At 39.6% G+C, this 72089-nt stretch overlaps 1 long non-coding RNA gene across 1 annotated transcript; it reads left to right on the plus strand.

Annotated features, from left to right (window-relative positions):
• Positions 1 to 19468: 19468 nt before the first annotated feature.
• On the plus strand, positions 19469 to 21303 carry LOC120108616. The gene is made up of 2 exons (XR_005509898.1): positions 19469 to 19970; positions 20235 to 21303. It is a non-coding gene; the product is annotated as an uncharacterized LOC120108616 (long non-coding RNA).
• Positions 21304 to 72089: the final 50786 nt, after the last annotated feature.

The raw sequence follows: 72089 nt of genomic DNA on the forward strand, positions 1-72089 counted from the left end.
GATGAATTAGTTTTGGAAATCTCATCCAAACTAATTCAAATTTTGAAGACTCACCAAGCAAGAGACTTGCCCCTCCTCACGTAAACAAAGGGAATTTCGAAATCCAAAAGAAACTAACTTCATTCATCATACCCTTCTTTATATAGAAAGAAAGGTTGGCAAAGGATAAGGATAAGGACTACACAGAATTTTAAATTGGACTCCTAATTACATGTGGACTCAATTCAAAATTTAAATTTTCTAATTGACCAATCAAAGGCCTTGACACCTAAGCCTAGACACCTAAGATCCATATCTATGGCGTGTGGATTGAAACCCATCAAAAGGAATTCAGCCGCATGCCATGAATATTTATCTAGGTGGAACTCCTTCTCGGGTACCAACATTAGCATGAAGTTTGGGAGACTCCTCAAATGTCATCTGATCTCCAAATTTCATGTTCTTATAGTCATTGGAAAGATACGGATGTCTACTTTCCAACAAAATTTGAATCAACTTAATCAGACTTCTGTAGCTCCCGAAATCTTCAAAATACCATATGGTGTTCAATCTGTCACGGATTTCAACTGGATTTGAACTCTGAATTTCTTCCACATGTGAGAGGTCTTCATGGTTGAACTTCTCTTTCTTTTGACATGTGACCACTTCTAATTAGCCATGGACCCATTCATGCCTTGGACTCAATCTAATTGATATTGAAGAGGCTAACCCATTGTGAATCAAATCACTTATTGCATGGACTCAATCTAATTTCAGCTTGGACTCAACTTTGCTTGGACTAAAATTCTTTCCACTCCTTCACCCAATGTCCCACGCCATTAGAATGAGGGTGGTGCTTCATGGTTGGGCTTCATCTCCACGCTCTCCCCATGATTCAATTGGGCTCAACATGATTGATATTGGAACTCCTTGAACCCCATGAAACTTGGTGCACACCCAAGAAGGGAACTCAATCTCCATGCCCAAGGGACTAGACCCAATACTCCATGCCCAAGGAGGATGCTCCTGCATCAGAGAAGCAACTCTTTAAATCTCTCCCAACATTCATAAAATGTTTCATGGTCTTTTTGTTGGAAATTACTAATGTGCCTTTTCAAAAAGTTAGTCCTTTGTGCGGAAAATAATTTTTTCAAGAATTCTCTTTGCATATCATGCCATGATCCTAGCGATCTAGGTCTCAAGGAGTTTAGCCATGTTTTGGCTTTATCCTTTAAGGAAAAAGGAAACAAGGTCAATTTAAGGACGTCTTCTGATACATTTGGCACTCTAAATGTGATGTTAATTTTTTCAAAATCTTTAAGGTGAAGATAAGGGTTCTTGGATTCCATCCCATGATACTTGGGCAGCAATTGAATTACCCCTAGTTTGATTTTAAAGTGTCCTACGTTTCAGGAGTAATCATGCATGAAGGTTGACTAGTTCTAGTAGGGTGTAAGTATTGTCGAAGTATCACGACTGGGGGTCTACCTTCATCACCATGGTGACTTCCTACATCTTCATCAGCCATCTCATCAGATCTGAGATTTTGCGAAAGAGTTTCAATAATATGATCTAAGAAATTGTCAAAAGTTTTTCGATTCAAGCGCCCAGTTTTGTCCCTATTTCAACCTAGCATACAAAATTTAATTTTTAATAGATTTTTTTTTAAATGATCACCCTTGATCTTTTCTTAAAGTTTTTATCAATTTTCAATCAGCAACAAGGTTAATGAGATATGATAACAATAAAATTCTGATTCTAAAAAAAAAAATTTAACACAAAAAATTCAAAATAGACAGCAGCAAGGTTTCATATTAATCTAATGGTCTTAAAAGTCTCAGAATGTTAAGAAGACCGTTCAGATTATTGAAACACGTGTCCTGCACCAGCCGACCAAATTTGAGTCCAATCAGATGGCGAATTACTCTGATATCAGAGTTTGATGCAGACTGTGCAGGGAATAAAAACAGCAGTAAAGATTTTTTTTTCAGTTTTAGGTTTTTTTTTTCAAAAAAAAACTAACTACTAAGGTACTAATTAAATCTAAAATTATACTAATAACTCAGCCGTTCCTCGAAAATGGCGCCAAAACTTGATGCGTCGCAAAACTGCTCTTCCAAGTGCAGGAGAATCGCACAAGTAGTATAACTTGAAAGTTCGAGGTCGATTCCTCCGGAAACGATCTATGGATTATTAGCGTAGTTTTTAGATGTAATTTTCAGTTGATTTTTTGAAATTAAAAGTAAAGAATAATAGATAAATAAACAAAGTTCAATGAAATAAAGATGGTAGGGATTTAGAATCCTCCTTGATGATATTGCATCCAAGAAATAAACTCTATGGTTCTTGATTAAAAACTAATGGTAAGATAGATCTAATCTTGGTATTGTTGGAAATTGTGTCCTAAATTCAATCAATTGCTGATTGTAAATATATTTGAATCAATTATAAATAACATGGTATTTATTCATCACCAGAACATCTTCACAAACTCTGATGTGATGAAGTCCTTAGGATTGCTTTGTGTAATGAAATATGATTTTGTCACGCAGGTCCTTAAATGTTTATGACCATATGATATACTATTAATAGGACGATAGTATTATCGGGCGTAGGTCATTGTGTATCATATTTGTTGGTTGTCTTCCAAACCAAAGAGTATAGAGATACTAGTATGGTATACTGGTGAATGGTAGTGTACGTTCATTGAACGTGACCAATTGACGGACTCTCTCTTATCAAGAGTTGTTTCGAGTGGATATGGGTATATGTATCCTTTAGACCTGAGATTGCAACCGGTGGCTTGCAAGCAACTCACTGTACTTTGGTGCCAGACTACCTGAATTTCTAATCCAGCGATGAAAGGTTTCTGGGTAGCGACGGAAGGTTTCTGGGTCCAGTCATGTACTTGTGGTAGTCAGTTGCAGATCAAAATGGGATTGACCTTCCTTAGAAATAAGGGTGAATGCCTTATATTTTCAATTAAGTAGTACACTGACCAGGAAAAGTTAAATCACTATCAGTTGACTTATTGAATTGAAACATATTTCCGGATGAATCGTTTCAGGGTAGATAGACTCTGAACCCACCCTGGGCATTTTTTGGTCAAGAGGATGAATTATACGGTAACCATAGTCCATAGGTTCTAGAATATTGCTTTGCATCTATTCGGCCTATCTGGTCGTCGGGTCCCATTGCTAGATGGTTACTTCGATTAGTGGAGAAAGTGTTCTTGTACTACCGGCTTAGGTTCGAACCTGTGAGGTCACATGCTTAGAAGTTTCTGGATTGATCAAATGGCTGATTGACGATTGAGAATCGTATAGAGGTAAAATAGTGAATGTGATTGACTAATTGCCCTAAGCAATTGTTGCTTGGAGAAGTTAATTGGTGATTGGATCACTGATTAGACTCAATTTGATTGAGTAATATAGATTGGGCTTGACCAAATTCAAATATGATTTGAAATTGGTAAAACCGTAATTGATACCAAAATTGGTTTGGTGAAAATGTCTAATTTATCCTGATAGTCAACTTTAAAGACCACGCAATAGCACATATCTAGTAGGATAGTGATTACGGGTATCGATCCACAGGGATTGGGGTACAATTGTTTTCTTAAAAAAATATTTAAAAGGAAAAGTTTGTGAAGAAAATTAAACTAAGAAATTTAATAAAAGAAAATGCAATTAAAAGGATATCAGTTTAGGGAACCTAGGGCAGGGAATTCACCACTAACATCGGAACAAGGGTTATTTGTATTTTAATTTATTCTTGGATAAACATGCAAATTGGCTACAAGCCTAATAAGTATTTAAATAGAAATTCACAAAAGTAATTTGGGAATAATCCATCTTCAGTTGGCATGAAATGTCTACCCTAAACTAATGTGGCAGGACACTACATCTTCCTTAAGCATGAACTATCTCATATTTACTTAGTGATCATGAAGAACAGTTGTATAAACGTAATATTTAAAATCACAGAAATTAAATATGAGATGAAATAAAATATTCATTAAGAGCAAAATAAAGTTTATACAACTCTAAGAATAAAAATCAAAAATACAAAACCCTTAGCCCTTTGTTAGGGCTGCATCTGGCCCTAGAGAGGAGATCAGCCTTCCATGAAATCGTGGGCGACAGCAGCAGTGGCACAGCAGCAGGCTCCCATTTCTTCTTTTCTTCCTCCCTTCCCTGGATCTCTCCTTCCTTCTCTAGCAATTCATTATTTTTTTCGAAGGCATTCCCAAAAAGACCCAAACTTCTCTCCCTCCTTTGTTTCCCGTGGGACTCCACCTCCGAAGAGCTTCGTTCATGGGGTCCGTCTCCTCCCCTTTTATAGCTGCAAGCTCCCCCTCCCTCCTCCTCTATTTCTTCACGTAGGTGGGAGGATAAGCTCGGATGCCGTGAAGCTTGGGAGGATGAAGATGAACACGGGATAAAATGCTTGATTTTTGGAGAAGTTAACCTCTGTTCTGTTGGGATGCAGGAGATGTGATCATCGCATGGACTCATTCACTTGAGCAGGAGATGCTGGAAAAATTCGAGATGCAGAGATGGGAAAAGGATGTGATCCATTCTAGAGTTAATCCGAACGGGATATGAGGAAGAAATTTGGGATTAATCTGGCAGAAGGTTGGCTTGATTTGCGAATGGGATGAGGATGCAGGGGATTCGAAGAACGAAATGATGGGCTGGATGCGAATGGATGTAGCTGGGAGATGGGTGGATCACGGGAGGATGAACTCGATTCGGTTGGGAACAGGGGAGATGTTCCATGGGATTTGGCAGCTTGGGTGTTGGATAAAGATAGAAGTTTGTTTGGCAAGCATCGCGGGAGGAGCTGTTCCGTGGGATATTGGGACTTGATTCTGAAATAGGGGAAGAACACGTGAAGCTTGAATGCGAGTGGATGTGGGGGTTGGAGCTTATCCAGGAACAAGAGGAAGGGCAGACGATTGGATTGGTTTGAGAGTGTCACGACCCCCGCCCCGTTCCCGGCGGGCCGCCGCGACGGTCCTAGGGTGCGGGTAGGCATAAGGCCACCAGCCACCGCGTAGAACCCTACTACCTATCAATCATCAATAAATCTTGAAAATTTTGGCATGATACATGCACAAAATGATCACCTTTCCTATGGTGACCTGTCAGGATTATCTCAATACATATAACACACTACCTGTCAGAGCAGTAATCACATAATCTGTCACATAATAAACCTGGACAATATATAGCAATACATTATCACAGGCACACAACTGATCTGCACACACACATATATATACATGCTTCCCAATCCATCCATGGTCAACCCATATCCACAACAGGATCTATGACTGTAACTATACACTATATACAACAGAAGGTTTATAATACACCAAAAGGGTATAAACCTCTATCTACATTATACTATACTATGGAGCGGCACAGCTAACAGGCAATCACTAATCCTGCTCCTCTCTATACAATACCTGCCCTGCAATCAAAAACACCAAACTGGGGAGTGAGTATATAAATACTCAGTGAGTGGAGTAGAGAGTACTATGCACATGAGACCAGATATAATCATGGCTCGAGGTGAAATCTCAAGATCAATAACAAGATGAACATGAACTCAACATAAAGAATATGGAGTAAATCATCAATATCACCACAATCAATATCAACTCATCTGAAGCATATATGGAATAATCAAGTCAACATATATGCTACTCATGAATATGTTCAACAGGTCATAGTACTGAATCATATAAATCAGGTGTCAATAGGCTGAATCATCAACAAGACAGCTATCGGGAGGTGGGTTTTACGCCCCAGGCGAACCAGCAACAACTCCCTACTGCCATATGCATACATCGAATATGACACCACACCAATATGTAAATCATCACTAGACAGCTGTCGGAAGGTGGGTTTTACGCCCCAGGCGAACCAGCAACAACTCCCTACTGTCACATGCATATGCAGGATAAGACACCATACTGATAACATAAATGCTAGACAGCTATCGGGAGGTGGGTTTTACGCCCCAGGCGAACCAGCAACAACTCCCTACTGTCATATGCATATGCAGGATAAGACACCACACTGATCATATAAATGCTGGCCAGTATCCAGAACAGAAATCCATCTCACATCTACATACTAAACGGCACCTCGCGGGAATTCTACATCCGCGGAAAGCCATACTGCACCTCGCGGGGTCTTACTATGCCCGGCGGCAAGCAGAATATAAGTCGTAGGACCGGCCGATCCTACGCCTAGGGCCGTGTCCCCCCCTAGGAAGGGACTGGGCTCCGCCCACCCAGAAGGCTACTATGTGCACAAAGGCCGATGTTCAACCCCATCGACTATAGGTGTCCTGCGATACTGCCAAGCCATGCATAAATGCCATAATGCACCCTCCCAATACTCTACTAAAAAGGAGTATAATCAAGATTACCACTCACTCGATCATGACGCAATCATAAACTAACATCAGGGTTAGGAGTGAGGGTCAAGAAAGTGCAATACAACTCAATATACTACTAAAAAGGCTCTACAAATCTTTGAAATGGAGGAAATGAAATCAATTTACAAAAGAAGTTATTTCACAATTTGGAACCAATTTAATTACTCATAAAAGAGTATAATCAAGCTACGACTCACAAGTCTTTAAAATAGAGGAAATGAAATCAATTTACAAAAGAAATCATTTCACAATTCGAAATCAATTTGATTACTCATCAACCCCTCGTAATTCCTCTCAATGTTCCCTCAAATGCATGTACAGAATAATCAAGCATGGAGAATCAAGATTATAGAGGAATCTACTACAATATCAATCAATATGCTCAAGTCGAATCAATTCACACTTGGCGACATTCATGAAAATGAATTAAGGATGCTCATGGTGCAAAGTACATGACTCCCACTCACCTGTCAATCCGGCACGGCCTCGATACGCCTCTAGAATTTTACAGTAGGCAGCAGGGGACTTCTTCCTCTTGTTCCCTAGCTTCTTGCCCAACTGTGACATGCATTTACAATACATTTAGTTTTGTATCAAGGGCTATAATCTACGTGCCAATTATAATATAGGGAACTTTAATTAATTCAACTCCCCCATTCCCTAAATCTTTTCTTTTCTTTTCTTTTTTTCTTTTTCTATTAATTAACTCGCCATTTATGTGTATTAGGGACTCCCTTGCATGAGTACAAGGTCCCTTTTAGCTTGATCTAGGCTTAATACTCTATTATAGCATGAAATCCCCTATTTTCCACCCGGATGAACAGTAACCCGGACCGACAGCCGGTTACTTCATCCCGGGTTTGATCCACTTTCCAGACTCCAAATTTGATGAAATTTTTACCTAACATTCTACACTCATAGAGGATTCCAAAGAGATAACATGCATCATCATCGGAGGCCGTTTGACCCCCTAAATAATTCGCCGAAGTTGGGACTTCGACACAGTTTTTCCGTAGTGCAGGAAAAATTTGTCAAAATCCGATTCTTCTTCTTTTAACCGCCTCTACAACCCTTATCCGACCCCTCTAGACTATATTCACCCTTTGTATAGCCTAATGTCATCAAAAGACTAGATAGGGATGGATATTTACCTTTTTCTTTTTTGAAAATCGAGGTCCTTGCGTAGAGGGGAAGGAGATCTACGTTCTTCCCTTCAGCTCGGAGCACAACCGGGATTCCTCTCCTCCTCGAATCCCCTTCCTCTTCTTCTTTCTTCTTCTTCTTCTTCTCTTTTTCTTTGTTTCTTTTCTCTCTGTGTTTCCACCGCCTGAGATTTCCCCCCTTCCTTCTCTTTCTCGGTTTCATTCCAACGCCACAGTAAAACCCCTCTTTAAATCACATCAAAGCACTATTCATCCTTTGTTTAATATTATTAAATTCCCATTTTGCCCCTAACACTTCAACATATCTACCGTTATGCCATTAACTTTTGATTCCTTCCAATTTTACCCCTTATATCAATTTTAAAGGACTATTCTATCCCTTTTTATATATAAAAAAAATTTGGGGTTATTACATCCTCCCCTCCTTATATAAAATTCGTCCTCGAATTTAAAAGAGTAAATTACCTGTCATAGCTGCATTCGATGTCTGTGCCTCCTGTGGATTTACCGTGAACACCCTTCCTTGCCCTCTGCCTACTGGAGCTGACAGTTGAGATGGTCCAGCACTCTGCTGTGATGTTTGTGCTTGACCTCTACCTCTGCCTACAGGCTCCCTACTACTAGGCCTGTCCATCTGCACAGAAGGATAGGATGCCAAAGGCACAAACTGCTGGGTGGCACCCTGCGGGCATTCTCTGACAAAATGACCCGGCTGTCCACATCTGTAGCACACTCCCTGACCCATTCTGCATCTGCCAGGGTGCTGCTTCCCACATATGCCACATACTGGCCATGATTGGAACCTAGATTCAGTTCTGGCCATAGTGACTGGAGGACGAGGTACTGATGGTAGAAAAGTATCTTGTGATTGACCTCTTTTCCTCCATTTCCTCTTACGTGGGACGGTGGAGCTAAGCGTACAGACTGCTCCATCGGGCCCTCCGAGAGATCTACTCCCTCAGATCTATCTCTACTGCTTTGCCCTTTCCCCATACTCATTTTCCTCTGTTCTCTTTCAGCTCTTTCCTCTTTGTTTCTGGTCTCCCACTGTTTTGCTTTATCAATCAGCCTAGATAAGGTGGGGACCTCTACTGCCAGTACTGCATTATAAAGCGGGGAAATCAGACCCCGCCTGAATCTTTCTATCCTGGCAGCTTCAGTGGGGATGATGTAAGGAGCATACTTCCCCAATCTAGTGAACTCACGAGCGTACTCAGATACGCTCATTCCGGGCATCTGCTTCAGCCTCTCAAACTGAAGAGCCCGATTCTGCCTCTCAACCGGAGACAAAAACTCATCCATCACTGCTTGCCTGAACTCTTCCCAGGTTGGAGGATTCCTACTGTACAATTTGTCCTCCACTTGTCTCTGGTACCAGCCCCAGGCATCTTTTTTCATTGTGAGCCCTACAAGTTCTATTGCCCTTGCATCAGAACAGGGCAGTCTCCGTATCATCTTTTCAGTCTCCTCCAGGAATCTCTGAGGATCTTCACCTTCTTCCCCCTTAAACTCTGGGGTTCTGAGCCTCAGAAATTTCTGTACAGTAATTCCCTCATCATCTAGAGCTCGCCTGGCCAAACTTCTTGGCACTGGTACAGGAGGTGGAATGGATACTACTGACGGGGCAGAAGATTTCCCCCGAGCAATCTGCTCCCTCAGAGCCTGATTCTCCGCCAGTAACTGTTCCATCAATGCATCTCTACTTCCTACATCTCCTTGATCATCAACCCTCCGTCTATCAGCAGGAGGAGGTTTTTCTCTTTAGGGCTCGACATGTGCGGAACCCGCATCCAATGCTATATCTGGCTCCATCCTCTTTCCAGGACGAGCAGGTCCTCTCCTTGGAGGTATTCTTTATATCTCTCTAAAAAGTCAAAAAGAGAGGATGGTCGTTACACACTGAGTCATGATATATTTTACTGAGTTGTAAATGACTCATAAAATAACATACAGAAAAATCCTATGCTCCATAGTATAATCCTATACTTAATCCTGACTCATCCTATTGCTCTGACAGGACTCTTGTTTAACCTTTGCTCTGATACCACCTCTGTCACGACCCCCGCCCCGTTCCCGGCGGGCCGCCGCGACGGTCCTAGGGTGCGGGTAGGCATAAGGCCACCAGCCACCGCGTAGAACCCTACTACCTATCAATCATCAATAAATCTTGAAAATTTTGGCATGATACATGCACAAAATGATCACCTTTCCTATGGTGACCTGTCAGGATTATCTCAATACATATAACACACTACCTGTCAGAGCAGTAATCACATAATCTGTCACATAATAAACCTGGACAATATATAGCAATACATTATCACAGGCACACAACTGATCTGCACACACACATATATATACATGCTTCCCAATCCATCCATGGTCAACCCATATCCACAACAGGATCTATGACTGTAACTATACACTATATACAACAGAAGGTTTATAATACACCAAAAGGGTATAAACCTCTATCTACATTATACTATACTATGGAGCGGCACAGCTAACAGGCAATCACTAATCCTGCTCCTCTCTATACAATACCTGCCCTGCAATCAAAAACACCAAACTGGGGAGTGAGTATATAAATACTCAGTGAGTGGAGTAGAGAGTACTATGCACATGAGACCAGATATAATCATGGCTCGAGGTGAAATCTCAAGATCAATAACAAGATGAACATGAACTCAACATAAAGAATATGGAGTAAATCATCAATATCACCACAATCAATATCAACTCATCTGAAGCATATATGGAATAATCAAGTCAACATATATGCTACTCATGAATATGTTCAACAGGTCATAGTACTGAATCATATAAATCAGGTGTCAATAGGCTGAATCATCAACAAGACAGCTATCGGGAGGTGGGTTTTACGCCCCAGGCGAACCAGCAACAACTCCCTACTGCCATATGCATACATCGAATATGACACCACACCAATATGTAAATCATCACTAGACAGCTGTCGGAAGGTGGGTTTTACGCCCCAGGCGAACCAGCAACAACTCCCTACTGTCACATGCATATGCAGGATAAGACACCATACTGATAACATAAATGCTAGACAGCTATCGGGAGGTGGGTTTTACGCCCCAGGCGAACCAGCAACAACTCCCTACTGTCACATGCATATGCAGGATAAGACACCACACTGATCATATAAATGCTGGCCAGTATCCAGAACAGAAATCCATCTCACATCTACATACTAAACGGCACCTCGCGGGAATTCTACATCCGCGGAAAGCCATACTGCACCTCGCGGGGTCTTACTATGCCCGGCGGCAAGCAGAATATAAGTCGTAGGACCGGCCGATCCTACGCCTAGGGCCGTGTCCCCCCCTAGGAAGGGACTGGGCTCCGCCCACCCAGAAGGCTACTATGTGCACAAAGGCCGATGTTCAACCCCATCGACTATAGGTGTCCTGCGATACTGCCAAGCCATGCATAAATGCCATAATGCACCCTCCCAATACTCTACTAAAAAGGAGTATAATCAAGATTACCACTCACTCGATCATGACGCAATCATAAACTAACATCAGGGTTAGGAGTGAGGGTCAAGAAAGTGCAATACAACTCAATATACTACTAAAAAGGCTCTACAAATCTTTGAAATGGAGGAAATGAAATCAATTTACAAAAGAAGTTATTTCACAATTTGGAACCAATTTAATTACTCATAAAAGAGTATAATCAAGCTACGACTCACAAGTCTTTAAAATAGAGGAAATGAAATCAATTTACAAAAGAAATCATTTCACAATTCGAAATCAATTTGATTACTCATCAACCCCTCGTAATTCCTCTCAATGTTCCCTCAAATGCATGTACAGAATAATCAAGCATGGAGAATCAAGATTATAGAGGAATCTACTACAATATCAATCAATATGCTCAAGTCGAATCAATTCACACTTGGCGACATTCATGAAAATGAATTAAGGATGCTCATGGTGCAAAGTACATGACTCCCACTCACCTGTCAATCCGGCACGGCCTCGATACGCCTCTAGAATTTTACAGTAGGCAGCAGGGGACTTCTTCCTCTTGTTCCCTAGCTTCTTGCCCAACTGTGACATGCATTTACAATACATTTAGTTTTGTATCAAGGGCTATAATCTACGTGCCAATTATAATATAGGGAACTTTAATTAATTCAACTCCCCCATTCCCTAAATCTTTTCTTTTCTTTTCTTTTTTTCTTTTTCTATTAATTAACTCGCCATTTATGTGTATTAGGGACTCCCTTGCATGAGTACAAGGTCCCTTTTAGCTTGATCTAGGCTTAATACTCTATTATAGCATGAAATCCCCTATTTTCCACCCGGATGAACAGTAACCCGGACCGACAGCCGGTTACTTCATCCCGGGTTTGATCCACTTTCCAGACTCCAAATTTGATGAAATTTTTACCTAACATTCTACACTCATAGAGAATTCCAAAGAGATAACATGCATCATCATCGGAGGCCGTTTGACCCCCTAAATAATTCGCCGAAGTTGGGACTTCGACACAGTTTTTCCGTAGTGCAGGAAAAATTTGTCAAAATCCGATTCTTCTTCTTTTAACCGCCTCTACAACCCTTATCCGACCCCTCTAGACTATATTCACCCTTTGTATAGCCTAATGTCATCAAAAGACTAGATAGGGATGGATATTTACCTTTTTCTTTTTTGAAAATCGAGGTCCTTGCGTAGAGGGGAAGGAGATCTACGTTCTTCCCTTCAGCTCGGAGCACAACCGGGATTCCTCTCCTCCTCGAATCCCCTTCCTCTTCTTCTTTCTTCTTCTTCTTCTTCTCTTTTTCTTTGTTTCTTTTCTCTCTGTGTTTCCACCGCCTGAGATTTCCCCCCTTCCTTCTCTTTCTCGGTTTCATTCCAACGCCACAGTAAAACCCCTCTTTAAATCACATCAAAGCACTATTCATCCTTTGTTTAATATTATTAAATTTCCATTTTGCCCCTAACACTTCAACATATCTACCGTTATGCCATTAACTTTTGATTCCTTCCAATTTTACCCCTTATATCAATTTTAAAGGACTATTCTATCCCTTTTTATATATAAAAAAAAATTTGGGGTTATTACAGAGAGGATCTCGGAGGTTGGAGTTGGATCACGGAAGAAGGGGAACTGGGATGAACTCACGGAAAAGGATGTACGTGAAACAGGGGATGGGAAGCTGGGATCTCGGAAAGATAAAGCTGGACGTTGGGAGATTCAGCTGGGAGGAGATTTTTGGAATGCAGAAGGGATTAGGATGCTGGGAAGATATGCGGAGGAGAAGATATAGCTTTATTCATGGACGTGGAAGGAATCCGAAGGAGGTTTCCTGGGAGATGGCTGGTTGCAAACGGGATTAGATTTGTTCCTTGGACATGGGAGTTTGGTCACGGTTGGCTGTGATGTGCGGGAAGAATAGAATCATGAGACATGGCGGTCGGCTGAGAACTTGTCCATTTGGCTGATGGTTGATCCGTGAGATAAGGAGGATCTCAGATGTTGGGACTTGATGGATGGCTGAGATGACTTGCAGTTGGAGTTGTGGTATAGTAGCTTAGATATGGCTAGGGCACGGAACAGGGGAGAAAATACGTGAACTTGGGGTGGCCATGTGTTGAAAAGAAAATTGGTGTCGACTTTAATTGGTTGGGAAGATCCGATTCATGGGGTGCATGCGATTTGGGTTCAGGGGTTATCCCAGATGAATTTGATTCGACCTGCATACATTAGATGGACCAATAAAATCAAGCAAAATCAAATTATTTTTAATAATGCAATGATGAAGGTAATTCAATTTTTTAGTTGAATTTGCAAAATATCTGAATTAAAATAATGATAAGTGCTATGAATAAGATATTAATTTATGCATTATTTAGCACTTATCATATCCCCAACCAAATCAGATTTGGCTTGAGTCAAATTGGATTGAAATCAATTATGATCCTAGTGTGACTAGGACTCCCTTCCCTTTGTGGGACCGACATACTGTATGTGGGACCCACGTCCTGCCTAGGTGGGACCCACAACTGTATGTGGGACCCACGTCCTGCCTAGGTGGGACCCACATACTGTATGTAGGACCCATGTCCTGCCTTGGTGGGGCCCACATACTGTATGTGGGACCCACATTCCGACCGCCCGTTCTTAAGTATATTCTTGCTTGCTTGTGTGACATGTGGCAGGCCTGGACACCTCACACTCCTTCTGATGTCATCCATGACCTCATCTGCCTCATGAGATCATCTATGACATCGCCCTCCAGGCCACCTCACCCCTTTGCATGCGTGATATGTGGCGGAGCAGGATACCTCTTTTGCTTGCATGTGTGACATGTGGCAGGCCTGGATACCTCACACTCCTCCTGAGGTCATCCATGACCTCATCTGCCTCATGAGGTCATCCATGACATCGCCCTCCAGGCCACCTCACCTCTTTGCATGCGTGACATGTGGCGGAGCAGGACACCTCATTTTCTTGCATGTATGACATGTGTCCTGGCAGGACACCTCATCGGACACCTCATAGGGACACCTCACCCTCTTCTTGGCCTATAAATAGGCCACCCCTCTTCCTTCTTCTCTACATCAAAAAGAGGACTAGAGAAAGAGAGTGAGAGGAGAGAAAAGCTCTAAAGGTGAAAGCCCAAGAAGGAGTTCTTGAGCTATGAAGGTCCATCTTCTTCCTTCTTCTCCACCTTCTACCTCCCTGCAAGCTAGCACTCTCCGGGAAGTTGATCATTCCGGAGCTTCGCATGGACGAGTCATCGAGGTCGGACGTTTGTGTGGCTGCGAAGCATCCTTGAAGGTACCTCCTTCTAAAGGTAAGAGATCTGATCTCTTTTACGGTTGAGATATGATCTCAATCTTCAAATCACAAGAAGTTGTGATTTATGCATATTTATTTGAATCACACAATCCTCGGGATCTGAGGGCATTGTGATATTTGGTGTCAAAGCAAAGGATTAGTAGTGACTATCCGATTTTTGAAAACTCTTACGCGTGATCGTGTGACGAAGCGTGGCTCTCCACCCAGAGGCTCATATGATGAGTGCTTTGATAGGCACGCGCGGGTGTCACCCTATGTATTGGGACTGAGCCCGCGCCACATGTGATGTGTAGTTGAAAACTGTCTTCGACTGGTACCAGAGTCAAAATATCTAAAATATCAAGCATGTTTTGGGTTAAAATGTTTAACCGTTCTTTCCGCATAAAATTTTCTGAAATTCATGCTTAGCCCTCTGCACGCACACCATCAGTGGTATCAGAGCCCGTCCAGGTTCTTTGTGATATCAAATATCTATGCAAGATGTGATCTTTTACATATGATGTAAACTGATTATATTATTTCATTATGTTATTCATATGATGAATGAACATGTTTGTTTGCATGATTAACTTGAATCTTAAAAGTGTTTTAAGGATTTAAAGTTATGGAGCATGCAAAACAAAGATAAGACATGAATAATGTAATATACTTAATTATGAATTGAGTAATGATATAGATCCTGGACTTTAAATGTGATTTGAATGTCTAAGATATTGCATAATTCATGGGGTAATGGGTTAGGTAAATAAAATCCAATTGATTTGGACTCAATGGTTGAAATCAAACTTGGAAGAGTAGTTGATCTAATCTAATTTGAGTTGTTTCTTAGATTGGGTCAAGATTACTCTTGATCTTTGCAATAGTTGTAGTTGATCAAGTCCATGTCTTTGATTAGACCAAATGGATGTTGATTTAGGCTTCGTGGTTGAGCTTGAGTTATGATATTGATCGAATTGAAATTGATAAACCAGTTGGTGCCAAAGGTAACTGTAATCAGTAGGTTTTTAATTGGGAGCTACTTGTTGGGTTTCGGTCCAGTCAAGTTAATGGCATACCCTTCCGCTGATCTCACTTACCTGGTCATCTTTGTGAAGCTTTTTTGATCAGATCTCTGATTGACTCTAATTAACCCATGCCTGTAAGAAAATCAGTTGGACTGATTTAGGTACACTAACTTGAATCTATTTCCTATGATACCTGACTTATGAAGTCAGTGGGAGGATTTGGATTGAGTCAGCTTTTTATTATAAAAATCCTCTAAATTATTAGGTTCATAAAATGATATGGTTAATGGAGATGGCCACGTCATAGCCTTCCATTAGTTGTGTGATAATGAGTCCAATGCGTCTATATACATTGGAGGCGCGTGCGCGCACTGGTGCGTATCGGCCATTGGAATTGTCAAACAATAATGATGAGTCAGTTGCAACTATTGGAATGGATGGTCCGGTTGGATACCGGCCAAAGTCGGGCTTGACCATCTATTAGATAGTTTGCATTGATTGAAAGAATAGATGCCCTACAAGCCAATCGCAATATGTATTGCGAAGGGTTTTCTTTCGATTTTCCAAATCATATACATGACATTTAAATATAAATAAAGGCATTGTGTTTTATCATATGCTGTTGATTATATTTGTGATAAACCCCTTAGATTAGGACAATGGTTTTGAGGCTATGATGAGATCATACCAGTGAGACCTAAAATTCTAAAATCCTAATCTTAAATATTCCCAGTCGTTGGTACATTGAGTCGGAGATCAATATTATCGGAAAGACTGGCACATCTTATGTATGTTCGATGTAGAGGGTGATTGATCTTACAATCACTTGTATGAGACACTAATACAAAAATATGGGTGCTCATTAGAGGAATGAGTTCACTAAATTGACCAGCCATGAGAACATCTTATGGATTTTTACTTAATTGTCAAAAGATAAATCTTATAGTGGGAGTTGTGCAAGTGATCCTTAGATCTGAGATCACTATGGTACCTTGTGCACTTGAACCTATGTTTTGGTTTACCCTCATTCACAACATTGCGTTGTGTACGGGGTATTTTGGATATGGTGAATTTTGTACGAAGGTTGTGAGTAGGTCAACAAGGAATCAGTCACTTCTAGTGAGAGAAGGTAACATCCTACTTACTCTAATCTTATGATGATTTAAGAAGCCTTTGATCAAAGCAAAATAAAAATTAGAAAGAGTTTCTAATGTTTCATTGTTTGAATTATCATATAAAAGATTGAGAGAGACATGAATAAGTGATTGAGTTTGATATTGATCCATACTCATGCACTTATTCAAGATGTAATATGACTGAGGGATTGAATTGCACGGTAACTTGCCACTGAAGGGTATGTTTGGATTTGTCCAATACATTCTTCATCTTCTGGATAGACATGATACGTTGCTAGACGTCAATCTTGTCTTGTGGGTTGATTGGACCAAAGAGTTTGATTAGATCAAAGCATCAGAAAGGTTCTGATTGCTAAGTCAGGTTTAGCACTGAATTGGACCTAAATTGGATTAGAGGTATTCTAATCAAGTTAGGTCAACTTGCACATACACCTACTGCTGGCTAAGATAAGGAACCCAATGTGTCACACACAAGAAAACTTATCAAGGGTCTAATTGGATTAGATCATGTTTGCAAGATAAACATCTTAGCAGGTGTTGCAAACCCTAGCTCCTAATTCAAATTAAATTTGAATCTGATTCTTAGATTAGGTTGATCTAATATGTTTAGATCATGACCTAATATGGGTTAGCCAAGAGTTGGAACTCATTTGGCTTTAATTAGACTTGATTTGATTAGGTTTAATGTTTCCTTTAAGTTGGTTAAACCCAATTGGATTGGGTTTGATAAGGCCTTCACTTCTGGACCATTGATCGCTCCTCGGATGAAGGATCTGGTCAACTGGTTGGCGCCTTCATCTGGACCATTGGATGGCTTCCTGGATGAAGGATTTGGTCCACTGGTTGGCGCCTTATTCTGAACCATTGGATGGCTTCCTGGATGTAGGATCTAGTCCACTGGTCAGCGCCTTATTCTAGACCATTGGATGGCTCCCTGGATGAAAGATCTGGACCATTGCTCAGCGCCTGAATCTGGACCACTGGATGGCTCCCTGGATGAAAGATCTGGACCATTGCTCAGCGCCTGAATCTGGACCATTGGTGATGGCATCTTACTTCTGGACCATTGGATGGCATCCTGGATGATGATGCCTTGATCTGGACCATTAGATGGTGCCTAGATCTGGGCCATTAGCTTTGGTTCCCTGCATTTGGGCCCTTGGATCATCAGGATTTAAGAGGAAGACGTGAGAAAGAAGCGTATCATTAGATACGGCTTTTTCTAAAGCTTGATACACCTCCCTCTCTCTCTTGTTGGCACCCTCTTATCACACTCTTTGATGCATGAAGGGATGGATAGGATGCATCCCTTCACATCTATGAATAGGGAGCCATTCCACCATATTCTTCATTCCAACTCCACCGCATCTCTCTCCCTTATCCCTTCTTTCTTACAACTCTTTGTCTCTTTATAGCATTGCTTCTAGAGTATCCTAAGCCAAGACAAGGAGGTCTTCTTTAGGACAAAAAATATTAGAAGTGATTTAGAAAGGTGAAAGAAAAATAAGAGAGGAGAGAAAGCAAGCCAATTTAAATCTTTTGGAAGGATTTAGCATTAAGGATCAAAAAATCTTTGGAGCTAATGTCTTGATCGAGTTTCCATGTGGATCACCGTTGGAGGGCGGACACTTGGACGCCTCGTGGAGATTCTACAAACTTGAATTTAGCATTACAGGTATTCTTCTATTTCAGCATTTATATTTATATTGTTTGATTGTTACCATTAAGATGATCTAGGCTTATAAGGATTTCATGTTAAGGGACTTTATTAAGAAATTTTTAAAATCTCTAGCTTCTGCTGCCCATCATGACATGATCGAAACCCTTCAGTGGTATCAGAGCAAAGGTCCAAGAGTTGTGATCGATCTCTGGGAACTCTCACACGTGATCGTGTGATGAAGCGTGGCTCTCCGTTCGGAGGCGTATAGAGATGCATGCTTCGATAGGTATACATGGGTGTCACCCTATTTTTAATAGGACCGAACCCATGTAGGAGTGGAGACTCTCCCTTCAGTGGTATCAGAGCCGTCCTTAATTGGTTCAATCAAATAATTATGCATGATGTATGATTATTAATTTACTATGAGATAGTAATGTCATATGCTTAGTGAAATGCTGAAATGTATGATTGATATATGATATGATATGTAATAAAATGTCATGATATGAAATTTTTCATATGAAGATATGTTGAAACATGTTAATTGATTCAATCAATTGCTTATGATTTATACATGCTATGAGATAGCCATTATGCATGATAGTTTATTTTAGACATGTTAAATATATGTTACAATTAAAAGAATGTGCTAGAGACCAGTTATCCCTCAATAAAAATTATATTAAGTCATAGTGTTGAAAAACTTTGAGCTAACCCATTCTAGAACAATTAATCTAATTGGTGTCTAAGGAAAGGACTAAAGGTGGTTCTCTAATTAGGACCTTACTCTCTAAGTAAGGAGAGCCTCCCACCTGCTTACCTGGCCAATTGTTTGATTGCCTATTATGGATAAGCTTAATGTTGATAAAACACTACTCTTAGCCTTCCTTCATGCCTTGACATTATTATGTCAAGATCCATGCTAGTTTGTTGTGCAACCACAAGACTTGCAATGGGGACTGATGTTATACTATTTTGGTGCATAGAGATGCTTATGACATATTTTAATATGTTGCTTTGTTGTGCAACCACAAGAGCAATATTATTTGAATATGATTGTATGAAAATGAAGGGTTTGACTTAATTAAAACATTATAGTTTGTTGTGCACCACAAGGCTATAAGTGTTTTAAGAGGACAGGATAAAGTTGAGAATTGCATGAGATGCAATTGGAAAGAGTTTCCTACCTTTGAACTCATAAGGGTTTGTTGTGTAACTACAAGGCTTTTATGAAGAATTAGGATCTCAACCCTATTAAGAAAAGTTAGATTTTCTCGTTTATCATAAGAGAGGGCTATGATATTCGATAAAATAGTGGGAGTAACAATTAGATAAAGTCCTAGTCTAATTGTATATATGTCATCATGATTGATCTGTTTATGTTAGTTTTGTTTGTTATATATGTAGAATAAAATTCTGCATTAATGGCATCTTCACTATCACTAAGAGGCATCTTAGATGCCAACAAATTGACCGGTTCAAACTATGTGGACTGGTTGAGGAATTTAAAGATTGTACTCACTCAGGAGAAAATTTCCTACATCTTTGAAACCTCTGATCTTGGATTAATAGGGGATGATGCTACTAAAAGTAGTAAGATAAAGAGGAAGAAAGAAAAGAAAATCTTTGGATCAAATACCTGTTTCCATTGCGGCAAGGAAGGCCACTGGAAAAGAAATTGCACGAGTTTTTTTGCAACTGTAAAGCCTGATGCAAGAGTTGCATCAGAAGGTATGTTTATGTTACATGCCAGTTTGTCATTAAGTTCTTCAAATTCATGGGTATTGGATACCGGCTGTGGTTTTCATATATGCAAGGCATTGCATGGACTATAAAAAATTAGAATTTTGAAGAAAGGTAACTTCGAGCTTTATGGTGCTGGAGGAGACTGATGAGAGCACAAAAGTGCAATCGTCAGACCATTTTAATTAGTATTTTAGCTAATTATTAATAATAAAATTAACTAATTAACGTGGTATTTGCGTTTGAGTGCAGTAATCCAAGAGACCCAATAACATTGGGTTTGAGCCCAATGCCCGGCAGCCCGAGCTCAACAAATTTCCTAGCTGCCATGCATGCATGAAATCCCAGCCGTCCACGTCTCATCCGAACCTGCATCCAATAAAACATCACGACCATCAACCGTCCGTATCAGCAGCCGTCCGCGTGCAACCCCCAAGCATCTCCCACGTCCGCTCCTCCCAGTAGTCAGCATTTTTCATGCACGCCCCATTCCTCGTCAGCCATGAAGCATCCTGTGATCGCGTCTGGCTCCACCCTCTTCCGAAAACCCAGCAACCTCCCATGCCCGTCCGACTGCAAGCGGGATCCAAGCATCGCGTCCAGCCATCCCGCCGATCACGACTGCAGCTCCTCCGCCTTTGCTCCCTTCCGTTTCCGCATCCAAGCATGCGTGGCATTCAACCTCCAGCCCTTCATCCGAATCAAAGATCTCAGCCTCATCCGTCCGTGATCCACCTCTTCCGCAACGTTCCAGCAACAAGCCGTGATCGGCTCCTCCATTCCAGCTGTCGGCATTCAACGCCCAAATCCCAGCGCCCCAGCCGTCTCCCCCTTTCGGATTCGTCCAGCCTCCTCCGTCCCAGCCGCTCGTGAAGCACCTCATCCGCGCCGGATCTTCACCCGTTTCAGTCTCCCAGCGTCACGCGATTCATCCCAAGACTGCGCAGCCCGGACAATCCTCTCAATGTAATCAGAGGGGGGTGGATGACCTATTTAAGAGTGGAGGAATAGGGAAGAAGGAGTGCACGGTTGGGGTGGAGACCAAGAAATAGAGGAACCAAGGAAAGGGCTCTCGGTCGGCTGGTCCAAGGAGGAAGAAGAACCAAGAACAGAGTGCTCTGTTCTTGGAAAGAAAGAAAAAAAAAGAAAGAAGAAAGATTAGTTTATGTCAAAGTCCCACCGTGGGAAAGGAAGGGATTTTCTCAGTTTCATTTTATTTTTCTATTTGCAGAAGAAAGGAGCATTAGGCTTCATCTTCAAGTTTTTTTTTTACTTTTTGTAATCATTTTTTTTTGAGATCAATCAATTTTCTTCCATGCAATCTTTGTTCTAGGTTCAGTTTAATTTCTATCTTTTTTTATGCAATCCATTAATTTTCTTTTTTATGCAATTCGTGTCTAAGTTTTAATTTAATTTCTCCAATTTATCTTATGTGTTTTGAAATTCTTAGTTTTAAGATAACTCTGAAATTAGTCTTTGCTGTTTGATTGGCGATTTTAATTTATATTCTGTTTTTAGAAATCGACCCCTACTCTGCATCATATTTCAATTGCAAAGTTTTCTTTCTTCCTTTTGTTTATTTTCAAATAAGAAACATTCTTTGGTAGACTATAGAATCATTCAACATCCTCAAAGTAATGTTTTTATTCTATCATTCAAAAATTGATTTCGAATCCGAGTGAACATTTTAATTTTTATGCAACTCCAATCGCCTCCCTGTGGATCGACCTCTTACGACCACTATTCTTCGAGTAGAAGAGGTAAGAGTAAATTAAATTTAAAACTTTATTTGCCGGTTCTAACAACGATCTGTTTAGCATAATTTTTAGGTAAACAGGAATCGCACAACAAAACTTTGGCTCCGTTGCCGGGGAGGAAAATCGAGAAGCAAGAACGATCACGAAGATCAAATCGGATTTTGGATGCCCGGAGTGAACGCACTCCGGTAGTAAGTTTTTATTTTTATTTTTATTAATTGTTCTTATTTTGATAATTTCTAGTTAATAATTTCGTAGTTATTAAATTCTGAAATTTGAAATTCGAAATTTAAAATTCAAAAAAAAAATTCCAAAATTCCAAAATTCAAAAAAAATTTAAATTCAAATTTGAATTATGAGATTCGAAATTTGAAATTTAAAAAGAAAAAAAAATTAAATCAAAAAAAAAAATTTAAAAAAATTATTATTTTTGCTAGTAATTGATAGGGTGCAATCCTCCGAGGTTATCATACCTCTATTGGGGCTCCTCACGGAGTAATCTCCAGAGCTTATTCAACGGGCATTCGGAGATTTACTGACACATAAGGATTGTGTTTAGTTTACATTCAAGTTATTGCTATATAAAAAAATAATTTAAGGACAAAACCCATTAAAAAGATAAGGTCACCTGTCCTTAGCCCAAAAATCACCACCTTGCATACATATCCTAAGCCAAATTAAATTAAAATCAAATTAGACGTTGGCCTTAGGGTTTTCGAGCTCAATTAGGCTCTTGGAAAGAAGTGGCTGAAAGCCACTCCAGTGAGAATTTAGTACTTGGTGATGTCTGGGAAAGTTTTACAACAGTGAGAACTGTTACGGGTATTGTGGTATCGGTGTATCCCTTCTGACACCACCACACACCCCGGGACTTTCCTGATCACTGGTTACTGGATCGCTTAACTGGTAAGCTCAAGCTTAATCTGAAAGGGAGATTAGGAGCTGTCTAATCTAGGAGAGAATTTCAGAAACTTTTTAACCTGATAAATCTCTGTGCAACTAGATTAAAAGCTATTAAACCTTTTTTTTAACCTCAAGATTAAAGAGCCAATCCATTGTGTGGTGTTGATTGTGGTCATCTTGGTCTAGCCTTTCTTCTTATCTTTTAGAATTTCGTTTAAAAATCGAGTCTAATTAAGTTGTGGAAAATGTATGCATGGTAGAAGGTCATTAAGGGATAAGTTAACCCCATTTGATCCTGAGATTGACAGAACTTTTCATCACAACCTGCGAACTGTAAACCAACCGTCGATCTCTACAATGGGTGAACATATTAGAACTTTGAATGAGTTGTTTGCACCCGCATCTGCTAGTCCCCCTACTTGCATAGTATTACCAATCAATAATGCAGCCCAATTCGAGATTCGGGCTGCAACAATAAACATATTACCCAAGTTTCATGGGTTCGAGAGTGAACAACCCTACGTTCATCTAAACAAATTTTTGACAATCTGTCAAACGTTTAGAAATCAAAACTTAGATGAAGAGGGTATTAAATTAAGGTTGTTTTCCATGACTTTAGAGGATCATGCTGCTGCATGGCTGTATTCCCTTGCTTCAAATTCCATCACATCATGGGAACAACTATCTAGGAAGTTCATGGCTAAGTTCTATCCCATGGTAAAAACTGAAAAAATTAAGGATGCCATCAGAACCTTTAGAGGAAAATCTAAGGAGGAATTTTTCCAACTTTGGAAAAGATTCCATGATCTTTTGGTCAAGTGCCCGCACCATGGGCTTGACAAGGCTGATCTAGTACATTTCTTTTATAAAGGACTACCTCCGGCACATAGAAACATGATCGAGTCCATGCACAAAGGTAGGTTCATGAACCAAACCCCGGATCAAGCCTATGAATTTCTTGTTGACTTAGCCGAGAACGCCCAAAATTGGAGTAGCTATGGTGAGGAAGTAAATAGAGATGAGTTCGGATCTAGAAAACCAGGCAATTATGAAATGAAAGTAGACCCAGAACTAAAAAATGTCATGTCCAATCTGGTGACTGGAATGAACAACTTAAGCAAAAAGTTTGATGCTTTCACTGTTTTCACTAGCTCAAGTTCATATAAAGAGTTAAATCCCGTCATGAAAGTGGATCACGAGTCACAAAGTTTATGTATCTTGTGTAACAGTTCTGAGCATCTAGTGGAGTGTTGTCCTAGTTTACCCAACATTAAGGCTGAGCAGGCAAATACTCTAAACTCATATAGTGCCTTCAAGAAGCCCACTCCCAATTCATTCAGCCCAGTCTACCACCCTGATAATAGGTTCCATCCAAATTTCTCATACAAGCAAAATGAACCTATTCAACATCAAGGTGGTCCACCAGGTTTTCAAAAGAATTTTTCCAGGATAGGTTCCTCACAAATAAACCAATCATTGGCTCCACCTATTCCTACTTATAGTGCCCCTATCCCTCAGCAAACTACATCATTGGAAGCCATGATGGCTAACATGATGAAGCAGCAACAAGACTTCATCCAACAGCAACAACAGACCAACATGGCTCAAACCCAGACTAACTAATTCCATGCGCAAGCGATTGCAAAACTTGAGGTTAGTCTAAGTCAAATAGCAAACTCTCTAGGGGATAGAAAGAAAGGTGAACTACCTAGTCAGCCAGTGCCTAACCCTAGTAGGCAACAGAATCAAGGGCCGAGAGGCCAGTTTCAGATTGATTCTAATGGAAACCCTACCCATGAAGTCCAGGCAATTACCACTTTACGGTCTGGCAAGCAAGTGGACAACAAAGTCCAACTTCCTGTGCAAGAAAAAGAAGAAAAACATGAACCAAACCCCATCCAGAAAAAGGCACAAGAACAGGGAACACAAGGAATAGAGGAGAAACCAATAGAAACTTACACACCTAAGGCTCCCTTTCCTAGTAGACTACAAGACTCAAAGAAAAAATCTCAGTACGATGAAATCATGGAAGTCTTTAAAAATATTCAAATAAATTTACCCTTCCTAGATGCCATCAGACAGATCCCCTCCTATACAAAATTCTTAAAAGACCTAACCACGGTGAAAAGAAAAACTAGTATTCCTAGGCAAGCTGTGATGGCGGCACAAGCCTCATCTCTTATTCAACAACAGATTGCCCCAAAATACAAGGACCCTGGTTGCCCCACTGTTGAAATTAAAATAGGAGAAACCATCATTCGGAGAGCCCTATTAGACTTAGGAGCAAGTGTAAACCTATTACCCTATTCTGTCTACACCGAACTAGGTTTGGGGGAATTAAAGCCCACAAACATTATCTTGTCATTAGCAGATCGGACTATGAAGTATCCCAAAGGAATTGTGGAGGATGTGATTGTAAAAGTTAATGAATTCTACTATCCTGTGGATTTTGTAGTCCTTGAAACTGAACTAGTAAAAAATCCAGAAAGTCACATCCCGGTGATCCTAGGTAGACCATTTTGGCCACTTCAAATGCTGTGATTAGTTGCCGAAATGGAATAATGACTCTAGCCTTTGGGAACATGACTGTCCAGCTCAATATTTTTTATAGTAGTAGTCAGTCAACTGAGATGGACGATTTGGAAGAAATTCACATGATTGAGAATATAATTAGCAGTTCTTTTGAAGAGTCGAGTTATTCTGACCCATTAGAAAGATGTTTGGCTAATTTTGGTCAAGATTGTGAGTCAAGTCAAGAGGTTAATGCATTGTTAGATTCCATTCCTGTGATGGATACTAGCAGATGGGCCACCAAGTTTGAATCATTGCCTATTTCGGAATCTCAGCTAGTGTCATCCAATGTCAAACCTCCACAATTAGAACTTAAAGACCTTCCCGAAAACTTGAAGTATGCATTTCTTGGAGAAAACAAGACCTTACATGTTATAATTGCATCGAATCTAACTAAAGAACAGGAAGAGAAGCTGTTAAGTATCCTTCGGAAGAATCAGGAAGCTATTGGTTGGTCTATAGCTGATATTAAGGGGATTAGTCCTTATGTAGTCCAACATAAAATCCATTTAGAAGAAGATGCAAAAATTTCTAGAGAACCACAAAGGCGACTTAATCCAATCATGAAGGACGTAGTTCGAGCCGAGGTCATCAAGCTTTTAGATGCAGGGATTATATATCCTATTTCTGATAGTCAGTGGGTAAGCCCAGTTCAAGTCGTACCTAAAAAGTCTGGCATCACTGTGGTGAAAAATGATCACAATGAGTTAGTCCCTACTCGAGTCCAAACGGGATGGCGAGTATGCATCGACTATAGGAAGCTTAATGCCATGACTAGGAAAGACCACTTTCCTCTACCCTTCATCGATCAAATGCTAGAACGGCTAGCTGGCCACTCCCATTACTGTTTCCTCGATGGTTATTCTGGATATAACCAAGTCCCTATTGGATTACCCCCACACGCATTGCGACGATCGCAGCGGAAAGACACGTGCGGGGGCGTTCATCTCATGAACGTAATAGGGAACGTAGATTTCAAAAATTTTCTAGAGTTCTCTAACTCAGTTTTATGAAATCTAAAGGGGAGATTAAAATTAAAAGACATGATTAATTTCAGATCTACTACTTACCTTTGAGTGGGTAGAACTTCACCACTATCTGATGATCGTAGGATTTCTGGAAGAGGGTTCGCTTGAAGCCGTTCAAGTGTCCGGCCTCTACGGGTATCCACACGAAGCAGAATCCGATCCAAGCTCTCTATCTCACCGGGGTGCTAGCTCCCTTGCAGAGATAACTTTTGATGGCTGATCTCCTCTCTTTCTTTCAACTCTTGAATATACTTGAGAGGAGGAAGAAGAAGGATGAAGAAGAGGAAGAAGCAAAGCCCCTGCATGCAGCCTACTTTCTTTTCCTGCGTTGGAAGGAGGAAAGGAGGAAGAGGAGGGCGCCATGGCTTCTTTTTCCCTTCTTCTTGCTGGCGGCTGAACCAAGGGAGGGAGAGGGTGGCCACGGCTCCAAGGGAAGAGGAAAATCTCTTAGGAGCCCTTGCTGCCGCCCTCACCCCTTTTTAAAGCATGAAGGGCTCCTACAAGTTAGGAGCCCTTGATTGCTTTCCAAGAGGGGCGCCGGCCCCTCTTGTGTTGCCGCACCAAGGAGGAGAAAGGGGAGGGGCGTGAGCCCCTCCCTTTTGTGTTGCCCTAATCCTCATCTAATGAGGATTGGGTGGCCCTAATTTGGTTTAGTCCCAATCCAATTAGGGTTTAACCAAATCATGAATCAATTGGGTTCAATCTATACTAGTCCTAATCCAATTAGAACTTGAGTGAACCATGACTCAATTGAACTCTTCAATCCTAACCCAATTAGGAGTCATGTTGATTCATTAGATTAATAATTAATTAGGACTTAAGAAACCCTAATCAAATTAGGACTTATTTAATTTTAGTCCTAATCCAAATAGAACTTTAATTTGAATCCGAAGTCCTAACCCGATTAGGACTCTAGGAATCCTACTTCAAGTAGGAATCCAATTTTAATTCAAAACTCCTAATCTAATTAGGATTGTAGGAATCCTATTCCAAGTAGGAATCCCAGTCCTACTCCAACTAGGATTCCCAGTCCTAATTCAATTAGGACTCTAGGAATCCTACTCGAAGTAGAATTTGTGTTTAAGTCCAATTAATTAATTTCCTTTGTTCCTTCTTCAACTGAATATCAATCGAATTGATTACTTGTGATTCCTAATCACGATTCAACCATCAGATCGGTCAATACTTCTAGTGTGTGTGACCCCATAGGTTCTATTCTGACTGGCAGTGAGATATATTATGATCTCTATCACAATATCATTGAAAACTCCTTTCAATGGATTGGAACGATTCCAACTCTACTCATTAGGGTTTATCGATCATCGAGATAATCCCTGTGAGTCCCACTATCCACCAGTGACACCTAGCAGCATGTAGTGGCTACCCAGTAGAATAGAATGATGAACCTCTAGGTGCAGTTATCGTGTGATACAGTCCTACTATCGTGGATCCCTACAGGACGGAGGTCATGGACAGCTCGTCAAACCCCATCGTCTGTCATATGTGAAGATTTATTTGACTCGAGTTCGATAGTGGAAAAACTCTTTCTCCACTTTATATTACTGCCCTGGCCAAGGTCTTAGAACTCAGTCTAACAAATCACATAGGATCACTCCTCTTCTATCAAGGTCGATAGATTCCATACAGGTGCATACCCTACTCCTACAGTGAACCTACTGCAGCCAATCTACACTGCATGGACCCATATGGCTAGAGACCATGTATGTGTGTAGTCAAACTACAATAACCTCACTGTGAGTAGCCGAAGTACCGCAGGTCAAAGGACCAGTCACACTACTGCAACATCAAGCAAGTCACTGACGAGTGGATAGACATCCAAGTGACTTCTTGTCTTGGTCACGCTCAGTACCCTTGTTCTCTAACAAGCACCTGCACTATCACTTCAGTGTCCCTACACTGTGGACTCAAGTCTCGTCCATCCAGAAGGAAAGTGATCTGTGCACTGATCGGATCAATCACCGTCCTCGTGATGATCCATTGATCAGAAGCATTTAGAAATTAATCACCAATGATACATGGCTCAAATTCTCAACTCTTGAGAATATGCATCATCATCTTATTAATTTCTTGGACGATTCATAGACACATGAATAATATGAATGAAAAGATGCCTTTTATTTATTCGATAATAAATAGTCAAGTACAAAATTATGTCCCTAGAATTAACAATGTGTCAGCCAGATTGGCTTCTAGGGCATACTTCTAACAATCTCCCACTTGCACTAAAGCCAATCAGCCATAAACCTAAGCCCCATCTTCTCAAGATGCGCTTTAGTTTTCTGCCGACTTAGCTGCTTAGTGAATGGGTCCGCCACATTTTCTGTGGAGTCTACTCTCTGTTCCTCTACTTATTTTCTTTCGAGGTAGTCGCTTATTAGGTTAAACTGCCGCTCTATGTGCTTCAATTTCTGGTGAGACCTTTGGCTCCTTAGCTAGTGCTATGGTGCCTTTGTTATCGCAGTAGAGTGTTATGTCATCTGATGACATTACACCTAACTCTGCAATGAACTTTTTAAACCAAAAGATTTCCACTGCACCCTTAGAGACGGCTTAACATTCAGCTTCTAAGGTAGAATCTATAATGATCGGTTGTTTTGGAACTCTTCCAATTTACTGAACCACCATTGCACATATTCTGATGTAGACTTTCTATCATCAATATGTGTGCATCCTTCTACCTTCAACTCTGTTTTTCTCCCAAAGACCAAGAATATGTCCTTATTTCTTCTCAAGTACTTAAGACTGTTCTTCACAACTATCCAGTGCTTTTTGCTTGGATCTGATTGACATATGCTCGTGACATTCACAGCATGTACTATATCAAGTCATGTACATAGCATGGCATACATAAGGCTCCCTATTGCTGATGCATAGGGGATCTTGCTCATGCGTTGAATCTCTTCAGATGTATTGGGTCACATCTTCTTAGAGAGATTAATTCCATGCCTTAGGGGTGAGAGACCCCTATTAGAGTTTTTCATGCTGAACCTTTTCAGCACTTTCTCTATGTACATTTTCTGTGATAGGCCAAGCATCCTTTTAGATCTATCACTATAGACCTTTATTCCCAAATTATAGGATGCTTCCCCAAGGTCTTTCATGGAGAACCTTTTTGACAACCTGACCTAGACCGAGGTTAGCATGGAAATATCATTTCCAATCAGGAGGACGTCGTCCACGTATAGTACGAAAAATACAACAGCACTCCCACTAACCCTTTTGTGAACACATGGTTCCTCTTTGTTTTTGATGAAATCAAACATTTTGATTGCGTCATCGAAACGAGTGTTCCAACTCCGAGATGCTTGCTTTAGTCCACAGATGGACCTTTGCAGCTTACAGACCTTGTGATCTCCATCACTGGAAGTGGAACTCAAAGGCTGTTCCATATAGATGTCTTCATCAAGATATCCATTCAGGAAAGCTGTTTTCACATCCATCTGCTAGATTTCATAATCATGAAATATTGCAATGGCAAGTAATGTTCGGATGGATTTCAGCATGGCTACAGGTGAAAACGGTTTCCTGATAGTCAATGCCTTCGCGTTGACTATACCCTTTCGCCACAAGCTTTGCCTTATAGGTCTCTACCTTTCCATCCGAACCTATCTTTCTTTTGTAGATCCATTTTCATCCAATAGGTACAATACCTTCTGGTGGGTCTACTAAGGTCCAATCTTGGTTGGAATGCATGGAGTCTAACTCTGACTTCACGGCTTCCAGCCATTTCTCGGAATCGATATCAGATATCGCCTCGTCGTAGGTTTTGGGATCTTGTGTATGATCCCTATCTCCCACTAGGAACATTTCTTCGATATCCTCTTCTAGTATACCTAAGCATCTATCGGGAGGATGGGAGACCCTACTTGATCTGTGAGGTGGTTGAGGGACATCGTGTACTGGCTCTGTATTAATGGGTTTGATAGGATCCATGACTCGTTGCTTTTCAGAGACTTTCTCTTCTAGCTCAATTTTTCTCCCACTGCCTCTATCAAGGATAAACTGTTTTTCCAAGAAGATGGCATGACGGCTCACAAACACATTGTGATCCTCTGAGACGTAAAAATTGTATCCTAATGACTCTTTAGGATATCCTATAAAACGAGCACTTATGGTCCTAGCTTCTAACTTGTCTGCCTGTAGTCTCTTGACGTGGGCCGGTCATCCCCAAATCTTGGTTTCTTACCATGTCATATCTCATATGGTGCAGTAGGAATGGACTTTAGAGGGAACTCTATTCAACAAGTAAATAGATGAAAATAGGGCATCTATCTAAAGAAACAAGGGTAAATCAGTGAAGCTCATCATGGACTGGACCATATCCAATAGGGTCCGATTCCTCCTCTCTGACACTCCATTGAGCTGAGGTGTACCAGGAGGAGTCCATTATGAAACTATACCATTCTTCTTGAGATAATCACGGAACTCTCCATTAAGGTATTCACTTCCTCGATCTGATCGAAGAACCTTAATGAGTTTTTGTGCTTATTTTTCTACTTCATATCTAAGCTTTTTGAACCTTTCAAAAGTTTCATATTTGTGTCTCATACACATATCCATACCGTGAGTAATCATCGGTAAAATAAAGTAAAAAATTACAACCCCTAGCCTGCACATCGAATGGGCCACACACATCAGTGTGTACTAGGGTAAGTATTTCAGTGGACCTCCCTGTGTCCTACAAAGGATAACTTGGCCATTTTTTCTTGAAGGCAGAATTCACAAATCAAATATGACTCGAAAGTCAATGAGCCCAAAAGCTCATGTTTCTCCAATTTGTTTATTCTGTCTTCTCCTATATGGCCAAGCCTGAGGTGCCATAAATACTTTAGATTTATCTCATTTTTGGATCTATTAGATCCTATGGTATTCACTTGTTTGCTCAGATATATTCACAGATACATCCATATGTATGTGATAGAGACTGTCAGTCTTAAAACCATGTTGAATCAATTTAATAAAAATTTTCTGTGCTACAGAAATCAAATTTCTACAAGCAATAGGTAATAGTCCCTAAGTATCCTGAGCATATCTGACATACCTTCTGAAGGTCTGTCACCCTTCATGTTCTTTATGCTTCCCATGTACGTAGGACAGTTCCTCTTCCAATGGCCATGCAATGGAAACACTTTTCCTTACAATTGGCCTTTTTCTTGGAACTTCCTTACTTGGTGTTTTCTTAGTTTTCTGCTTCTTCGCAGGCTTTTTCTTCTTCCAAATAGACTATCTCTTGAAAGTAGAAACCAACTTGACAGCGAAAACGATGCCCCTTGAACTTCTTCAAGGTCCCTAAGGTAGTTACCAATTTATTTAACAATTTTATTTTAGTGCATACAACCTTGTTCATATGGTAGTTTACTATAAACTATTCATATGAAGCTGGAAGGGATTGCGGGATCAAATCCGTTTGCAATTCCTTGTGCATGGTCATGCCGAGCTTCTCAAGCTTCTCTAAGTCCTTTGTCATGGTCAAACCATGATCATGGATAGACTGCCCATCACGCATCTTGGCCTTGAAGAGCCTCTTGGACATTCAAACCAAGCTGCGTGACTCTGATCACCATACAACTCTTGCAGGTGTTTTAATGTGTCCTTGGCAATCTTCATGTTCTCATGCTGGCATTATAATTTATTGGATATGGATGCCATTATGTAGCACCTATCTTTATTGTCATCGTTCGTCCACTTGGCATGCGTCTTACGCTGATCAGTGATCGGACAAATTGGTAATATAGGGATTCCATGGTCTAGCTCATACCCTAATTTCTCACAATTCAAAACTATTTTTTGAAATTTGCTGAGCCAATCTTTATAATTGGGTTTGGTCAAACGGTTGTTCTAAAGGATATGAGTTAAGAGTCTAGAAGCTGACTTTATAATCCTCAGAGAGTAAAGATTCTAGTTAGACTTTTGTACTTGATCCTAATCTGTTCTAAGGTCTTTTAGAACAAATGTAACTCCCACTATTTTCTCGAATTCCTCACACTCCCCTAGTAGGAAAACGGAAATCCCACACGACTAGGGTTTCTAGTGGGTACTGCGGTCCCACCGATTTACATGCCACCTCACCTAACAGTTATTGGTGACACATAGATTGATGAATGTACAACTATTGTACAATGCTTCTCAAGCATGTTGCAGTGTAACTTGGTCTCTAAGCCATGAAAACCTCACCTAACAGTTATTGGTCCCATTTCTTAGTTAAGTCAGACCCACCGTATAACCGTAGGAATAAAGTCGTCATTGGGTCCTCACCTAACAGTTATTGGTGCCCAACCCCACCTTTACCCTACAACATCTCATGTCTATAGAGAGGTCCAGTCCCCCGATGCAACTTGACCACTGTGTCCAGCCGAGACAAATCAACATCAGAAAGACCTTAGCAGCTCTACTACAGTGGAAGACCTATTGACTTAATATTGGTTAATCAGGTCTTAGTGTTTGCAACCTTGAGCTTTTCATAAGAGGTAATCGAACAATTGGCCAGGTAAGCAGGTGGGAGGCTCCCCTTACTCAGAGAGTAAGGTCCTAATTAAGTAACCATCTTTCATGCTTTCCTAGACACCAATTAGATCAATTAATCTAATATGACTTGCTCATGTTGGTTCACTCTCGACTTGATTGAGGAGGTTTTAATTTTGGTCTCAATTGGGTTTGTTACATCACATGTAAACCTATCTACTCCAAACCAAATGTTATATAATTACATCTTATGCAAATGTCACATTGGTTCAAGTTTACATCCTATGTAAATATAAAACTGCTTTCAGATGTTATGCGTTTACATCTTATGTAAACATCATATTGTTTAGGTTTACATCCTATGTGAATATGAAATCCTTTCATATGTTATGTGTTTACATCTTATGTAAATGGCATATTAGTTTAGGTTTACATCTTATGTAAATGTCCTAACCTATTTGGATTTTTATTCATATCTCATGTAAAAATTGCTTAACATGTATATACATCTCATGTAAAAATTGCTTAACATATATATACATCTCATGCATATATTAATTTTCTTTTAAGCACAATCCTAAACAAAATTATCCTTTAATAAACATGATTCTATGATTTGATCATATCTTATGCATATCATGCAAATATCAATTTCCTTTTAAGCTTAGGCATAAATAGAAATTTATCTTTCATGATCATGAATCTTTAAATGAATCTTATCACATACTTCTTATGTAATTTCAGATCTGGAAATTTTGATTAAATATGCCATCAACTGAAATTCTGATCATGCAAGATATGATTTTAATTATTGCAATCTCATTGTAATTAAAATTAATCATGCAAGATCTAGTTTTTCCAAACAAAATCTGCATGCTGAAATCTGAAATTTCAGCACGCAGAAATTTCAGCAAGCATATAAATTTTTCAGATCTAAGTTAAATCCTAATCAAGCCTATCAATTTTAATCTAAATCCCATAAACGCGGCTCTGATACCACTATTGGATTACCCCCACACGCGTTGCGACGATCGCAGCGGAAAGACACGTGCGGGGGCGTTCATCTCATGAACGTAATAGGGAACGTAGATTTCAAAAATTTTCTAGAGTTCTCTAACTCAGTTTTATGAAATCTAAAGGGGAGATTAAAATTAAAAGACATGATTAATTTCAGATCTACTACTTACCTTTGAGTGGGTAGAACTTCACCACTATCTGATGATCGTAGGATTTCTAGAAGAGGGTTCGCTTGAAGCCGTTCAAGTGTCCGGCCTCTACGGGTATCCACACGAAGCAGAATCCGATCCAAGCTCTCTATCTCACCGGGGTGCTAGCTCCCTTGCAGAGATAACTTTTGATGGCTGATCTCCTCTCTTTCTTTCAACTCTTGAATATACTTGAGAGGAGGAAGAAGAAGGATGAAGAAGAGGAAGAAGCAAAGCCCCTGCAGCCTACTTTCTTTTCCTGCGTTGGAAGGAGGAAAGGAGGAAGAGGAGGGCGCCATGGCTTCTTTTTCCCTTCTTCTTGCTGGCGGCTGAACCAAGGGAGGGAGAGGGTGGCCACGGCTCCAAGGGAAGAGGAAAATCTCTTAGGAGCCCTTGCTGCCGCCCTCACCCCTTTTTAAAGCATGAAGGGCTCCTACAAGTTAGGAGCCCTTGATTGCTTTCCAAGAGGGGCGCCGGCCCCTCTTGTGTTGCCGCACCAAGGAGGAGAAAGGGGAGGGGCGTGAGCCCCTCCCTTTTGTGTTGCCCTAATCCTCATCTAATGAGGATTGGGTGGCCCTAATTTGGTTTAGTCCCAATCCAATTAGGGTTTAACCAAATCATGAATCAATTGGGTTCAATCTATACTAGTCCTAATCCAATTAGAACTTGAGTGAACCATGACTCAATTGAACTCTTCAATCCTAACCCAATTAGGAGTCATGTTGATTCATTAGATTAATAATTAATTAGGACTTAAGAAACCCTAATCAAATTAGGACTTATTTAATTTTAGTCCTAATCCAATTAGGACTTTAATTTGAATCCGAAGTCCTAACCCGATTAGGACTCTAGGAATCCTACTCCAAGTAGGAATCCAATTTTAATTCAAAACTCCTAATCTAATTAGGATTGTAGGAATCCTAATCCAAGTAGAAATCCCAGTCCTACTCCAACTAGGATTCCCAGTCCTGATTCAATTAGGACTCTAGGAATCCTACTCGAAGTAGGATTTGTGTTTAAGTCCAATTAATTAATTTCCTTTGTTCCTTCTTCAACTGAATATCAATCGAATTGATTACTTGTGATTCCTAATCACGATTCAACCATCAGATCGGTCAATACTTCTAGTGTGTGTGACCCCATAGGTTCTATTCTGACTGGCAGTGAGATATATTATGATCTCTATCACAATATCATTGAAAACTCCTTTCAATGGATTGGAACGATTCCAACTCTACTCATTAGGGTTTATCGATCATCGAGATAATCCCTATGAGTCCCACTATCCACCAGTGACACCTAGTAGCATGTAGTGGCTACCCAGTAGAATAGAATGATGAACCTCTAGGTACAGTTATCGTGTGATACAGTCCTACTATCGTGGATCCCTACAGGACAGAGGTCATGGACAGCTCGTCAAACCCCATCGTCTGTCATATGTGAAGATTTATTTGACTCGAGTTCGATAGTGGAAAAACTCTTTCTCCACTTTATATTACTGCCCTGGCCAAGGTCTTAGAACTCAGTCTAACAAATCACATAGGATCACTCCTCTTCTATCAAGGTCGATAGATTCCATACAGGTGCATACCCTACTCCTACAGTGAACCTACTGCAGCCAATCTACACTGCATGGACCCATATGGCTAGAGACCATGTATGTGTGCAGTCAAACTACAATAACCTCACTGTGAGTAGCCGAAGTACCACAGGTCAAAGGACCAGTCACACTACTGCAACATCAAGCAAGTCACTGACGAGTGGATAGACATCCAAGTGACTTCTTGTCTTGGTCACGCTCAGTACCCTTGTTCTCTTACAAGCACCTGCACTATCACTTCAGTGTCCCTACACTGTGGACTCAAGTCTCGTCCATCCAGAAGGAAAGTGATCTGTGCACTGATCGGATCAATCACCGTCCTCGTGATGATCCATTGATCAGGAGCATTTAGAAATTAATCACCAATGATACATGGCTCAAATTCTCAACTCTTGAGAATATGCATCATCATCTTATTAATTTCTTGGACGATTCATAGACACATAAATAATATGAATGAAAAGATGCCTTTTATTCGATAATAAATAGTCAAGTACAAAATTATGTCCCTAGAATTAACAATGCGTCAGCCAGATTGGCTTCTAGGGCATACTTCTAACAGTCCCTATCGCACGTGAGGATCAAAAGAAAACCACATTCACCTGTCCTTATGGCACTTTTGCCTATCGTCGCATGCCTTTTGGGCTATGCAATGCACCAGCTACATTCCAACGGTGTATGATGAGTATTTTCTCCGACATGGTGGAGAAATTTTTAGAAGTTTTTATGGATGATTTTTCTGTATTTGGATCCAATTTTGATGAATGTCTGCACCACTTGACACTTGTTGTAGAACGCTGTAAAGAGAAAAACTTAGTTCTTAACTGGGAGAAGTGTCATTTCATGGTAGAATCAGGTATTGTTTTAGGACACATTGTGTCACAAAGGGGAATTGAGGTGGATAAGGTCAAAGTAGAATTAATTGCTAAATTGCCACCTCCTAAGACTATTAGGAAAATTCGATCATTTTTAGGGCATGCGGGTTTTTACCGCCGCTTTATCAAGGATTTTAGCAAAATATCAAAATCCTTATGTGATTTGTTGGCCAAAGATACTGTTTTCAATTTTTCACCAACTTGTGTAACTGCTTTCGAAAGATTGAAGTCTGAATTGACTTCAGCACCCATCATAAGGTGTCCTGATTGGAGTCGTCCTTTTGAAATCATGTGTGATGCATCTGATTATGCCATAGGTGCTGTCTTAGGTCAGCGAGTAGAGAAGCTTCCCCATGTTATTCATTATGCGAGCAAAACTCTGAATGACGCCCAACTTAACTATTCCACCACTGAAAAAGAATTGTTGGCAGTTGTTTTTGCCCTAGATAAATTTCGTCCCTACCTGATAGGATCTAAGGTTCTTGTTGATTTCGATCATGCCGCCCTTAAGTACCTTCTCAGAAAGAAGGATGCTAAGGCAAGGCTCATTCGTTGGATCCTATTGCTCCAGGAATTTGATCTCAAAATTTGAGATAAAAAGGGATCTGAAAATGTAGTAGCTGACCACTTGTCTAGACTGATTGTTGAGTCATCTGCAGAATCCTTACCTGTATCCAAAACTTTTCCGGATGAACAACTAATGATGATTTCCCATACCAATGTTCCATGGTATGCTGACATAGTCAACTACCTCGTTACTGAACAAATGCCCAGCTCTTGGACCAAACAGGAGCAATTTCGCTTTCTAGCTCGTGTGAAGTGGTATTTCTGGGATGAACCATACCTATTTAAATATTGCCCTGATCAGATCATCCGACGGTGTATCCCTAAATACGAACAAAGGAAAGTCCTTTCCTTTTGTCATGACCACGCTTGTGGTGGTCATTTCAGTGGTAAAAAGACGGCTGCAAAGATTTTGCAGTGCGGATTCTATTGGCCCACACTATTTCATGACTCACACGAGTATTGTAAAGCATGTGACCGATGTTAAAGACTAGAAAAAATTTCAAAAAAAAATGAGATGCCCCTGAACCCGATCTTAATTGTAGAAATCTTTGATGTTTGGGGTATTGATTTTATGGGTCCTTTTCCTATGTCATTTGGGCACCAGTACATACTCCTAGCTGTTGACTATGTATCTAAGTGGATTGAGGCTATCGCGTGTAAGACCAATGATCACAAAGTAGTGATCAAGTTTCTTAAGGAGTCTGTCTTCGCTCGCTTTGGCACCCCTCGTGCTATCATTAGTGATGGGGGGAAACATTTTTGCGATAGAATTTTTAAAGCCCTTGCGAGGAAGTACAACATCACCCATAAGGTCGGTACACCATATCATCCACAAACAAGTGGACAAGTTGAGATTTCCAATAGAGAAATCAAGACCATCCTTGAAAAAACTGTCAATCCATCTCGAAAGGATTGGTCCCTTAGGTTAACAGATGCATTGTAGGCATATCGAACGGCCTACAAAACACCAATTGGAATGTCCCCATATAGGATTGTCTATGGCAAGGCTTGCCATTTATCTGTCGAGTTAGAACACAAGGCGTATTGGGCAATCAAACGCCTAAATTTCGATCTCGAGAAGGCAGGAGAACATAGAAAGCTTCAGCTCGACGAGCTTGAAGAAATTAGGAACGATGCTTATGAGTATGTCAAGAAGTACAAGGATCGCATGAAAGTCATGCATGATAAAATGATTACTCGTAAAGAGTTTCACCAAGGACAAAAAGTTCTTTTATATGATTCTCGATTACATCTATTCCCTGGAAAACTTAAATCTCGCTGGACTGGCCCATACACAGTAGAGAAAGTGCACCCACATAGTGCAGTGGTAATATGCAATACCAAGGATGGTAGGTCCTTTCAAGTCAATGGACATCGTTTAAAACCATATCTTGAGTATCTGAGTCCAGAAGTCGAGGAGATACTTCTGACTGACCCTGTCTATTATGAGTAAATCGGAATTGTCTGGCTGAAGACATAAAACTTAGCGCTCTTGGGAGGCAACCCAACATGTAAATATCTTCTAATTAAAAAAAAATACTGAATAATAATAATAATAATAATAATAATAAATTTCAATAAATTACTAACATGCAGGTTTGGGGGATGTTGCCCCAACTTTCAATTTACCCATCCATATCAGGTAACTTCTCCTCTGTCCTCTTACTGCTTTAAATTTTCTTTAACATTGAGGACAATGTTAGATTTAGGTTTGGGGGTATTTTTAAGCATTTGAAACTTTATTAAAAAAAAAAAGTTTTTAGTTAAAATTTTTGAAAATTTTTTTTTTTTACAACACACAAGGTATATAAAATCTAAGAGCCCAATGACTAGTCGGAAGTAGTGCAAAGTGAGTTTTTTTTATTAAGTTCCTTTTAGTGAGTTGTAAGCTAATTAGTGCTTCGAATTTCACAACACATCTGGCCTGCATTTTCTAAGGTATAGGGTCGACATTGTGTTGAGAATATGGTAGCAACCTCGAATCCTGATGAACCATCTTTTTCTGATCCAAAAAAAAAAATATATTTGGTGGATTTAGTCAGGTACATCGAAAAGGGCTACCTATTGTCAAAAGGTCAGCGGATTTGTGATGAGGAACCCGAGCATAGGTCCGTAGGGGAGTCTTAATGCCCGACACCTCATGCCAACTGGTGTGAGAATTGTCGACTAATTGCTCGCTACATGGAGGAATCATTACAGGAGTAAAAGTGCACAATTTATACATTATCATTTCTATTTCATGCAAAAAAAAAGAAAAAAAAAGAAAAAAAGAAAATAAAATACGTATATTGACCTTAAGAAAGACAATAGTGTGAAAGCCGTCGTTATAAAAATTCGAGTAAACTAGAATATTACATATAAAGCCCATGAGGTATTAAAGTAAACATCCACAGCTCTCGAAATCCTGCAGAAAAAATGATTTTGAATCAGCAAATAGGTCTTGTCCGACCAATTCTTGGAAACTACTAATATTAGCGATATTTTGGAGATCCAAAATCTTAGCTTGTGCATGGTCCAAACTTCACTGAGCACTCAAGTATAAATAAGTCTTACAACTCCCTAACGGAAAACTTAATGACTTCAACTTAAATTGCATACTAACCTAGAATTTGGGCTACTTAGTAATTAAAACCTTGTGTGCTTTTGAAATTCTTATCAGTTATGTACTTGAAATTAGACTTTCATTTCACAAATCAAATTTTATTTTGGGATTGAAGTTTGTGGGTAACTTCACTGCAAATCCTCACGAGACAACACTCGTCCACTAGGGTAACCTAGGGGTTTAACGGCTTGTTGCACGTGCTAAGTGCAATCGTAATGCTCTACAAAAGTGAGTATTTATCTTAGTTCATGTATATTTATATATATATAATAAATAAAACTTTTGCACTCTCATTTTATCATTGTTGCACTAAATTGCTAGAGACTAGCAATAAGCTGGTTGGAGGGTATGATGAGAGCACAAAAGTGCAATCGTCAGACCATTTTAATTAGTATTTTAGCTAATTATTAATAATAAAATTAACTAATTAACGTGGTATTTGTGTTTGAGTGCAGTAATCCAAGAGACCCAATAACATTGGGTTTGAGCCCAATGCCCGGCAGCCCGAGCTCAACAAATTCCCTAGCTGCCATGCATGCATGAAATCCCGGCCGTCCACGTCTCATCCGAACCTGCATCCAATAAAACATCACGACCATCAACCGTCCGTATCAGCAGCCGTCCGCGTGCAACCCCCAAGCATCTCCCACGTCCGCTCCTCCCAGTAGTCAGCATTTTTCACGCGCCCCCCATTCCTCGTCAGCCATGAAGCATCCTATGATCGCGTCTGGCTCCATCCTCTTCCGGAAACCCAGCAACCTCCCATGCCCGTCCGACTGCAAGCGGGATCCAAGCATCGCATCCAGCCATCCCGCCGATCACGACTGCAGCTCCTCCGCCTTTGCTCCCTTCCGTTTCCGCATCCAAGCATGCGTGGCATTCAACCTCCAGCCCTTCATCCGAATCAAAGATCTCAGCCTCATCCGTCCATGATCCACCTCTTCTGCAATGTTCCAGCAACAAGCCGTGATCGGCTCCTCCATTCCAGCCGTCGGCATTCAACGCCCAAATCCCAGCGCCCCAGCCGTCTCCCGCTTCCGGATTCGTCCAGCCTCCTCCATCCCAGCCGCTCGTGAAGCACCTCATCCGCGCCGGATCTTCACCCGTTTCAGTCTCGCAGCGTCACGCGATTCATCCCAAGACTGCGCAGCCCGGACAATCCTCTCAACGTAATCAAAGGGGGGTGGATGACCTATTTAAGAGTGGAGGAATAGGGAAGAAGGAGTGCTTGGTTGGGGTGGAGACCAAGAAATAGAGGAACCAAGGAAAGGGCTCTCGGTCGTCTGGTCCAAGGAGGAAGAAGAACCAAGAACAGAGTGCTCTGTTCTTGGAAAGAAAGAAAAAAAAAAAGAAGAAAGATTAGTGTATGTCGAAGTCCCACCATGGGAAAGGAAGGGATTTTTTCAGTTTCATTTTATTTTTCTATTTGCAGAAGAAAGGAGCATTAGGCTTCATCTTCAAGTTTTTTTTACTTTTTGTAATCTTTTTTTTTGAGATCAATCAATTTTCTTCCATGCAATCTTTGTTCTAGGTTCAGTTTAATTTCTATCTTTTTTTATGCAATCCATTAATTTTCTTTTTTATGCAATTCGCGTCTAAATTTTAATTTAATTTCTGCAATTTATCTTATGTGTTTTGAAATTCTTAGTTTTAAGATAACTCTGAAATTAGTCTTTGCTGTTTGATTGGCGATTTTAATTTATATTCTATTTTTAGAAATCGACCCCTACTCTGCATCAGATTTCAATTGCAAAATTTTCTTTCTTCCTTTTGTTTATTTTCAAATAAGAAAATATTCTTTGGTAGACTATAGAATCATTCAACATCCTCAAAGTAATGTTTTTATTCTATCATTCAAAAATTGATTTCGAATCCGAGTGAACGTTTTAATTTTTATGCAACTCCAATCGCCTCCCTGTGGATCGACCTCTTACGACCACTATTCTTCGAGTAGAACAGATAAGAGTAAATTAAATTTAAAACTTTGTTTGTCGGTTCTAACAACGATCTGTTTAGCATAATTTTTAGGTAAACAGAAATCGCACAACAGAGACTCCATCCAGGCTGAAGCTGTTGGAACCTACATATTAGAGTTACCGTCGGGCAAGCTTCTGGAATTAGAAGATTGTTATTATATGCCCAAAATTATTAGAAATGTAATTTCTATTTCTTTGTTATTAAAGAAAGGATTTGAGATTAATAGAAAGGGCAATGGTTGCTCTATTTCTTTTTCTAATAAGCATCTTTGCAATGGGATTATGAAAAATGGTCTTCTAGTTCTATCCCTTAATGACAATATTTATCATATTGATAAAAGTAATAAAAGAAAGAGAGAAGAGGTGAATAATATCCTCCTTTGGCATTGCCGACTAGGTCATATTAGTGAGTCAAGAATACACAAGTTATACAAAGAAGAGTTTTTTGATCCTTATGATTTTGAATCATTAGGAACTTGTGAATCTTGTCTTATGGAAAAAATGACCAAGTCTCCATTCACTGGACATGGAGAAAGGGCAAGTAAGTTATTAGAACTTGTGCATACAGAAGTATGTGGTCCTATGACAACTCCAGCTAGAGGTGGATACTCTTACTTCATCACATTCACTGATGATTTATCAAGGTTCGGATATGTGTATGTTATGAAACATAAATCCGAAGCCTTTGATAAGTTTAAAGAGTATCAAAGTATGGTTGAAAAACAAACTGAAAAGTGTATTAAAATCCTTCAATCTGATCGAGGAGGTAAATACCTTTCTAGTGAGTTTTTAAATCATCTTAAAGAAAAGGGCATTCTCTCTGAATGGACATCTCCGTATACGCCACAATTAAATGGTGTAGCCGAACGGAGGAATTGTACTCTATTAGATATGGTACAGTCCATGATGTGCTTTTCAGATCTTCCTATTTTCTTCTGGAGTTTTGCCCTAGAAACTGCTGCACTTGTATTAAACAGGGTACCATCAAAATTTGTATCTAGTACTTCATATGAGATATGGAGAGGAAAGAAGCCTAATCTTAAGTATCTTAAGATATGGGGCTGTAAAGTTTATGTCAAAAGAAATTTTGGACACAAGCTAAGTGCTAGATCAGATAAATGTATTTTTGTAGGTTATCCTAAAGATACTATAGGATATATCTTCTATCATCCTACCGAACAAAAGGTCTTTGTAGGTAGGTATGCCATTTTCTTAGAGAAAGAGTTTATCTTAGAAAAAGGCAAGGATAGGAAAATTGAACTTGAAGAAGTTCAAGATCTGATAAGTGCTGAATAATTTATAATTTAGTTATCTTTTCATAGCACTTATCAATGTTCTTAAACTGATAAATACATACTTTACCATGAAATTGAATAAACATTGAAATAAATTTAAAATATGGTAAGAGGTAAATAATTCTTTTCTCAAAACAGACTCTGAACTTGTCTCTCTCCTAGTTGTAATCTTTCATGAAAACATATAAGGAGAAGATTGTGTTGACCCGGTTTAGTAACCTGATGGAGTTGTAATCAAGCTAAGGCTATGATTAAATAGGTTTTGGTCCTGATTAGACAATTATTCTTGTATGAGGAAAAAGGTTTGATTAACCCTTTTTATTAAGTCACGGTCCTGCTTTTAACCTTGTTGAGTCCGGTCTGAAGCTGTTTAGCAAGAATTAAATTTAAACGACATTGGGCTCGAGAGTAAGTTCAAGCAAATCAACGATCATGACCCACCTCAAACCCAAAGTCAATTCCCAACCAATTTCTTACCTGCCTTCATATAAAATTTATAAATTTAAAACAAGAAAAAGAAAATAATGAATATAATTAAATAAATAAAAATAATTTCGGGAAGAATCACTGGATTCACTGTTCATATGAACAGTGTCCCGTAAAAATACTGTTCATATGAACAGTGTTACAAAAAAAATATAAGAAATAATATAATAAAAAAAATAAAACTGTTTCACAATTTATCTCCTTCCTCCCACTATCTATCCTTCCCGTGATCCCGCCTCACAAGCGCCCCCCTGCCCGTTCCAGCCACGAGTCCCACGCGGTGCAGCCAGATCCAGATCCTCCGCCTCCTCTTCCGCCCGTGACGCCTCCAGCTCCTCCGCCATCGGCCCGTTCCATCTTCCAGCAGCTGAGATTCATGACTAGCTCGCCATCAGCCGCATCCAACGTCCCAACCTTCCAGAAGACGACCGGAGCAATCCGCCCAGCAATCCCGCAACCAAATCTCCTCCATGATCAACGCTTCCAGCATCCCATGAAATCAAGCATCTAGCCTCCCCCTCTGCTGGATTTGAGCCATTCCAACCGACCGCGATCTGTCCTCCGCGATGCATTACACATTGATCCCGCAGCCAGCTCCCATCGGATGAGCATCCCGGGTTCGCATCCTCACTAGCGTACTCCCAGGGGATCCATCACCGAGTGAGAGTGGCTATATAAGGTGGCCATCGGCTGGAGGGAGGAAGGGGGGGAGGACGGTGAGAAGAAAGAAAGAACAGAGCATGCTCTGTTATGGTGCCGAGAAGGGAGAATAAAAAAAAGAGGGATGCTGTGAGCGGATGAGTTAGTGAAAGAAAGAAAAAAAAAGAAAAAGAAGGAAGGACTTGAGGCGGATGGCGTGGAGTATCTTAGCAAGCCGATCAAAGTCGCTGAGCATCATGAGCAGCTAAACCTCGGTTTAGGGGTTTGATGAAGCCATAGAGGAGTATTTGTTTCATTTTTATTGATTTGAGTTTGTATTGTAAGATTGTCGCATGATGAAGAATTTATCAATTGATCTTACGATTTATCCAATTTATGTGAATCATTTATCTTGCATGAAATATTTTACATAAATTGATCTATTTCATCAAATCCAACACCTGTGGTTTGGAGGAGATATTCATGTGACATCGATTTCATGTTTAATGATTTAATGATCAGATGCATCATGCTAGGTTAGACAGGTCATGCTTATCGTTAGAGTTGATGGTTTGTGCTAGACTTAGATGATTCATGCTGGAAATTAGTTATAATTTTCTTTTATGGATTGCTTTGGCTTGTAGTCGGAAGCAATCAAGTCTTAAATACAACTCAATCATTGAAAGCGTCACGAATATAAATCTATCGGTGGATTCTAGCCCTAAACACCTCCCTCCATAGATAATTCATACTACTACATCTATACTAATTCTTAGTTTTTATCATTTACTCTAGCTTATACCTTTTGAAGTATTTAATTAAGAAAAAAATAACTTGTCTCCAATTTCTGTGGACCGACACCCGTAATCACTATCCTATAGGATACGTGCTATTGCGTGGTTTATTTTTAAAATTGAAAGAACCGATCAATTTTTGGCGCCGTTGCCGGGGATTGCTAGCATAGTTATTTTTCCTATCATTAAAAAAAAATTAAATAGCTAAAAAAAATTTTCAAAAAAATATAAATCTAAAATAAAATAAAAATTATTTTCTATTATTGTTACTTTTCTTATCTCCTCTTTCTCTCTCACTAATTTTTTAATTTTTCTTTTTATACTATTTGTTCAGGAATCGAGAAAAAAAATCTGGGATGATCAAAAGGAGAATTGCTGGAAAAGGAATGCCGTAGAGGTTTGCCAAATTTTTTTTTTAAATTGCTGGAGAAATTTCCTTTGGTAACCTCTAAACCTTTCTTGTTTAAATTGATTATTAGCTTGAAATTTTGTGGTGATTGTTTGATTTTAATTTCAGCAAAAGTGTGAATGCATGCTTGATACACATACACAAATTAATCCGCACATAGTAAGGGCAATCACCTCAACAAGATAAGAGCCGGATTTCATCACCGGACTCTTGCCCAACTTAGGTGAACTCAATCTCACATAGTGTCACTTTAATTAAAATCAATTAGACGTTGGCTCCTAAGGACATTCGAGCTCAATAGGATGAAGATCACCGAAAGTTGCACCAATTTCGCTCTGTGGCTTAGTTGATGTCTAGGCAAGCTTTGTCCCTATAAGGAAGACAGTTCATCTGTTCGAGGCAAGTGGGTTTTAAGTGGGACCTTTGCGAACGCATCGTGACCCCTCCACTTACCTGGGAGCTTACCTGGTCAACTCGGTTCATTAGACCGGATTGGAGGCTTAGGTGCCCTCTTCAAACCAGTTAGGAGCTGTCTAGTGATTTTAGGACAAATACAAGGATTGATGTGTTTTTCTTTTATCGCATGCTTGATTGATCAAGTACTAGTGTATGCAAGGGAGTCGTTCTAGAGTACGTGACCTATTACCTTTTGACCCTAAAATAGAACGGATCCTTAGGAATATTCGAGCTGAGATCAGAACATTAGAATCATCCCCACCTCCTGAGATGGCTGAAGAACAACCCAAACTCCTGAGGGAGTACTTTACTCCCACCATTTATACTTCCCCATCTTGCATTCGATTACCTGAAGTAGCAGCTGTACAATATGAAATAAAGTCTAGTGCGATCCAAATACTCCCATCTTTTTATGGGCTCACCAACGAAGAACCATATAAACACCTAGATGAATTCCTTGAGATTTGCACCACTGTCAAGATTCAGAACTTCACTGATGATGCTTTGAAACTTAGATTATTCCCCTTCTTCCTTAAAGATAGAGCCAAACAATGGCTGAATTCTTTAGAAGCCAATTCAATTCGTTCCTGGGATCAAATGCAACAAGAATTTCTTAAAAAATACTTTCTCATAGGAAGAACGAACCAGTTTAGACGTGCCATTACAAGCTTCTCCCAAACCGATGGAGAAGAATTTCATGAAACTTGGAAGAGATTTTGGGACCTAATCCGTAAATGCCCACATTATCAAATACCTAAATGGCAGCTAGTGCAATGTTTCTATGACGGATTGACTGAACGAAACCGTCAGATAATTGATGCCGCATGCGAAGGGACATTCGTGCTTCAAAATGAGCATGAAGCATGGCAATTATTTGAAAATCTAAATGAAAACTCCCTCCACCATGCTTCTTGTTCTCGTCAAGCACCCCTGAGTTCTCAAAGAAAAGGGACCATTTGTGAAATAAGTCATTCTATGGACTTGTCTAGCAAGGTAGAAGCATTGTCCCATAAGATTGACCAACTGATGATAGGTGGGTATTACATGAACTCTTCCCAAGCACAAGTATGTACTATCTGTTCTAGCCCATCCTATCCTATTCATGAGTGCCCTTCAGCGCCCCAATTCCCCGAACTCGTGCAAGAACACATCAATGCTGCTCAAACACAGCCTAGACCGGGTAATGACCCATTTTTCAATACATATAATCCGGGATGGCGAAATCATCTAAACTTTTCTTGGAAGCAGCAAGCTTCGAATACAGCCCAATCCTATTCCCAAAATTTTCATAATCCTCAAAATTTTCAAACCCCACAAAATATTCATCCCTATCGTCTCTCGACTCAATTTCAACACACTCCTCCTCCACCCCAAAGAAACACAGCCTTTGAGGAGAAAGTGTTGAACGCCCTTCAAGGTTTGGAAACCATTACACAATTGGTGCACTCTCACACGCAATCCATCGCCAAGCTAGAATCCCAAATGGGGCAACTAGCTAATGCACTGAACAAGCGAGAGGAAGGGAAGCTTCCAAGCCAACCACTAAGTAATCCTAGGGGACAATACATGGCTCAAGAAAATCAATTAAATGCAATTCATCATGAACAAGCCAATGCTTTGACTACCCTAAGGAGTGGACGTATAGTAGATAATAAGATTGGGGAGGACAACAATAAGGAAGGTGAAGAAGAGGATAGAAATGTGTCAAATGAAAATCTAAAACCTTCTTTTTCTTCTTCAGCTAGTCCACCTTCTGCCAAAACTCACATCCCAAAGGCCCCATTTCCTGAAGCTCTTAATTCACCCTCTCCCTTTGGCAAAAAGGGAACTTCACTAGAGGAAATGATGGAGGTTTTCAAACAAGTGAAAATCAACCTTCCGCTTCTTGATGCTATTAGACAAGTTCCCTCCTATGCCAAATTTCTCAAAGACCTTTGTACACAAAAGCGAAAATCTAGGACACATGTGCCTAAAAAGGGCTTCCTAACTGAGCAAGTGAGTTCTATTCTCCAACACAACACCCCTCCAAAATTCAAAGATCCTGGTGCTCCCACCATCTCCTGTGTCTTAGGAAATAATTTCATTGATCGAGCACTCTTAGATCTAGGGGCAAGTGTCAACCTTTTACCTTATTCAGTTTATGAGAAACTTGGGTTAGGTGAGTTAAAACCAACCTCGGTATCCCTTCAATTGGCTGATCGATCTATAAAAACACCACGTGGGATAATTGAAGATGTTCTTGTCAAGGTAGACAAATTCTATTTTCCAGTAGATTTCATTGTTCTTGATATGGAACATGAACCTAATCCTAAGAAACAAATCCCCGTGATCCTTGGGCGGCCCTTTTTAGCAACAGTCAATGCATGCATCAATTGTAGAACAGGGGTAATGAACATATCATTTGGGAACATGAAGGTAAAATTAAATGTGTTCAATGCGGACGACCAACTCGCGAGGAAAGTTGAGTATTTTATGATAGACAAAATAGATGAACTCATAGAAGGAGATGTAAAAACTACCTCACTGTGTTTGGCTGAAGACAATAAACTTAGCACTTGTTGGGAGGCAACCCAATTCTCTTAGATTTTTTTTAACATTGAGGACAATGTTAGGTTTAGGTTTGGGGGTATTTGAAAGTGAATCCTAGGTTCTTCGATGTTTAGCATGCTGAATTTTTTTTTTTTTTTGAAAACCATGGCTGAACCTGATCGGGTTGCCTACGTACCCCTTCATAAGGGGGATCAAGCCATACGTAGTTCTTTTTAAGTTTTAAAATGCAGCGGAAAAACCAAATCAAACAATTTAATTCATGCATGCTTACAAGATCAAATCTAGAAATCAGCACCTTAAGAACACATAGGATTATGCCGGAATCGTTTAAACAATTATGCTAAAACTTTTATGCATGATTAACTATCAGATCTGAAACTTAAGAACTCTATTCCAATTAATCTCCGAATATCCATCGAATGGATTCTGGAGATATCTCCGTGAGGAGCCCCAAAAGAGGGTAAAACCTCGAGAAATTGGACCTAGACCTTGACACCATAATAAATGATTAATGCTAGATTAATACCTTTTATGATGGATGAAAGTTGTGAATCTGATTCTTGACTTCGCAGCCACGCACACGAATGGCCTCTACGAGAAGTACACGCGAAGTCCTGAAGGATCTTCTTCCGCAACAGTGCTAGCAGCTGCAGAACACTTGAAAGCTGAAATCTGCCCGCCGGGATTCAATCAACTCTTGATCAATCGTCTTGAAGCAGATAGAGATGAGGTTTGTAAGGGAAGTAGAGGACTCAGATCTGATCTTGAATCTTCTAGATATTCACCCTAAAAACCCTATCTAAAGTGGAGAAGAAGAGGAGGAGGAGGCGGGTGAGGAAGAAGGCTGCAATGGATGTGTTTTTGGTGCCCATGTTTGACCCCTTTTAATGGCCTCCAAATTTTCATTCAAAATTCGAAATTTATTTTTAGAAAACCTCTTTTAGTTGGCACATGCAAAGGAATAGGAACAACCCAAATCAGATCTCAACCAAATCTGATTTAAATTCAAATTTTAAACACATGTGCAAGAGGGAAGGAATTTGAAATCCATGCGGCAAGGTAAAACACTTCATAATTTCGAAATCACCTCTTGAAATTCGAATTTAATTCATTCAAAAACTCAGACGCCACCTTGGCTGATGGTTTGAGTGATTAAAATCATTTAACACATTGCTTAATGTTTGAATTTAAATTCAAATAACAAACAATGTCGCCATGTGTCAAGCAATGGGTCCATGTGCCATGCAATAATTTTGGTTTATTTAAAATTCATGAAATCCAATTCCATGTCACCAATAATTGCCACATCATCTGAGCCTAATCCCCTTGGGTTGCACCTAATCAAATTTGGTCAAACCCGAATTAAAACAAAGCAATTTGGTTGAACCCAATCTAATCAGGTCAGACCCTGATTGAGCTCAAATTGAATCCAATTCAATTTTGGCTCATGCAAACTCAATCAAATTGAATTATTACTTTGTGTTGGACCTAATTCAATTAGGTCAATCCCCAATTAAGAACAAATTAATTTAAAATTAATTTGATCAGCTTAAGTCCTTTTTGGTTCTGACCTAATCCAATCAGGTCAAAACCCTGATTGAGCCCAAACTTGAATCCAATTCAATTTGGCTCATCCTTAGCACAATTACTCAATCAAATTGAGTTTATTAGTAATTTAATTACTAATTAATCCTTCAATAATTACTTTAATTATTTTATAAGATAATTTGCCAATCAAATTGACCAAATTACCCCTTAATGATTCTTAATCATTCATCAGCTTTCTTGATCTATCAGGAATCTTCTATGCGTGTGACCTCATAGGTTCGAACCTAAGCCGGTAGTATAGGAACAATTTTCTACACTAATCGATGTGACCATCTAGCAATGGTACCCGACGTCCGGATAGGTCGAATATATGCGAAGCAAATATTCTGGAACCCTGAACTATGGTTACTGTATAATTCAATCCCTTTGACTCCTAATGCCAGGATGACTTAGAGCTCACTGTCAACCCTATAATTAGTACATCCATTATGTGATTAACTTTAGATATCCCGTGACTCCTCACTGGGATTACCCTGGCCAAGATTTTGCTAAATTAATCACAAGACATTATCTCCTGTTTTCAGGAGGGGTCAATTCCATCTTGACTCACAGCTGACTACGCAAGTACTTGACTGCACCCAGTGACCTTCCGTCACTGAATTAGAAATTCAGGTAGTCCGGTACCAAAGTACAGTGAGTTGCTTGCTAGTCACAGGTTGCGGTCTCAGGTCAGAGGGCCAAACTTATACCCATATCCACTCGGAACATCTCTCGACAGTAGAGCGTTCCGGAATTGGTCACGTTTAGTGAAATGTACTTCTACACTTCACTTGTGTGGCATACCAGTGTCTCCACACTCCGTGGTTAAGAGGACAACCAACATATATGTCACACAACGACCTAATCTCGATAATGTTGTTGTCCTAGTAACAACATATCATTTCGTCGCAAATAAGTTTAAGGACTCAAAGATAAATCCTCCTTTATCATAACATAAGTCCTAAGGACTTCATCATATAAGAGTTCATTTGAAGATGAAATGATGAATAATGCCAAATAACACTTTATTAATTTGTCAATTCATTTACAAAATTCAATCATCAATATGCTGACGATTGACATTTAGGATACAAATTCCAACAACTCCCACTTAGCCTAATGCCAATCGGCACAGTATCCAATACTCATCTTCGACTTGTGTTCATCGAACTCTTTGATGCCGAGGACTTTGGTAAATGGGTCAGCCAGATTTTCTTTTGTGTCAATCTTCTGAAGATCAATATCACCTCGATCGATGATCTCTCGAACCAGGTGGTAGCGACGTAGAATATGCTTGGTCCGCTGATGTGCTTTGGGTTCTCTTGCTTGAGCTATGGCCCCAGTATTGTCACAAAATACAGGCACTGGACCATCAATGGAGGGTGTCACTCCAAGCTCGGTGATGAACTTCCGCAACCATACAGCTTCCTTGGCGGCATCAGATGCTGCGATATATTCTGCTTCACATGTAGAATCTGCCACTGTATGCTGCTTGAAACTCTTCCAGCAGATGGCCCCACCCTTAAGAGTGAAGATATATCCTGACATGCTCTTGCTATCATCTTGATCTGACTGAAAACTTGAATCAGTATATCCCTCAAGTTTTAAGTCAGAATCACCATAGACAAGCCACTGATCTTTAGTATTTCTCAAATACTTAAGGATGGTTTTTACAACCTTCCAGTGGTTGCTACCTGGATCAGACTGGTATCTGCTCACTACTCCTAGTGAGTATGCCACGTCTGGTCTAGTACATGTCATGGTATACATTATAGATCCCACTGCCGAAGCATATGGAATTCTATCCATACTCTCTCTTTCTTGAGGGGTTGTCGGACAATCCCTTTTAGAGAGGTTAATTCCATGGCCCATCGGAAGATAGCCTTTCTTGGAATTAATCATACTGAACCTCTTCAGTATAGTATCAATGTATGTGGATTGGGATAATCCAAGCAATCTTCTAGATCTATCTCTATAAATCTTCATCCCTAGGATGTAAGATGCTTCTCCCAAATCCTTCATGGCAAATTGAGATGATAGCCAAACCTTTATTCCTTGTAATGCAGGAATGTCATTTCCGATTAAAAGAATGTCATCCACATACAAAATAAGGAATATAATAACTGAACCATTTGCCCATTTATAAATGCAAGGTTCCTCTTCATTCTTAATGCAGCCATATGTTTTGATTACCTTATCAAAACGTATATTCCAACTCCGTGAAGCTTGCTTTAATCCATAAATGGATTTTTGAAGCTTGCACACTTTAGACTCATCTGCAGATGTAAAACCTTCAGGTTGTATCATATACACTTCCTCTTCTAAATCTCCATTTAGAAATGCGGTCTTTACATCCATTTGCCAGATTTCATAGTCTAAATGTGCTGCTATCGCAAGCACAATCCGAATGGACTTGAGCATTGCCACAGGAGAAAACGTCTCGTCATAGTCAATACCATAACGTTGACGATAACCCTTGGCAACCAAACGGGCTTTATAGGTCTCTACCTTTCCGTCTGCGCCCCGTTTCCTTTTGAATATCCACTTACACCCTATGGATTTAATTCCTTCGGGTGGGTCAACTAATGTCCAAACATCATTGACCTTCATGGATTCCATTTCGGATTGCATGGCTCCAGGCCATTTATCAGAGTCATACCTCTGCATTGCATCCATATATGTGATCGGATCCTCATCGTTTTCATCAAGTTCGATAGGATCCCCATCCCGGACCAATAAACCGTAGTATCTGTCCGGCTGACGTGGTACTCTACCCGATCGCCTTAATGGTGCATCTAATATGGGTTCTGGATCTGATCTAATCAAATCCGACTCAACTGGTTCAGTAGATGGTGTCGGATCTTCTACATGTTGAACTTCTCTAAGCTCAACATTAGAGCTATTTGTTCCTTCACCAAGGAATTCCTTTTCTAAGAAAATTGCTCTATTGCTTACGAACAACTTTTGTTCTTCAGCAAAGTAGAAGTAATATCCTTTAGTTTCTTTAGGGTAACCAACAAAGAAATATTTGTCAGACTTGGGTTCAAGTTTGTCTGTCTTCAAATGTTTGACGTACGCCGGACACCCCCAAATCCTAAGGTGAGAGAGCATCGGCTTATGTCCAGTCCACATCTCATGTGGTGTTTTATTTACAGACTTACTTGGAACCTTATTTAGAATATAGCAGGCTGACTCAAGAGCATATCCCCAAAAGGATATGGGCAGATTAGCAAACCCCATCATGGATCGAACCATGTCTAACAGAGTTCGATTTCTCCTTTCTGACACACCATTATATTGTGGTGTACTAGGAGGAGTCCATTGGGAGAGAATCCCATTTTCTCCTAGATATGTCAAAAATTCACTGGAGAGGTATTCACCTCCTCGATCTGATCGAAGAGTTTTAATACTCTTTCCAGTTTGTTTTTCTACTTCATTACGATATAATTTGAACATTTCAAATGATTCAGATTTATGTCTCATTAAATAGACATAACCATACCTAGAAAGGTCGTCTGTAAACGTAATGAAATATGAATACCCACCTCTAGCATCTTGCTCATTGGCCCACATACATCAGAATGTACAAGGGTCAATAAATCACTGGCTCGTTCACCTTTTCCGGTAAAAGGTGATTTGGTCATTTTACCAAGAAGACATGATTCACAGGTTGTCAATGATTCACAATCATTAACATCAAGGATTTCCTCTTTACTTAACCTGTTCATCCTATTCTTGTTAATATGACCTAGCCTATGATGCCAAAGGTAGACATCCGTGACATTATCTATTCTAGGGCGCTTATTGGATTTATACATTACATGAACAGGCTGTGACAAAATGTAAATGCCATTACTCAGAATTCCATTCATTACAACAACACCATTCCAAATGACATTGCAATAATCCTTTTTTATTGATATTTCATAACCATTTTTGGCCAAAAGGCCTACAGAAATGATATTCAATAGAAAACTTGGACAATAGTGACAATCACTAAGGACATTTACATGAGAGCTGAATTCAAGTTTAAGAATTCCTAAAGCTAGAACTGGAACTGGTCTTCCATCTCCAACATTCAGGAACCTTTCTCCTTCTTCAAACCTCTTACTGAGTTGTAGCCCCTGCAACGCAAATATTAAAAGGACTACCGGTATCCAATACCCAGGTCGAATTATCACAAATAGAAAAATTGCAAGGTATTATCATATAAGTACCTTGATTGGCAACTGATTGCCCACTTTTCTTAGGCCGGTTCGGATCGAGGGATGCAATGTAAAGAGGACAGTTCCTCTTCCAATGTCCTTGCTTCTTGCAGAAGAAGCACTCCGCCTTGCTCTGATCAGCCTTTTTATTCTTTTTCTGACTAGGCTGAGCATGGTGCACCTGTTTCTTTTGGATTTTATTTTTCTTTTTCCCTTTCTTAAAGGAGCGACCCTTGGATGAACCTCCCACTAAATTCACCGTCTTCTTAAGAAGTTGGTGATCATTCTCAAACGTCTGTAGTAACCCCAACAATTGGCGATAATTCACTACAGGTTTCGTCATACGAAAATGAGTGAGAAAAGGACGGTATGATCCAGGCAATGAGTTTAGTATGGCATCCTTCCCCAATTGATCATGAAGGGGAAAGCCAAGAGAGCTTAGACGCTCGATCAACTCAATCATGTACAGTACATGATCAGTTACCGAGGTCCCATCTTTCATTCGGGCGCTGAAGATGGCACAACTAGTTTTGTGCCTCTCAACGTCGTCAGGAACGCCGAATGATTCATTCAACACTTGAATGATATCTTCCGGCTGCGTATTCTCAAAACGCCTACTAAACTTATCACTCATTGCTGCCAACATGATGCATCGAACAGTGATCCGGTCACTGAGCCACTTCTGATAAGTGTCTCTGGCCGATCTTGATGCATTAGCAGCGGGCTGCTCAGGTGCTTGATCCGTTATCACATAAAGGATCCTCTCATGCTCTAGCACTATTTTCAATTTCCTATGCCAATTATTGAAATTTGGACCAGTCAACTTGTCATTGTCCAACAATGAGCGAAGTGATAAATTAGTGGCCATTTCTGCATAAAAAGAAAATTTGGCTATTAGTATATGAATTGACTAAACACAGTAGACTTGGACTTTAGTCTAAAGATATTTCCACTATTTTATACAAATTGGTAGCCTCTACCTCTAATTCGAAAAATTACTCCTAATTCTTTAGTGGGCACTAGAACCCAATAGATCCCATATAGGCCCGAGTGTGGCTCGGCCAACCCATATGCACCTATTGGTAGGTTCTTAACCAATTGCTTCACTAAGCAACTTCTAGTGATGATTTTGCCCTAGGTTTTTCCGGCAGGCGTGTGGCGCCTCCACCGAATACCCTAGTCAGGTCCAACCATTAAATAATAGGGTTAAGTCTAATCAATTAATAGACGACCAAGCCCGAGTGTGGCTCGGCTCACCTGACCGCCTATTGAAGGTACACTTAACTCATCATATATTGAATGACAATTCCAATGCTTGATAAGTACCAGGCGTGTGGCGCCTCCAATAATTATCAAAACATTGGACCCATTATCACCCAACTTAATGGGAGGCTATGACCTAGTTATCTCCATAACCATTTCATTTTAAGGACCTAATAATTTTAGAGGATTTCATAATTAGGATAGATGAGAAGATCCGGTTAGTCTAATTTCTCCCACTGACTTCACCAAATCAGATTAGACTCAAACCGGTTAAGGAGACACCTAAATCAGTCATACTGATTTTCCTTAAGGCATGGGCTAACTCGAATCATTAAGTGATCCAATCAAAATGTGATTGACCATATCGGCCAGGTAAGTGAGATCGGTGGAAGGGATATGCCATTAACTCGACAAAGACGAATCAGTGCGAGTAGCTCCCAATTAAAAACCACCGGTCAAAACTGCCAAACTTACCTTAAACACCGACTGGTTAATCAATTTCGATTTGATTACTCAAATGACTCGGGCTACACCTCTGAGCCTAAATCAAGTTCCATCTTGGTCTAATCAAAGACATGGAATTGATCAATCTACAACTATTGTATTTAACCTAGAGTTTCCTTGACCTAATCTAGTTACTACTTAATTAGATTTGATCAATTAACTCTAATTAGACCATGTTTGATTCTAACCTTAGGTCTAACCCAATCCTAAGAACTTGATTCAAGCTAACCCATATGCCCAAAGAATTATGCAATGTCAATTAATTGAGTTACAATTCTATTTCATAACACTTAATTCTCAATTAAGTTTAGACTTATGAAAGTTTTGATCATTGCATATTTCTTTTTAATTACATATTAATTACAATCTTTCAGTTCTTAAAATACATTTTCAGATCTGAGTTTTTGTAATTAATCACATGTAATCAGATTTAATTCATGTTTAAGTCATTATGTTTTATGTTCATGCATCACATATACATAACAACATGAATTAATACAAACAACATACATCTTATGTATTTGTTTTTTCACTTTTATTTTCAGATCTGATTTGTTCATTAAAATCAGAGATCATATGAATCATAAACTTTATTTAGATCTAATTTAAACAATATTATGATTTCAGATTTATTCATGTTACTAATCCTAATACAAACATGCATCATATGCATCCAAACTTTCAGATCTACTTAATCATGCATAATCAGCAATTAAATCAATCATAAAAAGCACTTTAGATCTAATCTAAACATGTTAATGATTTCAGATTTAATTGCAAGAATTAAAACATAAAAGTTTAAACATAAACCTGGCTCTGATACCACTGAAAGTGAATCCTAGGTTCTTTGGTGTTTAGCATGCTGAAGTTTTTTTTTTTTTTGAAAACCATGGCTGAACCTGATCGGGTTGCCTACGTACCCCTTCATAAGGGGGATCAAGCCATACGTAGTTCTTTTTAAGTTTTAAAATGCAGCGGAAAAACCGAATCAAACAATTTAATTCATGCATGCTTACAAGATCAAATCTAGAAATCAGCACCTTAAGAACACATAGGATTATGCCGGAATTGTTTAAACAATTATGCTAAAACTTTTATGCATGATTAACTATCAGATCTGAAACTTAAGAACTCTATTCCAATTAATCTCCGAATATCCATCGAATGGATTCTGGAGATATCTCCGTGAGGAGCCCCAAAAGAGGGTAAAACCTCGGGGAATTGGACCTAGACCTTGACATCATAATAAATGATTAATGCTAGATTAATACCTTTTATGATGGATGAAAGTTGTGAATCTGATTCTTGACTTCGCAGCCACGCACACGAATGGCCTCTACGAGAAGTACACGCGAAGTCCTGAAGGATCTTCTTCCGCAACAGTGCTAGCAGCTGCAGAACACTTGAAAGCTGAAATCTGCCCGCCGGGATTCAATCAACTCTTGATCAATCGTCTTGAAGCAGATAGAGATGAGGTTTGTAAGAAAAGTAGAGGACTCAGATCTGATCTTGAATCTTCTAGATATTCACCCTGAAAACCCTATCTAAAATGGAGAAGAAGAGGAGGAGGAGGCGGGTGAGGAAGAAGGCTACAATGGATGTGTTTTTGGTGCCCATGTTTGACCCCTTTTAATGGCCTCCGAATTTTCATTCAAAATTCGAAATTTATTTTCAGAAAACCTCTTTTAGTTGGCACATGCAAAGGAATAGGAACAACCCAAATCAGATCTCAACCAAATCTGATTTAAATTCAAATTTTAAACACATGTGCAAGAGGGAAGGAATTTGAAATCCATGTGGCAAGGTAAAACACTTCATAATTTCGAAATCACCTCTTGAAATTCGAATTTAATCCATTCAAAAACTCAGACGCCACCTTGGCTGATGGTTTGAGTGATTAAAATCATTTAACACATTGCTTAATGTTTGAATTTAAATTCAAATAACAAACAATGTCGCCATGTGTCAAGCAATGGGTCCATGTGCCATGCAATAATTTTGGTTTATTTAAAATTCATGAAATCCAATTCCATGTCACCAATAATTGCCACATCATCTGAGCCTAATCCCCTTGGGTTGCACCTAATCAAATTTGGTCAAACCCGAATTAAAACAAAGCAATTTGGTTGAACCCAATCTAATCAGGTCAGACCCTGATTGAGCTCAAATTGAATCCAATTCAATTTTGGCTCATGCAAACTCAATCAAATTGAATTATTACTTTGTGTTGGACCTAATTCAATTAGGTCAATCCCCAATTAAGAACAAATTAATTTAAAATTAATTTGATCAGCTTAAGTCCTTTTTGGTTCTGACCTAATCCAATCAGGTCAAAACCCTGATTGAGCCCAAACTTGAATCCAATTCAATTTGGCTCATCCTTAGCACAATTACTCAATCAAATTGAGTTTATTAGTAATTTAATTACTAATTAATCCTTCAATAATTACTTTAATTATTTTATAAGATAATTTGCCAATCAAATTGACCAAATTACCCCTTAATGATTCTTAATCATTCATCAGCTTTCTTGATCAATCAGGAATCTTCTATGCGTGTGACCTCATAGGTTCGAACCTAAGCCGGTAGTATAGGAACAATTTTCTACACTAATCGATGTGACCATCTAGCAATGGTACCCGACGTCCGGATAGGTCGAATATATGCGAAGCAAATATTCTGGAACCCTGAACTATGGTTACTGTATAATTCAATCCCTTTGACTCCTAATGCCAGGATGACTTAGAGCTCACTGTCAACCCTATAATTAGTACATCCATTATGTGATTAACTTTAGATATCCCGTGACTCCTCACTGGGATTACCCTGGCCAAGGTTTTGCTAAATTAATCACAAGACATTATCTCCTGTTTTCAGGAGGGGTCAATTCCATCTTGACTCACAACTGACTACGCAAGTACTTGACTGCACCCAGTGACCTTCCGTCACTGAATTAGAAATTCAGGTAGTCCGGTACCAAAGTACAGTGAGTTGCTTGCTAGTCACAGGTTGCGGTCTCAGGTCAGAGGGCCAAACTTATACCCATATCCACTCGGAACATCTCTCGACAGTAGAGCGTTCCGGAATTGGTCACGTTTAGTGAAATGTACTTCTACACTTCACTTGTGTGGCATACCAGTGTCTCCACACTCCTTGGTTAAGAGGACAACCAACATATATGTCACACAACGACCTAATCTCGATAATGTTGTTATCCTAGTAACAACATATCATTTCATCGCAAACAAGTTTAAGGACTCAAAGATAAATCCTCCTTTATCATAACATAAGTCCTAAGGACTTCATCATATAAGAGTTCATTTGAAGATGAAATGATGAATAATGCCAAATAACACTTTATTAATTTGTCAATTCATTTACGAAATTCAATCATCAATATGCTGACGATTGACATTTAGGATACAAATTCCAACAGTATTCATCTTGATTTTCATCCAAAAAAATAAAAAAAAAATTAAAAAAAATGTGTTCATTTTCATTTTTTATAAAATAATAATAATAATAATAAATTAAAAAAAAGTTTTTATTTTTAAAACCTAATTTCTATACATTTATGCGAGAATGATAAACACACAAGGTATATAAAATCTAAAAAGCCCAATGACTAGTCGGAAGTATTACAAATTTAAGTTCTTTTTATTAAGTCTCTCTTAGGGAGTTGTAAGCTAATTAATACTTTGGAATTTCACTACACACTGGCCGACCCTTCTAAGGTCTAAGCTCGACATTATGTTGATAGTATAGTAGCAACCTTGGACCCCGATGATCATATTTATAGAATCCAAAAAAAAAATTCATCAATAAAAATGGATTTAGTCAGGAACATCGAAAAGGGCTACCTATTGTCAAAGATCAAATGGGCTTGTGATGAGGACTCCGAGCATAAGTCCATAGGGGAGTCTCGATGCCCGACACCTTATGCCAACTGGTGTGAGAGTTGTCGACTGATTGCTCATTACACGGAGAAATCACCACAAGAGTAAAAGTGCACAATTTATATATCTTTTATGAAAAAAATTAAAAAAAAACTCTGTATTGACCTTGAAAAAGATAATAGTGTGAAAGCCGTCGTTGTAAAAATTTGAGTAAACTGGAATATTACAGATAAAGTCCGTGAGGTACTAAAGTAAACATCCACAACTCTTAAAATTCTGCAGATAAGATGATTTTGAATCAGTGAGTAGGTCCCTACGATCAATCCTTGGAAACTACTAGTCTTTGCAATATTTTGGAGATCCGAACCCTTAGCTTGTGTACGGTCCAGATTTCACTGAGCACTCCAGTATAAATAAGTCTTACAACTTCCTAACGGAAACTTAATGACCTCAACTTGAATTACATTTTGACCTAGGATTTGGGCTGACCTAGTAAATAAAACCGTGTGTATTTTGAAATTCTTATCATTTATGTATCTTAAATTAGATTTTAATAATAAAAAAAAAAGTGTTTTTGAAATTCTTTACTAGTATGCATTTGGAATTTGATTTTCACTTCATAGATCAATCGATCTAAAAAAAAAGAAAAAAGAAATTAATAATAACAATAATAATAAATGATTTATTGAAGTTTGTGGGTATCTTCACTGAAAACCCTCACGAGACTATAACTCGTCCACTAGGGTAACCAAGGGGTTTAAAGCCTTGTTACATATGGTAAATGTAACCGCGATGCCTGCGAAAGTGAGTTAGAATTCTTCTTTTCTAGTTTTATTTTGCTCGAGGACTAGCAAAACATAGGTTTGGGGGTGTGATAAGTGCTGAATAATTTATAATTTAGTTATCTTTTCATAGCACTTATCAATGTTCTTAAACTGATAAACATATACTTTACCATGAAATTGAATAAACATTGAAATAAATTTAAAATATGGTAAGAGGTAAATAATTCTTTTCTCAAAACAGACTCTGAACTTGTCTCTCTCCTAGTTATAATCTTTCATGAAAACATATAAGGAGGAGATTGTGTTGAATCGGTTTAGTAACCTGATGGAGTTGTAATCAAGCTAAGGTTATGATTAAATAGGTTTTGGTTCTGATTAGATAATTATTCTTGTATGAGGAAAAAGGTTTGATTAACCCTTTTTATTAAGTCACGGTCCTGCTTTTAGCCTTGTTGAGTCCGGTTTGAAGCTGTTTAGCAAGAATTAAATTTAAACGACATTGGGCTCGAGAGTAAGTTCAAGCAAATCAACGATCATGACCCACCTCAAACCCAAAGTCAATTCCCAACCAATTCCTTACCTGCCTTCATATAAAATTTATAAATTTAAAACAAAAAAAAGAAAATAATGAATATAATAAAATAAATAAAAATAATTTTGGAAAGAATCACTGGATTCACTGTTCATATGAACAGTGTTACAAAAAAAAATATAAGAAATAATATAATAAAAAAAATAAAACTGTTTCACTGTTTATCTCCTTCCTCCCGCTATCTATCCTTCCTATGATCCCGCCTCACAGAGCGCCCCCCTGCCCGTTCCAGCCACGAGTCCCACGCGGTGCAGCCAGATCCAGATCCTCCACCTCCTCTTCCGCCCGTGACGCCTCCAGCTCCTCCGCCATTGGCCCGTTCCATCTCCCAGTAGCCGAGATTCACGACTAGCTCGCCATCAGCCGCATCCAATGTCCCAACCTTCCAGAAGACGACCGGAGCAATCCGCCCAGCAATCCCGCAACCAAATCTCCTCCATGATCAACGCTTCCAGCATCCCATGAAATCAAGCATCCAGTCGTCCCCCTTTGCCGGATTTGAGCCATTCCAACCGACCACGATCTGTCCTCCGTGATGCATTCCACATTGATCCCGCAGCCAGCTCCCATCGGATGAGCATCCCGGGTTCGCATCCTCACCAGCGTACTCCCAGGGGATCCATCACCAGGTGAGAGTGGCTATATAAGGTGGCCATCGGCCGGAGGGAGGAAGGGGGGAGGACGGTGAGAAGAAAGAAAGAACAGAGCATGCTCTGTTATGGTGCCGAGAAGGGAGAATAAAAAAAAGAGGGATGCTGTGAGCGGATGAGTTAGTGAAAGAAAGAAAAAAAGAAGGAAGGACTTGAGGCGGATGGCGTGGAGTATCTTAGCAAGTCAATCAAAGTCGCCGAGCATCATGAGCAGCTAAACCTCGGTTTAGGGGTTTGATGAAGCTATAGAGGAGTATTCATTTCATTTTTATTGATTTGAGTTTGTATTGTAAGATTGTTGCATGATGAAGAATTTATTAATTGATCTTACGATTTATCCAATTTATGTGAATCATTTATCTTGCATGAAATATTTTACATAAATTGATCTATTTCATCAAATCCAACACCTGTGGTTTGGAGGAGATATTCATGTGACATCGATTTCATGTTTAATGATTTAATGATCAGATGCATCATGCTAGGTTAGACAGGTCATGCTTATCGTTAGAGTAGATGGTTTGTGCTAGACTTAGATGATTCATGCTGGGAATTAGTTATAATTTTCTTTTATGGATTGCTTTGGCTTGTAGTCGGAAGCAATCAAGTCTTAAATACAACTCAATCATTGAAAGCATCACGAATATAAATCTATCGGTGGATTCTAGCCCTAAACACCTCCCTCCATAGATAATTCATACTACTACATCTATACTAATTCTTAGTTTTTATCATTTACTCTAGCTTATACCTTTTGAAGTATTTAATTAAGAAAAAAATAACTTGTCTCCAATCCCTGTGGACCGACACCCGTAATCACTATCCTACAGGATACGTGCTATTGCATGGTTTATTTTTAAAATTGAAAGAAGCGATCAAGATCTACAAATGGAGATACAAGATATTCCTTAACTAGATGTACCCATTGATGAGGTACAACCACAACACACATCTCCACTCCGAAGGTCAGATAGAGTGCGAAATGCACCTAAGAGGTATGGTTTTGTCATTGAGAATGATGAAGCTGAGCATCGTTCAGAACAATGATTCTCTGACCTATTCGGAAGCTGTCATGAGTAGTGACTCTGACAAATGGCTAGAAGCCATAAAATCTGAAATAGATTCTATGTATACCAACTAAGTATGGACTTGGATTGATGCACCAGAGGGTGTAAACCCTATAGATTGGAGCAGATGGCCAAGTAGAAACCTACAAGGCTGGATTGGTGGCAAAAGATTTCAGGCAAAAGCAAGGAATTGACTATGATGAAACTTTTTTACCAGTAGCTATGCTCAAATCTATTTAGATTTTGCTTGCAATAGCTGCATACTATGATTATGAAATCTGGTAGATGGATGTCAAAACCGTCTTCCTTAATGGTCATCTTGAGGAAGAGGTTTACATAACACAGCCAGAAGGATTTGTCTCAAGTAAGAGAGCAAATCAAGTATGCAAGCTTAAGAGATCCATTTATGGATTAAAACAAGCATTGAGGAGTTGGAACATCCGTTTTGATACAACAGTCAAAGAGTTTGGTTTTATTAAAAATGTGGATGAACCATGTGTATACAAGAAGACTAGTGGGAGTGCCATTGTCTTCTTAATATTGTATGTAGATGACATACTAATCATTGGAAATGATATTCCAATGTTACAATCGGTCAAGACTGGACTATCAAAAAGCTTTTCCATGAAAGACTTGGGAGATTGATAGTCAACTTTAAAGACCACGCAATAGCACGTATCTGGTAGGATAGTAATTACGGGTATCGATCTACAGGGATTGGGGTACAGTTGTTTTTTTAAAAAATATTTGAAAAAGAGAATTTGTGAAGACTATTAAACTAAGTGATTTAATAAGAAATGCAATTAAAATGATATCAGTTTGGGGGAACCTAGGACAAGTAATTCACCACTAACATCGGAACAAGGGTTATTTGTATTTTAATTTATTCTTGGATTAACATGCAAATTGGCTACAATTCTAATAAGCATTTAAATAGAAATTCACAAAAGTAATTTGGAAATAATCCATCTTCAGTTGGCATGAAATGTCTATCCTAAACTAATATGGCAGGACACTGCATCTTCCCTAAGCATGGACTATCTTATATTTACTTAGTGATCATGAAGAATACTTGCATAAACATCATACTTAAAATCACAGATCCTAAACATGAGGTAAAAGAATATTCAATAAGATCAATTAAGTTCATACAATTTCAAGAATATGAAATTAAATAAACAAAACTTGTGTCCCTTTGCTAGGGCTGCATCCAGCCCTAGAGAAGAGCTTAGGCTTCCATGCAGTGGTGGACGGCAGCAGCAGCACAGCAGTGGGCTCCCATCTCTTTCTTCATTATTTCTTCATTTGGGAAATATTCCCAAAATACCCAAACTCTTCTCTCACTTTATTCTTGTGGGAACTCAACCTGAGAAAAGCCAAGCTTTATTCGATCAACCGGCTCCCTCCGATGGGGAAGAAGGAATGAATTCCAAAGAAAGCTCTCCTCCTTTTATAGTTGTAGTCTCCCCCTCTCTCCTCCTCTGTGACTGATTCGAATGGAAGGATAAGCTCGTGGAGGCTTGATCTTCGGACGCGGATGTTGGGATGAATGTGGGCAAGACGCGTGAGCGAAGATCATGGGATTCGGCTGGGAGTTCATCCACGGATGCTGGGGAATGGAGTTGTTCGAGTTGTTGGGAGGTATTGGATTCGGCTGGGAGTGATTCCGGAACAGAGGAATCCGTGAAGCTCGGTGATATCTTGGGAGGATACTTGATTTATTCCGTGGCTGGAGCAAGGGAAGTTGGAAACCAATCCGAACGGGATGATGGCTGGTTGCTTGGATGCGGAGAGAGCTGGGATGCTCATTCGGCTGGGAAGATGAACATGAGATGCTTGATTTTTGGAGAAGATAGACTCTGTTCTGAGATGCAGGGAATCCGGAACGTTGGGAAGAAACGAGGAGTGCTCTGTTTGCTGGACACAGGGGATGAGGATGAATCGAATTTGATTTGCGGTTGTGGATAAGCTCAATCTGGAACATTGGGTTGGTTCTGAAGAAGATAAGGATGATAGTTTCGAAGCAGGCGAGGGTGCATTTGGATGCCGTGAAGCTCGGGAAGAAAGCTATCGTGGAGAGGATGGGATCTGAACTTGGTTCCGAAGCAGGGGATGGCGTGGACGATGAGAAGATCCTGGTTCTGTTCCGAAGCAGGGGGAGATCATGGAAGCTAGGGAGAATCTCGGATGGGATGCTGGGAAGGATGAGGATGAATACGGAGACATGGGAGAAGGAAGGCTTTGAATTTTATTTGCGGTTGGCTGGGACTTGGAATTTGGAAGCAGAGAATAACTCGGGATAGGGGAGGATGCGAGATGACGGGAGATCTTATGCGATCGGCCAGGACGAGCGTGAACTGAGAGGATCTTGGTTGGGAAATAATCCAGAAGAAGACGTGGCTTTGGTTGTTTGGAATCCTCACGGGGTTCGGATAAGGAAGGGGTCCGTGGGTCTCGGCTCTGTTCCGAAGGCTGTGGACTTTGGAACACGGGAGCTGGGAAGGACGTAGAGGAAAGCCCACAAAGTTGAGATGGGATGAAGGGGATTTGCATGGTTTCAACTGGAATAAAGTCTAATGAAAATGTTAGAACATGAACGAAAAGTCGAGCTCAATTGGATGTGAAAGAAACAATAGAGTTGGGATGAACGGCTGAATCGAAAATTTGAGAGGATTTGAATCGCAGGGTGCATGCGATTTGGGTTCAGGGATCATCCCAAATGAGTTTGACTCGACCTGCATATATTAGACTCAATCAGTAAATAAGTAAAACACGAATTACCTTTAATAATTTATTAAAATGCAATGATAAAGGTAACACATTTTTTTAGTTAAATTTACAAAATATGTGAATTAAAATAATGATAAGTGCTATGAATAAGATATTAATTTATGCATTATTTAGCACTTATCACACCTCCCAATCTACTTTTTGCTAGTCCTCGAACAAAATAAAAACTAACTCACTGTCGCAGGAATCGCGATTGCATTTACCATATGCAATAAAACTTTAAACCCCTAGGTGGCCCTAGTGGACGAGTTTTGTTTCGTGAGACTTTCCGGCTCAGATACCCACAAACTGCTGTCGAAAGAATTTATTTTATAAAATCTAATTTCAAATGCATGAGTGCCAATAATTTCAGAAGCACACAAAATTTTAATTACTAAGTCAGCCCAAGTTCTTGGTCGGTAGACAATTTAAGTTGAAGTTATTAAGTTTCCGTTAGGAAGTTGTAAGGCTCATTTATACTTGGGTGCTTGGTTATATCTGGACCATACACAAGCTAAGGCTTTAGATTCCCAAAATACTGCTAAAGCTAGTAGTTTCCAAGAATTAGTCAGATAAGACCTATTTACTGATTCAAAATCATCTTATCTTGCAGGATTTCGAGAGTTGTGGATGTTTACATTAATACCTCATGGGCTTTATTTAGTAATATTCCAGTTTACTCAAATTTTTACAACGACGGCTTTCACACTATCGTCTTTTTTCAAGGTCAATATTATTTTCTCTTTTTTTATTATTTATTTTTTAAATTATTTTTTTATTTGTTATTTATAAATAAATTATGCACTTTTACTTTTGTAATGATTCCTCCGTGTAGTGAGCATTCAGTCAACACTCCCACACCAGATGGCATAAGGTGTTGGGCATCAAGACTCCCCTACGGACCTATGCTCGGGTTCATCATTGCAAGCCCGCTGATCTTTGACAATAGGTAGCCCTTTTCGATGTACCTAACTAAATTCACTCTTTTTTTTCCTTCTTTTTTTAAAATAAATATGGAAAAATAGCGAATTAGATAGGTATGATTCATCAGGACTCAGGGTTGCTACCAGACTTAACAACATAATGTTGAACCTAATCATTAGAAGTGCAGGCCATGTGTGTTGTGAAATTTCAAAGTAAAAATTATCTTACAACTCACTAAAAGAACTTTTAATGAAAAGAACTCAAATTGTCTTACTCCTGACTAATCATTGGGCTTTTTAGATTTTATATACTTTGTGTATTTATCATTTCAGCACTAAGGCATAGAAATTAGGATTTTTTTTTTGAGATGAAAAACTTATTCGAAAATGCAAAAAATTTCTTCAAAAATTCGAACCCTATACCCCCCAACCTAGATCAAACATTGTCCTTAATATTTTTTTTTAATATTATTTTTATTATTATTTTATTTTGAATGAAAATATGATGCATATGGAGGATATAAGCATTTTACCTTAGTTGCATCAGTAATATGAGGACTCCTGTTAAGAAATTAAAAAAAATGCGACAAGAAAATATGCAAAAATAACCTACGAGAATTGGGTTGCTTCCCAACAAGCGCTAAGTTTAATGTCTTCAGCCAGACGCAGCGCATCCTTATCAAATCATACTGGGTTCATGTCGAGTTCTCCAAGGAAGAAAATTTGTGAAAAACTGATTGTCAGGCAAGGAGTTGACTGTTTCTATGGCCTTGTCTTTATCAAAGTCAAAATGGGCCAAGCATGTTTTCAGAGGGTCATCTGCCAAAATATAGGAAAAGGCTTCTTCTATAAGATCGTCCATTTTGTCTGTTAGGAAGCACTCAACTTCCTTTGTGGGTTGATCAGAGGCACGAAATATATTTAACTTGACCTTCATATTTCTAAAAGATATATTCATCAATCCAGTTCTACAATTTATACTCGCATTGGCTGTAGCTAAAAAGGGACAACCTAGAATCATAGGGATTTATTTCTTAAAATTAGGCACAGGTTCCATATCAAGGACGATAAAATCGACTGGAAAATAGAATTTGTCTATTTTGACTAGGACGTCTTCAATTGTTCCTCGTGGTATTTTTATAGATCGATCAGCCAATTGAAGGGATACCGAGGTTGGTTTTAACTCACCTAACCCAAGTTTCTCATAAACTGAGTAAGGTAAAAGGTTGACACTTGCCCCTAGATCTAAGAGTACTCGATCAATGAAATTATTTCCTAAGACACAGGAGATGGTGGGAGCACCAGGATCTTTGAATTTCGGAGGGGTGTTGTATTGGAGAATAGAACTCACTTGCTCAGTTAGGAAGACCTTTTTAGGCACATGTGTCCTAGATTTTCGCTTTTGGGTACAAAGATCTTTGAGAAATTTGGCATAGGAGGGAACTTGTCTAATAGCATCAAGAAGCGGAAGGTTGATTTTGACTTGTTTGAAAACCTCCATCATCTCCTCTAGTGAAGTTCCCTTTTTGCCAAAGGGATAGGATGAATTAAGAGCTTCAGGAAATGGGACTTTTGGAATGTGAGTTTTGGCAGAAGGTGGACTAGCTGAAGAAGAAGAAGGTTTTAGATTTTTATTTGACACATTTCTATCCTCTTCTCCACCTTCCTTATTGTTATCCTCCCCAATCTTATTGTCTACTATACGTCCACTCCTTAGGGTAGTCAAAGCATTGGCTTGTTCATGATGAATTGTATTTAGTTGATTTTCTTGAGCCATGTATTGTCCCCTAGGATTACTTAGTGGTTGGCTTGGAAGCTTTCCTTCCTCTCGCTTGTTCAGTGCATTAGTTAGTTGCCCCATTTGGGATTCTAGCTTGGCGATGGATTGCGTGTGAGAGTGCATCAATTGTGTAATGGTTTCTGTTGCCCAAGGAGACAACCCAAGAGGGGAGGTGAATTGAGTTTTAATTAATTATTAACAAATTAAAAACTTAATGAGTAATTAATTAAATCTATTGCAAGCAGGTTAAATAGATTACTAAATGTAGTGAATGGAGAGAGGAGAAGAGACAATTAATCAATACAAACTTAAGAGACTTTATAGTGGTTCAGAGCCAACTCTTGCTCCTACGTCCACTCCCCAAGCCGCACTTGGGAGTTCACTATAATCCCTAGGATTACAGCCGGTTGTTTTACAAGTTCACAACCCAACTTGTTGTTTTTGCAAGATCACAACGAACTCGGTCAGTTTTCACAGGCTCACCGACTAGAACCATCCGATTGTTTTTCTAGGATTATAATCAAACCCTTACACCGTTGGTTTTAACCTTGGGTCACCAACAAACCTTACAACCCTTGATTCAATCCTCTGATTGAACCAAGTAAGAAAAACAGTTTGGGAAAAGATACAAGGAAAGCTTCTTAAAAAGCAAATATGAATCAATATGAATAGAGTAAAGTTAGAAGCCCTCAAACAGATTTCGGAAGAGGAAGAAAGGGCTTCTCGAACTCTGAGTCTCCTCTTTGAGTGCACTGAAGATTTGATGTCAAAAGAAGAGCCTTGAATGCGAAGGAAAAACTTCTAGGAATGAATTGAATGTGTTTCTTCCATCTTTTGCTTGTCTTTTCTCTCAATGGACTCTTGGTAGTTGGAAATGCCTTAATGTACAGATGGAGTAACTCTCTTGTTGTCTACTATTGTTTACTCTGGCTATTTAAACAGTCCCTTTTGAAAAATAGCCGTTAGACACTGATTTGTAGTCGTTCTGCACAGTCTGCACCTTCTGACAATGTATCCGTTGGGGTTGGAGTCGACTCGCTCGATCTGGAGTCGACTCGGCTATTGCTGGAGTCGACTCATGCTTTACTGAAGACGACTCACCCACTGTTCAGGATTTAAATTAAAGTACTGTCCCAACCTGGAGTCGACTCAGTCCAAGCCTGGAGTCAACTCGCCAAGATCTGGAGATGACTCGGCATTTTGGAGATGGCTCGTTCTCAGGATTCCAGAGATCTATTTTTCTGCATTTCTCTCTCGAGTCGACTTGGATCCTCTTGGAGTCGACTCGTCTCTCAGAGCTCGAAAAACCGATCCTCTGTCTGTTGATCTGAGCTGCCTCAGAGTCAACTCGCACTTTGTTGGGGTCGACTCGGCTGACTTGGGAGTCGACTCTGGAACACTTGGAGTTGACTCGTTCACAAGGTCTCCGAAAATGGTTATCTGCCTTTTGGACTTTCTTTCCTCTAGGAGTCGACTCGGACATAACTGGGAGTCGACTCTCCAAATATCGGAGTCGACTCGTAACCTTCTGGAGTCGACTCGGTAACAGGGTCTAAAAACCATCGTTCTGTCTTTCTGTCTATTACCCTTTGGAGTCGACTCGGAACCTTCGGAAGTCGACTCGTCAAGCATTGGAGTCGACTCGAAGCCTTTTGGAGTCGGCTCGCTAACAGAGTCTGAAAACCATCTTTCTGTCTTTCTTTCTGTTCTCAGTCGGAGTCGACTCGTAGAGTATCGGAGTCGACTCGAGCTCATGCCAGAAACTCTGAACCATTTGGAGTCGACTCGTAATCTTCCGGAGTTGACTCGAGAATCAGCCCTTGGTTCAAATAGGGTTCAATACTTATCCAACTTATTTTGAACCAAAGCTTGAGGCACTTAATTGAAAATATACACATATATGTCTGAAATACTAGATTGAATTAATTAGTATAACATAAGATATACTCAAATGCTTTGAGCTCATCAAAATCAAATAGAGGTTTAATCAATCACTCCACAATCTTCCCCTTTTTGATGATGACAAAACATTGAGTATTTGTAAAGTGAATTGCTCAGACATGAATTGACTTGTAGTAAAGTTTCAAAATGAATTCAAATGTCTAGTCATTTAGTATATCCAAAATTGAAAGGTATGAGTCAGTAAACTTTGAAATTAAGGCTTCCCCTTTCATTTGGAATTAAATAAGTCTTCAAAGCATACACTCAATTGTTTGGCTTATATTCTTTCAATTTAAATTGCTTATAATTTTGATTCTCCCCCTCAATATTTGCATTCTCTTTTGTTCGAACTTTGTTCAGATTTTTTTTATTGAATTTCTTTTGATTAGAGAGGAAAAAATCTGACACTTTGTTCTTTAATATGATTCAACTAATCTCCGAATATCCATTGAATAGATTCTGGAGATTACTCCTTGAGGAGCCCCAACAGAGAAATAATCAGCCTCGAGGTATTGAATCCACTAAGAACAAATTACATTTTTGCTTAAAAATATTTCTTTTGTTTATATCCCTTTGCTTAAGAATATTTCTTTTATTTGTATCCCTTTACATTTTTCTTCCCCTTTTTGTCATCACATCAAAAAGCACATAAAACATAAAGAGATAATAAGTCAAATTGCACAGATTTTTGAAGGAAAATCTCTATTCATTATAGTAAGTACAAAAATGAATATATATCAGAAAAGTCCTCAAGGGACTGTAAATCATAAAATCAAAAATACACTAGGGTCGTCTAGTAGTAGAGGATGTGGCTCCCATACTCAGTCTAGTATGTCGCATGACCAAGCTTATCCCCTCAGATACATTCCCTAATTGTGTGATGATCTCCGAGGTGGTCTTAGATTGTATCTCAGTTAGCTGGGTCACATTCTCCTGAATAGTGTCAAGCTTGAAGATTAAGGCATTTGCAAGCCTTTCCGCACCTTGACTTTGCCTTCCAAGCTCCTCTCTGATGCTGTCTCGCATCTGTCTCGTGTCTTCCTTAATGGCTTGAAGGCTCAAATATTGACCCTAGACCAAGTTCCTCATGTGAGACATCTCCTCTCTAACCTCTGCAATCATCATCGATACGGCTGATGTGGAGGGGATGACATCAGTGGAAGGAGCACTAAGTGGACCTCGCAGCTCTCTCACTATCTCATCTCTCAGCTCCCGGCGCTGCTCAGGGCTGATCCTGACCTCTAGGGGCTGCTGAGGTGGTGGAGCTGTAGATGGTCCAGCTGAAGTGGATGGTTCAGTTGGGAATGAGGGACCAGAAGTGGATGGAAAAGTGGGAGGAGCTGTGTAGTGATCCTGGTCATGGTCAGAGCTAGGTGAATGGTGAGTAGTAGGGTCAGATGGTGTGGATGAAGATGTTTTCCTAACCCAGACATCCTCTACTTTATGGAAGCCCATTCTGTGAAGAGTCCCCTCATCCATATGATCAGTGTACCTGAGGGAGCGTATGGGTTCTCCCTCAAGGATAGGGACCTCTAATTTCCTAAAGATAAGTGTAAAGAGCATACCGTAGGGAAGACTTAGCCTAGGCTTATCTAAGGGTTCACAGAGATACCTATAGATTAGCTTTGAAAAGTTTAGGGGAATGTCATGTAGAATGTAGAACATCAATGCTAGGTCCTTTTCTGAGACAAAGTCAAACCGACCAATCTTAGGAAAAAGGGTCCTAGATATGATGCTCAGGAGGAGTCGCATTTCAGCCGAAAGCTGATTTGCAGACACCTCCTCTATGGGGGATTGGGGTGGTCTACCTAAAATGGCCGTAAGGGCCTCTGTCCTGTCTGTGGGATGTGTGGGAGCGATCCCATCGCGAGACAAGTGGAGGACCCTAGCAATGAGATCTTCTGAAATGAGAATGAGGACATTGGCTACTACCCCTTGGACACCACCGC

Source organism: Phoenix dactylifera, unplaced genomic scaffold (assembly GCF_009389715.1).
Source record: "Phoenix dactylifera cultivar Barhee BC4 unplaced genomic scaffold, palm_55x_up_171113_PBpolish2nd_filt_p 001431F, whole genome shotgun sequence".
Lineage (NCBI taxonomy): Eukaryota > Viridiplantae > Streptophyta > Magnoliopsida > Arecales > Arecaceae > Phoenix > Phoenix dactylifera.